This window comes from Pelmatolapia mariae, linkage group LG7 (genome assembly GCF_036321145.2).
Source record: "Pelmatolapia mariae isolate MD_Pm_ZW linkage group LG7, Pm_UMD_F_2, whole genome shotgun sequence".
NCBI classification, from domain to species: Eukaryota; Metazoa; Chordata; class Actinopteri; order Cichliformes; family Cichlidae; genus Pelmatolapia; species Pelmatolapia mariae.
Window position 1 is genome coordinate 60,251,499 of NC_086233.1, and position 72,089 is coordinate 60,323,587.

The 72,089-nt window shown below is 40.6% G+C and overlaps 2 protein-coding genes across 3 annotated transcripts; both read right to left on the minus strand.

Annotated features, from left to right (window-relative positions):
- Nucleotides 1-8,749: 8,749 nt before the first annotated feature.
- Nucleotides 8,750-21,881, minus strand: etfbkmt (electron transfer flavoprotein subunit beta lysine methyltransferase). Its single transcript, XM_063480050.1, has 3 exons — nucleotides 19,967-21,881; nucleotides 18,520-18,650; nucleotides 8,750-18,019 (listed from the first exon to the last, which is right to left on the minus strand). The coding sequence occupies exons 1-3, from the start codon at nucleotides 20,260-20,262 to the stop codon at nucleotides 17,670-17,672; spliced, it is 777 nt and encodes a 258-aa protein (XP_063336120.1). The 5' UTR covers nucleotides 20,263-21,881; the 3' UTR covers nucleotides 8,750-17,669.
- Nucleotides 21,882-57,815: 35,934 nt separating this feature from the next.
- On the minus strand, nucleotides 57,816-64,075 carry si:ch73-62b13.1 (Carbohydrate sulfotransferase 1-like). 2 transcript variants are annotated; one of them, XM_063480051.1, is made up of 3 exons: nucleotides 63,578-64,075; nucleotides 60,533-60,713; nucleotides 57,817-59,708 (listed from the first exon to the last, which is right to left on the minus strand). In XM_063480051.1, exons 1-3 carry the CDS (start codon nucleotides 63,578-63,580, stop codon nucleotides 58,582-58,584), a joined length of 1,311 nt encoding a protein of 436 aa, XP_063336121.1. In that variant the 5' UTR covers nucleotides 63,581-64,075; the 3' UTR covers nucleotides 57,817-58,581. The 2 variants fall into 2 exon arrangements, with proteins under 2 accessions (XP_063336122.1, XP_063336121.1); XM_063480052.1 differs by lacking the exon at nucleotides 63,578-64,075 and having other exon boundaries at nucleotides 57,816-59,708; nucleotides 60,533-63,570.
- Nucleotides 64,076-72,089: the final 8,014 nt, after the last annotated feature.

Consider the following 72,089-nt stretch of genomic DNA (forward strand, 5'->3'; position numbering starts at 1 on the left):
GATCAGCGCGCTTGTATACAGAAGGTTTCCCCATGTAACGGTCTGCTAGAGGGTGTGGAGGGCCATAGCCCCGTCCCCCAGGGCATGAAGCAGGCATGGAGCAGATCCAGGCTCCAGACATCCAGGGACCCCAGAGTGCGAGAGCCCAAGGAGTACCACCGGAGGGGCATCCGTGCCACCCTCCTGGGAAGGGCTGAGGAGATCCCCAGACGAGGGGTCACCCAGTAGCCACGGAGCAGAAGCCAGAGGGGGCTGCACTGGCGCGCCCATCACTCAGCACTCATCCAACGTAGGAATAGACATATATGCACATGTACACACAATCGCACTCCCCAAACATACTCTATACCCCGGGTCCAGGTACACTCGCCCCCAGAGGGGGAAACGGCACCCAGACCCAAGAGATGTGACCCTTTCCCCCGGGGTGGAGGCAAGCAGACCGCCCCAGGCCTCGCAGAAGCAGGGAGGCCAATCTGTCAGCCAACACCTCCTCCCAGCCCCCCGCCCCGATGGCTGGCAGAGAACGGGGGTGTGTGAAGAGCGTTTCCGCCGGTCCTTCCTCCCTGCAGCTGTCAGACTGTACAATCAGAACTGCTCCCAACAAACACAGATGTCAACATCAGCGCTGTAACAACTTCTACTGTTATAACTTGCACATTACTTTTCTCAGCTTATATATACAACTTATTGGAAGTTACATGTCTACTTTTTAATGCACAGGTACAATAAACAATCTGCACTTTTCTAATTATTCTAAATATTCTTAACTATTTAAACATCTTTCAGTATCCTGCTCCGTTTGCACACTATGTGTACGCTAATTTAAACAACTGTACAGTACTCTGCTCTGGTAACTATTGTCCATGATGTAAATATGTAAAAATTGTGCTTCTGTTCTGTGTCCTGCTCTGTTTGTATATGTGTGTTTTTGCTGCTGATACAACCAAATTTCCCCTTGTGGGACAATTAAAGGATTATTCTATTCTATTCTACACTTCCGGAGTTCCCCCCTCCCCTCACCGGATGCAATTCGTCACGCTTATGGATCATATTACACACTTCCGGAGTACTTCCGGTGGGGTCAAAAGGTCAAGGCTAGGGTCATCAATCAAAATGATGACACAAGCTGGGTAACTATGTTTTTTCATTACTTTCTTAGTTCTTCTATATAGGACTTGCTGCTTACGCCCGGAGTTACACAATGAGTCTTCAGTCAGATGTCCCAAATGAAATATCTGGCCGCACGCGTAGTCAAGCTGGACACTGGATGGTCTTATTTTTGTTAGCCCTCAACTCAGCTGCAAAGTGGACCCCGTAACTACAATTAGTTACAGGGTCACTTTCATTTTCATTAGAATTATCTGCTGACATGCAGACTGACTTCTATGTTTACCAACTGCTTGGGAAGTCCTCAGTCCAAACTGACTTTATGGTTCACAAATGTCAACTCAGGAAGCTCCTGTCATGGCCTCCCCTCTGTGAGCACACACGCACGCACGCACGCACGCACGCACGCACGCACGCACACACACACACACACACACACACACACACATACAGAGGATTGCATCATCTGCAGTTTGTGAAAACTGCAGGTGTCACATTAAAAACAAATCAGTAGATTCATAAATGATGGATACAGACTCTTTTCAGAGGTTGAGGTACACTTCATGTACTGATTAACATACAGTTCAAAGACATGCATTAGGGTGCACACTTGGGTATCTTTTATTTAGCATGGTTATACCATTGTGTATTTTGCTATATAAATAAGCCCACGAGTCTATCATATGTTTGACATCCATCTAAAAACTTGAAAATAGACATATATTTTTAAATCAGTAACATTGTATATTTGGAGGAAATGCTTTTGGATAACAGATGAGTCACGTTTTAAACACTGTTTGAATAATCAAACAGACATTTATGAAGCGCAGGCTATAACAGACATGCTTACTAGGGGTGCAACGATACTCGTATCGATATTGAACCGTTCGATACATTGCTTTCGGTTCGGTACGCATGTGTATCGAACAATACAAAATTTTTAATTTATTTTATCAACTTTTCTTCTGACGATGCTGTGGATCTGCGTTCGACTACTCCGCCTAGGCTGCACTGTCGAGCGCAGATCCACTGAGCGCAGCGCAAGCTAGCAAGACAGAAGCTTAGCTCATTGCAGCATGGCAAATTGAACCTCCCCCACCCTCATTCAGATCTGGCCTTTGGAACTATTTTGGTCTTCATGTGAAGTATGACCCTGAAGGTAAGCGCATCATGGACAAAAGTAAAACAGCATGTCGGATGTGCCACGCAATGCTCAATTACATGGGTGGGAACTACTGCGTTAGCGCAGTTTGCTCGTTAACGTGTTGACGCCGTCCAGCCCCACGCACGGGGCGATCCGCGGTAGCTCATTAACGGAGATTTGCCTTGTTGTGGCGTTAATGTCATTTCAGATTAACGCTGATAGCACTAGTGGGAACACAATGAATATGACTGCACATTTACTCCGACATCATCCTAGTGCAAAGACAAGTGGAAGCAGACAAAAACAACAAGCACGCATGCTACAAACTTTACCCGAGTCATTTAGACAGCCGTTAGCACATGATTCTCCTTATGGGGACCTGATATGTTTAATATGCTGCTTAGAGTATACCCCAGAAGAAGGGTATAGTATAGCTTTTATTTTGGAAAGAGCCATTTCTCTGTAATAAACTCTCTTTTCCAAAGATGAGGGATTTTTCCATGAGATATTTATTTTTTTATTACTTTGTCGTTTCAGCAACATTAAATTTAAAAACTGTACTTTTGAGTTAAAATATATATTTATAATTTTAATAAATGACAAATTAAAAAAGCATGAACATTTTTTTGTATCGAAAATATATCGAACCGTGACACCAAAGTATCGAACCGAACCGAACCGTGAATTTTGTGTATCGTTGCACCCCTAATGCTTACCATGTGAAAGAGCATCTTGGCGCAGAGAAACACGCTGTATTGTTGGAATTCTCTTTTGCATAAGCAACACCAGAGACGCTCTGTGGAGACAGCAAAGTCTGCACTGTGGGGGGTGGTGCGGCTGGCTGGACCCTCAGCTTCCACAACGTGATCTGCCGCACAACCTCGCACTGCCCCCAGGGGACGGAAAAACGTGTTAGCCCTATTCGGCTCCTGAAAAAGATGCTCGAGTTGTGCTTGTGTCTAACAAGATTATTTTTTCAATGCTACTCTGGGCTGCGTTGAACAAACTGAGTTAGCACATTTTAAATTCCAAAAAATTGGTCACTTAAATGACTGGCATGTGACGTGGTTAGACCGTCACCGGTGACTCGGTGGGTGGTAAGAAGCTTAAAAAAAACTACCTATACTGTCAACAAACATCTCTTGGTCTGCATTTTGTCAGAATAAATTGTTTTCCATCTTGTGTACCTGAGTACACCGATTTAGCGATGAAATTAGAAACTTGAAAAGTAGGATAAATACATACACACATATAAACAGTATGGAGATGATAACTTGACATTGGTTAGGGATGAGCTGATTGAGTATAAGCATAGAGAGGAGGAATTCCTACTTCTCATTCATGTACTCTGTATTGTGCATCGTGTTGAAACTGTCCATATCTGTCCTTGTAACATGATTATTTCTTTATATATATATATATATATATATATATTTTTTTTTTGATCTGAGATTAGTTTGGAGGTTGATCATGGAGCTGGAAGAAAGCTTTCCTTTGTTAAATCAAAAGTCAAAGTCAACATAAACTTTATTGTCATCTCTGCTATATCCAGTGCAGCATACACAGAGACGAGACGACGAGGCTCCGGTTCCATCAGTGCAAAAAAGATAATAAATAGATATAAAAAGGAGAAGAAAATAAATAAATATATGCTTAAGAGTTGTAATTAGAATTTACAGTTTGGAGTGGTTTAAAGTGACCAGTGTAGCAGCTTGCAAAAAGCTTTCTTATCACAACTAATGCTGATTACTTTGTATTCAATAAGCTTAGAAAGTTAATGTGTCCGATAATATGCATAACATGTGGAGCAATGTGTATTTCATCAGTCAGTTAAACCTTTGCCGTATATACAATATTACAAGATAACAGAGTCTGAGTAGAAGCAACAGGATGACTGCAGTAGTAGCTGACATTAACACGTTATCTGGAAGTTACAAAGGGCAGTCGACCTACATTTGCTCACTTTTTCAAGACCGTATTTAAATAAACATGGGCGTAAATGTTTACATCATGGGCGTAAATGTCTAATTTTACGCTTTTAACGATTTCTTTGAAATGCTCTTTTTTGGAATTATACCGCAGTCTAGCTAGAATCGGGAACCAAGCAAAGCAACACCAGTCTTTAAGGTCCCAATTTAAAGTTTTGTCTGTAATACGGTTATTATAAGAAAGTAAAATAAATCTAAATCCACTATTGTGAAAAGAAAAAAATAGCCCTCAGTTTCAGTCTTTACCAAAAAATGGTTACATTTGTTGGTGAAAATGGTTATCAAGATCTCTACATGACTACTCACCATCTTTGTCATACTAATAATAGCGACTGAAAAGCTAAAACATTTAAACCGTGTACTAAACAGAATTCAACCCATGAGTTCAACTCTGGTCTGTACAAAAACCCCCAAAACAAAACAGGCAGGCAAAAACTAACTGTTGTGATCATTCTGTCTCTCTATACAGCCATATGCGCTCTGATCTCCTTTGACTCATCAGAAATCAGCTGTGTTACCTCTGAACTTCCCTCAACGATGCCCTCCCAGGTACGACCCCGCCAAAAACATTTCCTCACACATCTGGATGCAATTTGTCACGCTTCTCACTTCCGGAGCAATTCCGGAAAGATCAAAAGGTCAAAGAGAAAGTACAGGACACAAGGTCAAAGGTCGTCATCCATCAAACTCGCATTCTTGAGTGACACAAGCCATATACCAATCACTAACAACATAATGTATTTTCAAACACCATGTTGTAATTGTGTTTAGTTTTTGAATGCATTTCCAGTCAGCTTATTTACAAGAGGTTTAGTTCATACATTGGATAAAATGTCTTCTTTTCAATACTTTATAAATATGAAACTCAAAAGACTGAGTTCGTGCACATTGTGAAACAAGACTAAATCTCTTTATCACAATGGTTTCTATGAAAACACGTTGTTTTGTGGGGATAATATGACAAATCTTTTGTGGTCCCTATTTATGATCTATGGTAATTAATAAAGAGGAAGGAAGAAGAGGAAGCTTGAACAGGGGTTTTGTCCATTTTCATGACAAGTAACAGCGCAGACATCTTTTGATGAGAAAACATGTTTTGTTTTTCATCATAAAGATTGTGATGTGAAGCATCAGCAGTAGGTTAAAGTGTCACTTCAGTAAAGCTGCTGGGAGAAAGAAGTGAAGACACATGTTTTAACAGAAGGCTTAAAACACCAAAAAGACTCCAGTATCAGTTTTTTTCTTAAATGTAAAGAATATAAACTGTTAAGACAATGAGTTTTACTTCTTACTGTCCATGTTATGTTGTAGTATCCATTTATGTTGTAGGCTTCTTTGGTCTGTGGACTGTGTTATGGATGGGAGATGAACACTGTACAAAATCAGCATTGATCTCCCCGACCAATACACAAGCGATTGTTTTATATCATCAGGGTTATACAACGCCCCTTCATGCGTTAAACAGATACAATACATGCATACGTCAATTCAAAACCACAAACGTCTATTAACGACTTTTAACACAGTTTGAAAAGAACATCGCCTCCATCTCCATCCCAGGTGTCTTCCTGTAGCTCGTCGTGCCCTCGCTTATCTCTGGAACATCAGGCACACGTCCTGCAACAAACTGTACTCATGCATGCACAAAAATGCAGTTACAGCAAAATATGTCTGAACTCTTACCTACAAATTAGTCTAATTACTGTGTGTGTGTGTGGGTGTGTATGCGACAACCTCAAATGCACTCAGTTTCACCTCTCACCTCGCCTACTAAGGCTCACAACCAGACAGAGGCCACTCTCATATGTGTAATAATCTAACTAAAACTGTGTATGTAATATATTGAATAAATGCTTTAATTAAAAGCCACCACTCAAAGCTTAATATTAAACTATGAATAAAAGATAATAAACAATAACATGATATAAATGTTTTGTAAGCGTGTGCTGTGGAAGTTTTCCACTTAAATAAAGCCTGCAGATGAGCGGTGAGCGGTAGCCAACATTCTTTAATCCAGACACACAAAGACAACGGACAACCAAGCTTGATGGAGAGCCTGCATGTCTGCGGGACAGACGGTCAGCAGAGTTCTCCCTGAGCCTAGCATGGCTCTCAGTTAAATACCTTCTCCAGGAACAAAAGGCAGTACACAGCTGTTTCACACCTTAAGGTTCACACTCCCTTGCTACCTCCCAGAGTCCTCGAAGAGACAAAAGACTCTTCCTGTGGAGTGGTCTGCTTCCCCCCAACTTCCTTCTTACAGTATGGGTGTCAGACATGTTAAAATCCAGTGGCACCAAGGCATTATACAATAAAATAATGTCATTAGTACATAAGTAAAAGAAATTCCATTACACGTACATGCAATTCTTCCACAGCTCTAGTCACAATCACAACAGATTGGCTGGCGATATGTCCAGCCAAAGCTCTTGACCCTCAATTAACGGACTGAGCCACAACTCCTTTAAAGGCACAGAATGCAATGTGTATAAAATGATTATAACCATTCCTGTAACAAGGGTTAAATGATGCCAATATGTTTGCTCCTCTCCATGCGGTCTTAAAGCTATATCTTGGTAATACAATATATATGCTGCAGGTTATATGATGGCAAAAGAACATTTTATTTAATCCCACAACTGTAAAAAAAAAATTGTATTGACGAAATAAACTAGACTTTTACAGTCTGCATCTTTACTGTTTTTTTCTGCTTTTGTTCACTCTTAGTTTGACAAAAAAACAAAACAAAACACCACAGATACCCACTAACAACAAACACAAAACCCACGAACTATTAGCTGCTTTCTTTCCCTAAACACAGGAGCAAAGTGAACCCGTAACTAATTGAAAGCAGGCCACAGCTGAGTCAGGGCTAATAGAAATAAGACCATGCGGTGTCCAGCGTGCCTATACATGCAGTGGGATATTCCAACACATTTGAAAGACTCATTTTGTACCTCAGGAGGCGACCCCCGTATAAAGGAGGCAGATAAGTCGCATGGTTCAGTCGTTGCTCCAAGTAAAACCTATTGAAATCAGCAATTCTGAGAGTCACATTGTGGATATGTTTTTTTGCTGGACAACACGGCTAACAGCCTCACACACTCTTTAGACTTTTGAAGTTTTTTGTGTAATGGTTTAGTCTCTCACACCTTACCCTTTTCTCCCACACTACCACAACAGTGTGATTCCTAAAGTGCAGCTCAATAAACAAACAAAGACTCTAAAGTCAGAACAGAAAGATACAGTTGGAAGATTGGAGATGAATGTTTGTGTTTTTATGATGTGTAGTAAACTATCCCCTCTTCGTCTCTGTCTTGTGTTGTGTGTACCTTAGGACAGCGGTCCCCAACCCCCGGGCCTCGGACCGGTACCGGTCCGTGAGTCGTTTGGTACCGGGCCGCGAGAGTTGAGGCTCAGGTGTGAAATGTATGGTTTTCATCGGTTTTCAGCGTTATTTTGTTATCGTTTTTATCGTTAACTCGGTTTTCCTGGGTCTTTTCACGTGTGTTATGAATAAATCTTCTTTTTTTCGGTACCGGTACTAGTTTTATTTTGTTGTATTTATCCGCGACACCTTAAAGGCCGGTCTGTGAAAATATTGTCGGGCATAAACCGGTCCGTGGCACAAAAAAGGTTGGGGACCGCTGCCTTAGAAGTCAAACTATACATTAACCATAGTTACAAAAAACATTTTGAATTTCATTCAGATCTGAGATTCTAAGTTGTAAGCAGAAATCATACGCTCAACCACTTACACAACCCTAAGATGTCAAATCTACGACCCTTTACTGACACAGCCTCACACGCTAAGATTTTTGATGTTTTTGTGTATAATGGTTTAGCCAAAAATATAATTCCCACTTCTGGATAAAGATCACTGTATCTTCATGCTTCTTATGAAATTAAGCGTGGCACATCTTTATTAAGTTAGTATTTATTAATGCCTACATAATAAAGTAATAATAATGCACACTATGTACTCTGTGACATTAAGGTTCCCTTTCAAGAGTTTGGAACCAAGTTTTTTTTTTCTCTTCTTTTGTTTTTTGTCTTTTGCCATCTTCTGTTCACCACCCAGTGTTTAAATTGGTCAATAATTTTAAGCCAAACTTTCCAGGTTGTATGAATGGCCCAGAATTTTTCTAAATTTTGTGACTCAAAAGTGAACGATGTGAAATACATTTAAGACATGAGTTATTAAACAGTTGAAAAAGATAGTGTGATGGCCATAATACTTTATACTGTCTGTGCCCTGTCCATCATAAAATCTTCATTACGATTTGTTACATGTATTATTTTTTTTATGCAATTCTTTTAATAACCTCGGTAACACTACAGATTTACATATCTAAATATACTTTTATAAACACACTTGTGCACCCACACACATATATATGTAGCGAATAAAAGCCACCGAGTAACCGCTAAGGGCCTCTATACTACTCGTGCAAACTTTCAGGCCCAAAGCTCTTTCAGGAACGAGCCCAGAATAAATGGGACAAGAGGGTCAATATCAGTCAGATACGTTCAAATTTATTAATTTAAAAGAAAACACAAAGGGTTTGCAATTGGCCTAAAACATGAAAATAAAAAAGGTCACTAACAACCACAATATAGTTTTATTGGTGCAACCTGCCAGCAATGCAACTATCACCTGAGGGCTTGCTCTACCCCGGTGGTCCCAGATGCTCGTTGCTTTAAAAGAAACAAATCCACCCCAAATAAATACGAGCCCAACAGAACACTTATCGCATGCACTAAGTGTTTTAGTTCAGGCAATAATTGGTGGCACTAAAATCACTCTTAATAAAACGTATTCACCGCAAATCCACACGGAGCACCTCTAAAAGACCTAATTCCCCTAAGGTAAGAGCCCAGCTCAGGGATTGCCCATTGCCCGACTAATATTGCACCAGCCCAGTAGAAATAAAAACAAATCCAGCACAAAAAAGTTTTAAAAGGTGACTCTACTCTAAAACCAACTTGGGAGAAAAACGCAACGAAAAGGAGAAGGAGGAAAAAAACAGTGACAAATTCACATGTGAAGCCTGTCCTGCAGGAGGCAATACAATATAAATTAGATTGTAGTGCATAAATATCCTTTTTTTAATGTCAAATATATTAAGTTAACAGACCTCCAGCAGACAACCGTGTTTGCTGCACACCTGGCTTGTCTTCTAAAATCACTACTAAAAACATAAAATACAATAAACATCAAATACATTTCAACGAATTTAAAAAAATACTAAAAGAAAAACAGCCTGTACCTCGAACCTCTGCTGTAGAGGTTTAAAACAACCGTTGGTGTAGAATACAATTAAAACTTCTCAGGCTCGTCCCCTACTCACACAACCATTGTTCACAGCCGCTCGTCAGTGCAAATGAGAGAAAAGAACACCTGCAGCTACTTCCTCTTTTATACCGTCCCCTGGGTCCCCTGGGTCCTAAAGCCTCCCCCATTACAATGGCCCCTGTTTTGAAAGGTTACTGTCCCAGTGACCACTTACTGCCAGGGCCTAAATACATTTGGGGGCAGAACATTATGAATAAACGATCTCTGTGATTCACCATTAGAAACAACAATAGTCTGATTTACTGACTGTGGGAGATTAAAGGGGTTAGAATGCTTTCCTGCTGTACTTCTTTTAGGCTTCCCCTGAACTCTTGTCCTGTGTCCTGAGTCCTGTGCTAAATTATTCTCCCTATTATCAATCCGACTTTCCTCTGCCTGTTCTGGATCTATGGACACAGGGTTAATGTTACTGGATTCTATGCTCCTAGTTTCCCTAACGGGCTCTGGAACAGATACCGAGGGTGGCTGATCTTGGGGTGGGTTTGGAACAACCCACCCCAAGAACAACAACATCAACCTCACTGTCATTATCTGGTGTATCTAATGTTGGCTGCCGGGCTGACTCAACTACCAGCCCTGGGTCAGAGAGAGGATATTCTTCTGGAGCAGGTGCTACAATACCTGAGGGTATTACTCTCAACTCTGCCCGATTTAAGTTCTTTTCTGGACCTGAACGATCTCTAGGGCGTATTTTGTAAACCCTGCCTTCTTTGTCCATACTCTGCACAACAACATACACCACAGCATCCCAGGCATCTTGGATCTTATGGCGGCCTAAAGGATGACTTTTCCGATAAACCAGAGTACCTGGGGAGAGAAGAGAAGTAACTGTTGGCTGAAAATGTTTATTTCTCCTCTCTGCAGCTTGTTGGAGTTGTTCTTTCACATGCACATACACCGAACTTAGACGTTGTTGATGCTCCTCAACCCAGATCTAGACACAGGCTCCGACTGGGAGGCCCCCAATAAGAAGTCAACGGGCAACTGGGGCTTCTGACCAAACATAAGCTCGTAAGGTGAAAAGCCGGTGGACTGATGTTCTGTGGTATTGTAAGCATACAATACCTGTGGCAAGTATTGCGGCCACTTTCTTTTCTTATCAGGAGGGAGGGTGCGCAACAAATCATGGAGTGTTCTGTTAAATCTCTCGCATTGTCCATTGCCCTCAGGATGATATGGCGTGGTCCTGCTTTTGTCTATGCCATACAGGTGGCACAGACATTTCAGCAAGTCTCCCTCAAAGCTCTTTCCCTGATCACTATGAATACGCTCAGGGACCCCATAGATATAAAACCATTTTTCAGTTAATACCCGGGCCACTGTACTCCCCCGTTGATCTACTGTAGGGCATGCTTGAAAGAACTTTGAAAATACGTCGGTAACAACAAGTACATTCTCACGCCCATCACTAGACTTGTCCAAAACACTGAAATCAATGGCAATGACTTCCAGAGGTTTAGAAGCCACCAGTCCCCCCCTGAATGTGCGAACTTTTGGTTTTACAGCCTTTGCCAAGACACAACGATCGCACTCCTGACAATATTTCTCAATGTCACGTGCCATAAACGGCCAAAAACACCTTTCTCTCACCAGGCTGGTAGTGCGTCCAATGCCTTGATGCCCATGATCATCATGTAAACTTCTCAGGACCTCTGTTTGCAAGCACTGGGGTAGCAGCAGTTGAAACAAAACTTGGCCATCACCAGGTGTCTGAACTTGATGATACAAGACACCTTCCTTTGACTTGATTCTGGGCCACTGTTGCACCAACTTTCTCACTCCCTTACTTACATTACCCATTTCCTGCTTGGTAGGCAGCCTCCCTCTTTCCCAATACTGTGAAAAAGGGCCAATTACCGGGTCAGCAGCTTGAAGGGATATTAGATCAGCTTTAGGTCGGGATGGAAATGCAGCTATGGGTTTACACGTAGCGGCAACAGCATTTCCCAATTGACCTACATCTGTCTGATCTTGCACTTCCTGTGAAACCTTCAACCCTGGAAGCAGGCCAGATGGACTCTGTGGATGCAGTTGCCGTGACAATGCATCAGCGTTGCGATTGCTGGGACCTGGGTATATTTAATCTCAAAGTTGAACACAGCTAGTTCCGAGGCCCATCGCTGCTCTATGGCTCCCAATTTAGCAGTCTGCAAATAGCTAAGGGGATTGTTATCCGTGAACGCAACAAACTTATTTCCCAAAAAATATTAATGGAATTTTTGAGTGACAGCCCATTTTAGTGCCAAGAATTCCAACTTTCTAGAGCTATAATTGCACATATTCCTTTCACTCGGTCACAGGCCCCGGCTAGCAAAAGCAACTGGCCGTCTCTTTCCTTCTTGCTCCTGAGATAAAACTGCCCCTAAACCTGCCTGGCTAGCATTTATCTGAAGGACAAAAGGTTTAGCAAAATCTGCATATGCCAATACTGGGGGCACTTACCAGCAGCCTTTTTAGTGTTTGGAATGCATTCTCACATTCCTCACTCCAAAGGTGACACATTGCCCCACTGGCACCACTTCTACGTTTCTTCTTGGTACCTCCCAACTCACCCACCAGCCGGTGGAGTGGGGCAGCATACTTGGCAAAACCTTTAACAAAACGCCGATAGTATGAGGAAAATCCCAAAAATTACTGTAGCTTTGTACAAGTAGTCGGTCGTGCCCACTCAGCCACTGCACTAATCTTAGAAGGGTCAGTCGCCACCCCAGAAGCAGATATCACATGCCCGAGGTATTGAACCTCCGGCTGGAAAAAGTGACACTTCTCCAGCTTCAACTTTAGATTGTGCTCTTTGAGGCGGGTTAAGACCAAGTCAAGATGCTCCAGATGCTGCTCAAAGGAGGATGAAAACACAACAATATCATCCAGGTACAATAAAAGGGACTGGAAACTTTGATCCACAAAAATCCACTCCATTAGCCTCTGAAAGGTGCTAGGGGCATTACAGAGCCCAAATGGCATTCGATTGAATTCGAAAAGACCAAAAGGGGTACAGAAAGCAGTCTTTGCTTTGTCCTTCTCGGCCACTGGTACTTGATTATACCCACTTGCAAGGTCCAATGTAGAGAACCACTGTGCTCCCGTCAGGGCATCTAATGACTCCTCAGTACGGGGTAATGGATAAGCATCTTTCCGTGTCTTGGCATTAAGCAAATGGTAATCAACACACAGCCTAATCTCTCCATTTTTCTTGAAAACCACCACAATCGGAGAAGAATAAGGGCTACTGCTTGGACGCACTACCCCCCGATCCAACAAATCTTTAATATGGGCTTTCACTTGTTCATACTGAGAGGGTGGAAGTCAGCGATACCGCTGTCGCACTGGGGCATCATCTATTAAAGGGATCTCATGTTCCACCAACGTGGTACATCCTAAATCTCCCTCCCCATGGCTGAAAACTGAGCAATGCTTCCACAAAAGTGACACTCCTGTTTTGACTGTTCATTGGACAAGTTAGGCCACAGAGCTCGGAAAAATCAAGGGGCGGATGCGCCTGCACAGTCACTTCGTGCATCATTATCTGCATTGTGGGATCATCAGACTCTTCAATGATGATAGAGTCCCCAGATGATGGAGGGTCAATCACATGCAATTCACCTAGTTGTGTACAGGGCAGTACCGGAATGTCAACAACACCCTGTTCAACAGAAAGGAGGGCCGGGAAAACCAAGATGCCCCCTGGAAGGGGATTACCTGTCGCTGTGGGCTCCAGGAGCACTGATGGAAGGTTAATGTTAGCAGCAGAGGGGCAGCTAGTACGTATCCATTTCAACGAACCAGCAGGGACACAAACAGCTCGACCGTGGACTTTTGCTTTAACTAAATACCCGGATGTATTCAAAGCCTCAATGCGCTGAAACTTATGAAGTGTCTCTTTCCACGTCTTACTGGCATTTTCAAGGGCAGGAAATTCAAACAGACGAGGGCCAAACTGCTCAAAGAGTAGGTGGTAACAACGGCTAATGATTTTCATTCCCAAGAGGCCAGGCACACTCTGTGGCTGCTGAAAGCTCCCATCTGGAGGGTCCCCCACCACTAACACACCCATTTTTGTCAGGGTGCCACCAAAAACAGTCACATCAAGCTCCATGTAGCCTATATAGGGGATTTTCAACCCATTAGCTGCCCTGAGGCATAACCATTGACATTTCTTTAAATGCCCCACCCCCTGTGACCTGAAGTGCTTTTCAAAGAAACTCTCTCGAATAGTGGTGACTGTTGGGTCTGTGTTTCCACAAGCCCCGCTGGTTTAGAGACTTATTCATCATGAAGAAAACAAGACAGTCAGCGATCGATCGATTTACTTGCAAGGGAGGCCTCGTCGGTATCTACCACAAAATGACCCCAACGACGGCCTCCGCTTGCTGCCTTTTATTGGGAAAACAGTTCACACAATACACATCACAGCAAAGCAGCGCCCACGTAAAACCCCCAAATGGTTCTAAGACAAGGCACTATGTGTGTGTAAACATCTGTATGCATGTGAGAATGTGTGTGTGTGTGTGTGTTATGTGTCTTCCTGATCACAACTGTTTCTACAACATCCTGGTCATAAAGAGGGTAGTCTCCCCCACACCCAATGTATGGTTCCCCCTGGATAACACAGTGAAGCCATAAAAAGGGCAGGAAGCTTACCAAACATCAAACAGACCTTCACAAGGATGTGCTTGTGATAAAACACTACAGCCCCCCCAGAACCTCGAGAGGCTGGGGAGGGGGACAAAGGAATTCCTTTCATCACAGAGTTAAAACAATGTAGAGATGGTAAGCATAAAAAATGACAACATTTAACAATTCACTTTAACAGTGACCATGGACCCAGTATCCAAAAGGCAGGGAACTATAACACCCCCCGTTTCTATTTCGACCACTGGACAATTCCCAAGTAATCGAGAGGGATCTTCCATAACAACTTCAGCTGAGCCTGTAAATCCTGTTCCTGATGCCTGGCTCTCTGCACCAGAGGGACCTAGTTTCCTGATGGCTGAGACTCAGAGCCTTGTTCCACAACCTGACTTTGTAGATGTGCACCAGCATGAGACCCACCACTATTCTTTATAGCTGGATGTTTTACCCTACAGAACCTGGCAACATGACCAGCCCTACCACACCGATGGCAAATTGGCTTTCCATCTGCCTGGAAACGAAAAGGCCTAGTTGTGGGAGGGGTCGGGTTAGTCCAGTCTGAGAGGGCTGTGAAAATTGGACAGACATTTGCTTCATGAGGGTATCCAACTGAACCTGTTGTTTATGAAGGCACTCTTTTATCCGTAGAATGTCATCATTAGGTCTATCGGGGACTGCATGCATCTCTGCATTAACTCCCTCTACTACCTGACAGTTCGTATTACAAGAATAGGCTCGGGACCTAGTTTTCCCTCCCTGCCTGTCTACATCAGCCCACTTAAGGGCAATACTGCGTAGGGCACGAAAGGACTTGTCTGGTGTTTGAAGGACCCGCTGTTTCAACTCTCTGCACAGCATATCATCATGGACATGTTCAATAAACTGGTCCCTTAGCAATTATTAAATTCGGTTCTTTTGAATTCTTTTAGCGAAAGAGAGACTGGACTCAGAGTGGTCAAAGCTCAAAAAATGATCTTTATTGTACATTTCCAGAAACTGAGAACTGTAGACACGAGCAGTACCCCCAGTTCTAAAAGCATTGCCAGCCAAAATACGTATATATAGTTCTGCTATACGTCACACACAGACTCACATAGTTTCGATCAAAACAACTCCTTCTGGTCTGACTAATGTGTGTGTGTGTTACTTAGTTCTGCTTATTCTGTCTGGTTTCCTGTATTTTAATAATATGTCTCTGCAGCTCTGCACTAAACTTCCTGTTCCTTAACTTCCCCTTACTAAAGCCTCTGTTGCTAGGCGACCTGTCACCCTCTGACCTAGTTCTTTCTCACATCTGGCCTTGGTTTATAAAGGCCTTTATTATTAAAATACATAAAACAATATAATCAGAAAATAAGCACTACGAATGCATTTATTTCGTAACACAATATATCAGAATTTGGAATACCACCTGGTGTCTTACAAATTACAGTGTTCATTAAAGATTTAAGGGCATGAGAGTAATCTCGCAGAAATTCCCCCTCTCGCTGGGTGTCCTGGAAGAACTGTAGCTGTATATGACTGAGTACAGCTATAGTTCTAAACTAAAATAGCAAAAATCTTGTCAGGAGTGTCTCTACTGGTACTCGAATGAAAACAGACCTCAGATTTAGCACTGCCATCAAGATGGCAAACATCACTTGTGCTGTTCTTGACACACAATGTATAATGTAGCGAATAAAAGCCACCGAGTAACCGCTAAGGGCCTCTATACTACTCGTGCAAACTTTCAGGCCCAAAGCTCTTTCAGGAACGAGCCCAGAATAAACGGGACAAGAGGGTCAATATCAGTCAGATACGTTCAAATTTATTATTTTAAAAGAAAACACAAAGGGTTTGCAATTGGCCTAAAACATCAAAATAAAAAAGGTTACTAACAACCACAATAAAGTTTTATTGGTGCAACCTGCCAGCAATGCAACTATCACCTGAGGGCTTGCTCTACCCCGGTGGTCCCAGACGCTCGATGCTTTAAAAACAAAAAACAAAAACAAATCCACCCCAAATAAATACGAGCCCAACAGAACACTTATCGCATGCACTAAGTGTTTTAGTTCAGGCAATAATTGGTGGCACTAAAATCACTCTTAATAAAACGTATTCACCGCAAATCCACACGGAGCACCTCTAAAAGACCTAATTCCCCTAAGGTAAGAGCCCAGCTCAGGGATTGCCCATTGCCCGACTAATATTGCACCAGCCCAGTAGAAATAAAAACAAATCCAGCACAAAAAAAATCAGTTTTAAAAGGTGACCCTACTCTAAAACCAACTTGGGAGAAAAACGCAACGAAAAGGAGAAGGAGGAAAAAAACAGTGACAAATTCACATGTGAAGCCTGTCCTGCAGGAGGCAATACAATATAAATTAGATTGTAGTGCATAAATATCCTTTTTTTAATGTCAAATATATTAAGTTAACAGACCTCCAGCAGACAACTGTGTTTGCTGCACACCTGGCTTGTCTTCTAAAATCACTACTAAAAACATAAAATACAATAAACATCAAATACATTTCAACGAATTAAAAAAAAAACACTAAAAGAAAAACAGCCTGTACCTCGAACCTCTGCTGTAGAGGTTTAAAACAACCGTTGGTGTAGAATACAATTAAAACTTCTCAGGCTCGTCCCCTACTCACACAACCATTGTTCACAGCCGCTCGTCAGTGCAAATGAGAGAAAAGAACACCTGCAGCTACTTCCTCTTATATACCCTCCCCTGGGTCGCCTGGGCCCTAAAGCCTCCCCCATTACATATAGACATCCCTATTGTAAAAATAGTGGCTAAGAACACCCATCTCCAAGCTGTACTTCGCAAAAACCATATTTCTGAGGTGCTTTTTAAACGGAGATCTTCACTTAGTCTATTTACAGCTTCACTCCACACACAGAGATGCAAAAACCTTTTAGTGTTGTACGGACACAGCGATGTTTTAAATGTCATTCCCCCCTCAAATTGTATCCCTATTCCCTCTAACTCTGCTTTGACGTGGGTCATTCAGAAGAAAACAGCATTTCTGTGTGACTGTTGCACCTCCTCACTTGTGTAGATGCCATTGCCTTGACAAAAAAAGTGACCAATCTCAGATATTTTTGGGGGATCTTTTGTTTTCTCTATGCAAATTTTTTTCTCTTGTTGATTTACCAATATATTCATGAGAGTTCTCTGCAAATGTTTGTGAATAGCACTAATATGCAGTGTGTAACTTACATGCATTTAAAAATTGTGATCAAGTTAACAATACACTAAAATAATGAATAACTTTAAGCTTGTATTCCCTTCCACTTCTGTTTCTTCTTTTCAATGAAGACTTTTCATGACCCAGAGTAAAAAGTAACTTCGTAGAAGTCACAAAACATCTTCACATTTCAATTCAGGGGAGTATTTTTGATACAATAATTAGGCAGAGATTAATACATCACAGATGCTACGATTTATTTGTTACAGTTCAGGACGGTAGCACCAAACAGTGCTGAAAGTTAGACCATAGTTCTCCTCTCTAACAGACTCAGGCAGCTCAAACTGGGCTAGCTGATGCAACAGCTGTCGGATGCTGTGACTCTCAAATTGGGCTCTGCCGGGATCTCCGATAAGTACTTTAGTGCCATGGACTCTGACACAGCTGTCCAACCAGCTGTGAAGGTGAGTGGCGAGGGCCTCATCGTAGAACATGTCACCTAAGAGGATCAGGCTGAAGGCGTTGGGTTCTGAACCAATCATGTTTGTCGTCAGACAAACAGGTGGCTCCAGCCCGTTCAGCTCACAGTTCATTTGGGTCGCAACAGCTGCAACTGTAACACAAACCAGTAGATTTAAGGCTTCTACTGCAAGATATGGTAAAATACTATAACAGCTTCAACAGTATTTAAAAAAAAAACTATTTTGTTAATGTCATCCTCCTTTTTGGAATCATCTATTAGCCTTTTTTTTTTACTTTAAATGTCAGTAGTAGTGCAAATGTATCACCACCAATAATTCTAAACAACACACAGGAAAAAGTATTAATTTCATTCCGAGTATGCAAAAACCTACAGCAAAAATGCAAAATTGGACATAAATCGTAATTTAAAATAATCTAGAGTCAGAATGACTTTTGAAATTGGTCATACATGTGGATATCTAGAGGGATAAATTGTATGTCCCTGCAGAGCATAAATAATGCACATGTGAACCATTTTTAGCAACAAACCTACTTTCTCATAATTCCTGCTTTTTTATTTAACAGCTCAGAAACATTCAGCAACAATAACAGATTATGTGAACACATAAATAAATACACACAAATGCGTACCAGTGTCAATGTCATTAGCTACTACGTGGGCAGCACCACACAGTTTTGCAGCAATGGCTGAGGCTCCACAGCCGCTCCCCAGATCCAGGACTGTCTGATCCCGGCACACCTCGGGGTTATCTAAGATATACCTTTAACAGGAAGTCATTAAAGAAAAACAAACGATTTGTTATCAGAAATTGGACATCAAAAACTACACTAGCTAGCGCTTTATTAGGTGCACCTTCTTCGTAGTCTATATTGTGATGACAGTATCATAAAGTTGCTGTAGATTTGTCAGCTGCAAACACATGACGTGTCACATCCCAAAGATACTCCACTGGATTAACGCTGTGACTGTGCAGGCCATTTGAGTGCACTGAATGTTCAAGAAGCCAGTTTGAGATGATTTGTGACATGGTGGGTATAAAAGGACGGACAGTAACAATACTCATCTGACAGGAGTGCCACCTGGTGTGGTCTTCTGCCGCTGAGTGTTCAGCAATGCTCTTCTGCATATGCCAGAAAGTTTATTCTGTTCTGTTAGAAATAACATTTTTAATAAAGTTTCTTTTTAACATGATGTTAAAAGATTTTATGTTTTTACATCTTTTATTCTTGTTTTCTTATCTTTAGTCTACAAGTATATCATAAAGTGTTCATATGTTTTCACTTCACTCACCGTGTTTCTCCATATTATGAGAAGAAACACTTGCACCCCCACATTTCCCGTTTCCTGCTTCCCACAACTGTCGACCAAGTTTGAGAAGAGGCAGCTGATGTTTTGTTCACAGAAAGGCAAACCAGACACACGCAAACAAAATACCCTTACATGGAAACAAGGAATGGGATATACAGGAAATGTGATGTATTTACATACGCGATGTGTCCTATAAATAAAGAGCTATCGCCTGCACTCGGGGTGAGTTATTATATTCTAAACTGTCTGAGTGTCTTTATTCAGCCTGAAGAATGTCTTGTCATTACACAAACTCCTGACACATGAATTTCAATGTATGGTCATAATAGAGTTGGTACACTCGTTATTAGAAAATTGCAAGTATTTAACGCCATGGTGTGAAAGGTTGGGCATTGAAGGTAGACTGGTACACATTAACACTAATACAGATCACAATCAGAGAGAGCCTGCCTTAGGAATGGGTGGCGGTTATGGTAGGATGGTGTTTCTGTGCTGGCGATGGCACAGAAACTGTAAGGTGTTGTGTTAAAGCTGACACCAACGTAGAGGAAAACATATAGATATAAAACATGTCAGGTAACAACTGTAGAGGTATGCGGAAGGCCCATGAAGCTTGGTTTGAACTTCAGCAGGTCGTCTTGACCATGTCTACATGCCTAAATGCTCTGAGTTGCAGCCATGTGAATGAATTATTAGATATCTGTATTAACGAGCAGTTTAAGACGTGTACCTAATAAAGTGACCGGTTAGCTATGGTTGTCATCTTACCTCGATAGTGCCTGTCCCCCTGGCCAGTATATAGCCCAGTAGGGGTCATCAAAGGGCCATAACTCCGGTCTCTCTCGCCAGAATCTGCAACGGGGGGTGAATAACCTCAGCCTGATCTCAGGAGTAAGGCTCTGCTCTCCTGTTATCTCCGTGTTTTCTGAAATAAACTTCCTGATGTGCTCAGCAGATGGGTAGACATTTGAGAGGTATCTGTGTCCTTGTGTCTGCGTAAACACTTCGTAAATAAGTTTACCATGGCGGCTGCATTTCAGGGGCATTAAAAGCGCTGCTGACATGATAACAAAGCAGAGATAAAAGCAGCTAGACTAACGTTAGCGGGGCTTTCAGTCCCATTAGCCTCATAACTGCATTTTTGGAGAGGCTTTTAATATTTCTCGTTGAAGCTAACAGTTGTAGCCTGTTATTTGTAAAGCGTGACTCTTCAAAACCTCACAATGGTGCAACAAGGTTAACAAGGTTAAAACAAAACAGATAACACGATCCTTGCTGCTTCCCACACGAATGCAAAACAAGGTCGGACGAAGGATCCTTCGACCGTCTGAAAACAACACACAGACTCTCGGTTCCGCTCAAAACAATTCCTACCAGTGGTTTATATGCAGTATTAATGTAATTTTAGCTAATGATAGGCGTGCCTTTATTATCTATTTATGGTATCTATAGTGTTTTCTTTCTCTCTCAGTCAGTGTAATAGGGCTTGTGGACACACCTCCCCTGTCAAAGCATATTAAAGTACAAAAGTGCAACTTGATTAATTTTTAAACAGTAAAACATAATTAGAACATATATATGGGTGGGAAAACCGTGATTGTCTTGAACAATTATAGGTTTCTGCTCATTACTAATGTTTCCTTTTTTAATTGAATTAGAAATTGGACAGATTCATGCCAGTCTATGTAACTCAACTCCACTGATAAAGCCTATTTTTACCACTTTATACAGCTCACGAGGGACAGTTTTGCAGTTTTTCTTGCACCCGATGCATGCATATTATGTCTCCCTGTCCTTCTTAGACAGACATATCAAAGCTATTACTTTTGTTCCTACTGGATTTAGAATAGACTTTAGATCAGGGAACATTTCTCAGGATGCAATACTAGGTGGCATCTTGGATGAAAAAGTCAAAATGAGATTTGATTCCCTGCACATTACTGATCACTATTTGTGTGTAAAACAAGTAATGATTGATCAGTGGCAGCTATGTTTTGCAGGACCTGGTCATGTACAGCTGCTACCAATCTCCTGCCACCTGACACTAGATGTTACATGTGGAGAATATATCATGAAGTAATATTTTAGCAAAGGCCATATTAATCCAGCTGCTAATAAAATGTGCTAGCTCATAGGGTATTACCAGAAATGTTTTCGTTGTAACAGCGTATACGTCTGATGTAGGAATATACATTTTCTAGTGCTTATTTGCTGTGTATTTTGTCTTATTAGAAGGCCACCTTTTAGTTATAAACTGTGCTATGGGTCATAGGTTGTTTACCCAGACTGAAACTGTGCAGAACAGGAAGCTTTGTGCAGACTTGCAGAGAACATTGCCTATTTTTATGCTGCTAAGAGAGAATAAGAGGAAATAGATTGGGGTGAAAGAGCGTTGAGACTGTAAATGACATGTAAACATTAACATTAACATTAACATTAACAATTAGCCAGTCTTGGGCTAGGGAAAAATAATCTGGCAGAATATTTTCATAAAACAAAAAACAGTTAGGAGTTTGCACAACAAAATAAGACTTTCAAAACAAATAAAAACAAAGCCATTCAAAACCTTTAAGACACAAAAAGTTAAACCACAATAAGAAATAAAAACATGCAAGTCACAGAGCTCACTTGGTTGAGGCAGTGGCCAATGTGCTGAAGGCTACAGTCCTTACTGCGTGCCCTGGGTTTGAGTCTCAGTTTGAGACTCAGTTTGAGTCTGCCTCAGACTATTTTCTGTGTCATTTCCCCTCATTCTCTCCCCACCCTTTTGCCTATTGTCCTGCCCAGTCATTATCAATAAAAGCAAAAGCCTCATGTTCTAAAAACTCTTCATCTTACAATTCTTTCTTTCTTCCAAAATCAAGTTTTTCACCATCTCGATGGTCAATGAGCCACATAATCAAAGCTATTTATATGTTGTCTCACCTCTAACTTGCAGGTAGAAGACAGCTTCAGAAAATATAGACTATTTTTGCAAAACAGAGGATAAAATGTACAGTAATATGAGGACAGACAGGTATATTTGCATGAAATTTAACAATGATGGAATCCTTTGCTGGAAAAGCAGGACCAGAAAGACAAATTACATGCAAATAGGCACGCACATGTCCAAACAAGCACACCACCCATCCCTCCAACCATACTGAAATAATTGAAAATCTGTCATGTGTATGTTCTTCATAGAAAATGACTCAAAGACAAGCAGTCTGAGGTTGAAGTAATAATAAAGTGCATCGTTTTCTATTGGTAAACACTGAAAATGAGTCCCACAGACCTGAACACCACAAGAGTTTATAATACATTATAACATTATCATATTATTCTTAATATGGAACCCATGGAAACTGGGTAACCATTCTTTTAACATTTTATTTGTATTTCTTTACTTACTGCAAATATGCCAGTTATGTACGACGAACAAAGGATAAGCGAACACTGACAGGATTTAGGATTTTATAAAAAGAAACAAAAAGATTAAAAGAATAAAGTGTGTAATAAAAAACATCAATAATTAAAATGATAAAAGAACAAAGCATTTTGCCCAGCATCCCGGTCATGTTTGCAGTACAAACTAAAGCAAGAACTTTACCTAGTTATCTTCGCTAAAGTATTTACTTCAAAAGAATAGAGTGAAAAACAACAGTGCATATATGATCGGGTGGTTTACTGAGACACAGTCATACATTATGTGCAGTTTATCTGGTGGCAGAGGGGACTGCAGCCCGAGGCTTCAATTATGGCGCCTCTTATGTTCTCATCTTGTGAGAAAGTATTGCTTTTTGATGGAGAAGGTGGAGGAGTCCTAATGGATAGTTGTCTTCTTGTCATTGAATTTACCCAGAGCTGACCCCTGTGGCCTAGACTGGCACACCCACAGATCTGCTCGGGGATTGTGTTTACAGATGGCTGCTGTCTATCACAGCTAGCGGGTGTAGCGAGTTGATTTCATATTGGAATTGCAACCTTGAGGCCCCGGTCTATGAGTCAGTGTGGAAACGGCGCAGCAATTTGATCACACTCTGCACACGGAGAAGATCACATATACCTTTGTTCTCCATTATACTGGCTGTGCTTCAGTCGTCTTTTTATAGCATCATGTTTGATTTGCTTGTTCAACAGATCTGAAATTTAACAGTTTAAAAAGCAATTCATAGCCTCTGTTTACTGGAACAGGAAGATACTTTTGGCACACGGGAATGAGAATTCAAAGCAAAAGGTTTTCTGTTTTTAGTAATGTATACACAGAGCATGAAGAAAAAATGACAAGAATGAGAACAGACAACAGAATCGAGTTGATAAAGTCTACTAGAAATGTTTCCATTATAATTTTTGTGATGTTTGGCTTCGTTTTCACCGAGTTAATCACAGTTATGTTAGTATGAGAAGTGCTTTCTACAGCTCTCCCAGCAAAAACTCTAAACTGTTACAGTAGTTAAGTGTTTTTAGGCTTAAAGGTTAAATCCTGACAGTGCAGTCAGACCTGAGTCAGTTTAATATGAGTATCAAGCCTCTATGCTTTCCATCCAACTTCTTCCTCCACTCTGAAATGCAACATTACTCTTCATCCTTTCAGATTTAAACTATTCATTTACTGTTTGATGCACTTTTCGTCTGCCCAGCCTGGACTAATGACACCTGTAAATTATCTCCTCCCTTTTGATGAACTCTAGAAATCCACAAGTGGCATTCCAAAGGGAAATAAAGGTACCACTCCTGCATGATGAACTCCCCCAGTAAAAGCAACACCTCCCAAAGAGGATCATCAAACCTTTCATCAGTGATATCGCAATGAAACCTCCACCCTTTGAGTACTGGCTATAAATTTCCTCTGTGTCCTCCTGTCCCGTTTCCCAGGGGTTTGCAGGAGTGCAGACTGCAAAGTACAAAGTGTCTTTATGGCCTGAAACCTCTTTCCTTTTAAAAGAACCTGAACCAAAGTAACATAAAATATGTAAAATAGTGCAACTGTACTTCTCAGAATGTCACGGTCACTGCTTTATCTCTCCATTATTCCCTCTATTTCTGGTATATCTTTCCCCTTCCTGTGTATTTTTCTGGTCCCTGTTTTCTCTGTTGTTTTTGTGTGTATGGCATTGGTGCTCTAATCATCTACTGATGTGCAATCAACCTGCACACCTGATGCCCATCCACCAATCAAGCTCTGAGGCACATGCACCCTGTCTTCTCATCTGCTCCTCATCACTGTGTTGTGTCATGGCCAACTCTTCTCTTGTCTTTGATGAGTTTTGTCGACCTGTGTTGTTATCTGGTTCTCCTTTGTGTTGTGTTCCTGGACCGTGTTTCTATACTCTCCCGTCCAACTCTGCACCACTCAATCAGCCCCACTCTCAGCCAACTTCAGCCTGCCTGCCACTGCCAGCCACAATCTCCAGTCAACATCAGCTTAATTAGCATTGAACTGCAAAACTGTAATAAACTCTTCTCACCTCCTGATAGAGCTGAGTCAGAGTCCTATTTCTGCATCCATTGGCCTGTTTTGAATGTTTATAAGTTTAGTATTGGGGCAATTTGGTGTTTGTTTGCTCAAAAAATCTGGAGACTCAGGTAACACACACACCACTGTGGGGCCCTAAGCACCACAAAAGTATTATTGAATAAAATACATTAGTTCCAAAGTAGTTTGTAAGTAAACAAGTGTTATTGCTCCCTCTATTGGTCAATCTGGCTGCTTGAAAAAATGGGGAAGATGATTTCTGCGTGGCTTCGGTGAGGTGGTAGAGCACAGTCTTGCCCTTAAAACACCACTTTATTTCAGACACAAAGTGAAAACCGTGACACAAAATATGGCAGTTATTTTAATATTTAATATATATTATATTGTTAGACTGTTCATACCTTTTTCTGCTGAGATGATTTGTAAGTCAACTTTTACTGTTGTGAGTTTTAATTATTTTTTCTGTTGTAATGTTATATTATCAGGTTGGCCCAGGCAGACATGAGCACACCTTTTCTTACTCTTTCTTGTACTATTTCCTTCTTCTTCTGCCTCTTCAGTCTGTGGAACCACAGGATAAAAGATTTTAGAACCGGGCAGCAATGATAACCTCTGGGCTCTTGTGCAGCAGCAGATGTTCTGCCCTCATGAAAGTAAAATATTCCAATCATGGACTATTAAAAACAAATCTTTAATTCTATAACACTTAGCCCCATGCATTGTAGTTGTTTCAGGGGTTGCATAAATGTAGACTACCCAGTGAGAACAAAACCTCACTAACAGGGTTGGAAGTGAAAAAAGGAATAGACCCTCCCGGCAACAAATGTAAAATGAAATGTTGTGGAACACCTCCTTTTCTTTCTAAATGTGCAGTCTAGTGCATTCAAAGTTAAAGAAGATAAGAAAGAAAGCTTTATAGCACCTTTCTTGTCATTCCTTAGGATTTAAACAAACACAACAAAGTGAATTTGAAGGTATGAAGACATATCTCAGCAACTGCTTGTTGCCATTAGACTTTGTGTAAGAATTTATCATTCTTTTCTAAGGTTGTTTGCACAAAATTGCATCAATCATTCGGGGGAGGGGGGAGGGGGGGGTTCAATAAGAAGAAGCATGCTTTGTCTATCAGTATTGGAAGCTGAGAGTTTAAAAAAAAGAAACATGTTCAGAATTGCTAAACTAATGTTGCCCTTCTGAAGTGCCTGACCACCTGATTCAGTTCAATTCAATTTTATTTGTATCGTGCCAATTCACAATAACAGTAGCCTCAAGGTGCTTTGTATCATAAGGTAAAGACTCTACAATGTTAGAAAGAAAGCCCAACAATCACAGGACACCCTATGTGCAAGCAGCTGGAGACAGTGAGATCTAAAAAACATCCTTTTAACAAGAAGAAACCTTCAGCAGAGCCAGGCTCAGGGAGGGGCAGGCATCCGTGTGACTGGTTGGGGGTGAGGGCAACAGAGCAGCAGAGACAGGCAGGACCAAAATACACACTATGGGAGAAAGAGCCAGCATTTAATAATTACTAATGATTAAATACAGTAGCTTTTCATCGCTGTCTGCAGCTATATTTCAGATTCATATGGCTTGCATCTCAAGTGTTTCTTTCAGGCTTGTGAGAAATTTATGAAAAACTAGAAGCCCTGATGTGCGTCTCTTTTATAATCATCATGATAATGGATGTCTAACCTCAGTGATGTTCCTTCAGAGCCTGCGGCCACTTTACTGTATGTACAAGTGGATGCTGAGCACACCACACTGACTCTGAGCATCCACCGTCCTTACACAACCTCTTTTCACCACTAGAGGATATTCTTAGTCATGTTACCTGAAGCAGAATCCCAGGCATGCAAACATACAGCCCACACTTTCACACAAAGCTTAGCGCCATTTCATTTAAAGGGGAAAAAAGAAGAAGGTTTTATGCCAGTGTTAAAAACAGATTTATAACTGGAGACTGAACCCACACATTTTGAGATGCATATGACAATTAAATTTATTATAGACTTGATACATGTATCAGAGCAGAAAAGCTCTGTTATATCCAGACGACTATTGATTAAAAAAAGTCTTGAAATTATTTAAATTTATTCATTTATGAGTCACTTTTACCTGCAGACACCTTTTTAAGCAAAGCTGTCATGAACTGAACGAAAGACAGGTACTGAATAAATCACAATTAAAGTCCTACCAATGCAGAGACATATTACAGGAAGTTACGTAACCCATAAATAATGTATTTGACTGGCCATGTGAGTAATTTTAGACGATATAAATCCAGCTGTGGGTCATAGAAAGTATTTTAGACATGCAGAGCAGGACTCTTTAAAATATATTTTAGAGTATTTGTATTAATAGATTCATCTAAAAAAATCAGGTGAAGTTCTGGCATCAGAATTTCACCTATTACCAGTAATAAAACTACCTGATTATATGCAGTATTTATTCTCAGAAAAGAAAGTCATGAAGCTATTTTTGCAGTTTCAACCTTCTTAAGGCAGGAAAATGTTTTGATAAAGCACTGGAATTAAGTGGTTGCTAAAATCCCCAAATTTCCAGACGTCAGTGTGCTGGATGACACATACAAACATGTCTGGCAACCTGAACCATCCATTATGTTGTTTTCTAGATGGTTGTTTTGAAGATAACGGGATACTGAACTTAAAGAAGTGACTCAACTGAAAATTAACCTTGTTTGCTGCTGGAGGTTCAGCTGTTTTCCTCATGTCTCTTTTATAATTCTGCTTTGGATAGATGCTACTTAGGATATGTGTCATAATGACTACTAAACATTATGACATAATGCCAATTTTTCTGCGTGGACAGTGCTGTTGATTAAGTATGACCGTTTGCCACTGGCCTTTTTTTTCAGTCCGCTTGCTTTCAGAAAAGTGACTTTGGTCTCTGAAAATGTTTGGCTCAGTTGACAAATGTGCACAGCAGGGCGCCAGAGGAAATACTTGCCAGGAAATTCAGAAAGCATATTTTATTTAGAGAGTTTACTAGTTGATTAATACAGATCAAAACAATGAGCTGTAGCAAATTCATTTTCCTCCTTTTAATTATCATGGGATGTGATTGGGGCAACAGGAAAATGAGTACACTATATGCTTCAGATGTAGCCTGATTTTACCGGCTGCTTGCAACGGGAAGGACTGAAATATGTTTTCAGTGTAACGGAAAACTAATGATAAGAAGTAACACAGTGGTAATTATTGGCTTTCGCTACTAAGTAATTAAATAATATTGTGGGGGTAAAAGCCCTCTGCAATAGTAATGTCCTTAGAAGAGAAAGTGATAGCCTAGTCTCTGGTTTCTGTAGATAGGGACTCTCAGTGCATTTTGTTGACAATTATTTAGTGTAAAATGAAAAAAAGTCACTTCTGATGACCACTGGCTTCCTCGTATTCACTGGTCACTGCCAGCTGCTAGCTGTGAATGTTTTGGGAGAATATTGGTGAAGGTTAAATGTTTCACATTTATGGTGAGGAACATGTGGCACCCAGTTTGATCAGTCATTTCAGTTGTATATGTCCTCTTTGTATCTTTAACTGTTAAACAAAAATAAGGGCATCCATGGAAAGAAGCAAATAAACTCTGTCTCAGGCGTCAACACAGGATCACAGGATTAATTTTTATTTTAAAGAGGGAAACCATGGAAACAGCCCGTGATCAGCGATAGTTATTCGCGTGTGGCTGTGTACACGGTGCATGACGGCATATGTGTTTGTTTACAGTGCAGCTGCATATGTATTTGCCAGACTGGGCTAGCTCACAAGCAGATTGCAGCATTAAGTATTATAATAAACACGCAGCGATATCTCATTAAAATAGATCACGCAAGTGCAAACTGATAACTGAGCTGCTTCCAAAGAGACAATAGTCACACTCATTCGGTCCTGGCTTATATAAAAAAAAGAGAGAGAGAAAAAAGAAAATGCCCAGCTGGAAGAAGAAAGTATTACTGATGAAACCCATTATCTGTTTAATTAGCTGTCCTTGTACTGACAAAGAAATTTGCTGCTTTTCATGTCTGAGGTTTTGTAGATTATCATCAAATAAATCAATTAAAAGATTTCTTTTAGAGAAGAGCAGTTTTTCATGTTCTTGATTTAAAACCGTTGGGTTGACTTGAAACCATTTACAGATGGCGACTAGTGTCAGATTGAGGCAGAGCCCCAGCGGAGCAGCGAGTGTGTGGTATGTGATTTGTAATGCACACACCACAGTGAGACAGTTTGGAGGGAAATGGAAGGAAATTAGACCCAGCAGAGATGGTCATAGAGGAAAGTGATATGGAGAGAAAAGATAGAGAGTTTATGGGTTATATAGAGAGAAAGAGACAGAGTGAGTCTTTAGTCCTCTTCTGCTACGTGAAAACCCACCTCTATTAGAAACTTTTTGGAACAATACACTGAGCTGAGGCTGCTACTCCCCTGAGAATTGCAGACTCATAAAAATGTCACACTAAAACTGAACAAAACAGGCTGTTTCCCCTGAAAGGCTTGTGTTTCAAAGACAGTTGTAAGATGTGAAACAGGAGGAGGCAGCACCGGTAGATGACACTTAGAGAAAATAATGGGTTGCACATGCAGGCAGTAGGCTCATCCCTCTAAATACTCCCTGTGTCAACCAGTTTGAATCATCAGCGGGCGACCATGTTTGACATCCCAGGAGAGCGTTTGTGGGTCACCACTCTGTGCGCTGCTTCATCGGGAGGGATTGTTTGTACTGAGAGAGAAAATAGAGGAAGCGCAGTGGGAAAGATTCCCGGGTAGTTCAAGGTTAAAGCAAAACTCATCTACTGGCAGCGTGCATATATGGGAAAACCGAAAGTGTAGGTGTCAGTGGTGAGATAGAAATGTGACCGACTAAGGAATTTGAGTGTTGACACTGTAATCATTAACTCGTGAGAAAAAAAAATCCCTCTCAGTCACTTTACACTTTAATAATGGTTTTACTTTCACAATGAGATGGTACTACACTGAATCATGAGTGGAGACCCTTAATATAGGGCCCATATTTAGACTTTGGATACAGTGTCAACGTTTCACCATACCCACTTATCTAACTTTAGCAAAGAAGCTGCGGTATTCATTGCTCATATCAGAAGGGTAACAAAAATCTACATTTGCTCTGCTACATTTTGGAAACTCATATTCTGTGGAGGACTGGCGGGGGAAGATGTTTGCTTTATTTCATGGAGAAGCCTTTCTTCTCAGCTTGCGGTGACTCAGGGATTGTCTTAAGCGCATACCCCGCATGCCGCACAATCTGTTATAAGCATCTGTGTTATGTTCACAGGTTGACTTTGACCTTAGTTCGCTGTACAAGACAACATTTCTTCTTTATGCCGATTTAGTACAGCAATAAGATTCTTTGGAGCTGAAAGATATGTAGATGTAATTCTTCCATGATGACCACAAACTCCCATCCTGAATATTTAGCTGAATAAATAATGGAGTCTTTTCTGCATGTGTCACTGTCTTATCTATTATTGATTGCTCAGATGACCAAGCACAGAAAAGTCATTTATAAGTGATAGGTTTATATAATTTCAAGTCTGTTGCTATGTACTGAAGTTATTACCTCAATAGTCTGGTTATAACTGTGTGAGCGTCATTACTTTCCATCCAGCACAGATCCCTGATAAATGAAAAGGTGGATTCCCTATTTCTTTTGATACCACATCATTGGGCACTAATAACTCCCATCTGTGATTCACAGCTCTAAGGAGGCTAATCCATAGCCAGGACCTCAACAAAACTGAAAGAGTGTAGGATCATCTTGACAGAGAACAAGAGGCAGTCAGCATCCACAGAATAACTTTGAATGTCCTTTAAGAAAGATCGGAGGGTGTGCTGCAATTACAGTGGGTCACACTCATCATCCATTCTGAGAGAGTTTGCCCATTAATTACCTTGGAGTAGCAACATTGTGGGTTTTAACTTGGTCGTGGAAAAACTGTCCAGCTTGTTATTCCCTCAGAGATATTTGAGCGTGCATTGAAGTTTGCCTAACCAGGCCACATGTGTTTTTTGGACTTTGATAAGGCTTTTGACCCCATCCCTGTGGGGACTGTTTTGGGGTATCAGGTCTGTTGCTATGTGTGATTCGGTCCCTGTACAACTGTTGGTTGGTTGGTGGGATTTTGGGTCAGTTCCAGTTCTTGGGTTCTATTACACTGCTCTTCACTGTGGAACCAAATCTAAAATTCTAATAACTTAAAGTCAGAGATTCTAAGCTCTTTAAAAAATAAAAGTACCAGAAAATTGTCAATTGCTTGTCAGTTCTGCCATACGGATCACTCTCTGAAGAGCTTTTTGGTCCTTAACACAGCTGTTCCCAAACCAGGATATGATGTTCTGTGTGAGGATGCTCTCCACAGTGCCTGTATAGAAAATCCTGAGGATCTCTGGAGGAACACTGAACTTCCTCAGTTGTCGTAGGTGGTACAGGCGCTGCTTAGCCTTTTTGGTCTGGACCTGAATGTGGGCAGACCATGTCAGGTCTGAGGAGATGTGGACACCGAGATACTTGAAGGACTGCACCCTCTCCACTGGAGCTCCATTGATGGTAATGGGGTTGTAGTCTCTGTGCTGACTCCTTCTGAAGTCCACCACCAGCTCCTTGGTCTTTATTCTGCCTGTTTGTGAACTTACAAAATAAATCTGGTTTTGCCTTAAATAAATCTTGCAACAAAGGATTGAAACTATAACCATCTTTAGGAAATTATTAGCTGAAGTCATAATCTAAGTGGACTTATAGTCTACTATATCAGACTTTCTGAGTCACCTGCTGCTTGCTATTATATTCCAAGGTACTTCCACACTTGGCTTCCGTTTCCAGACCCGGAAGCTATGCCAGTCTTTTATATATAGTGTATGGATGACAGCAGTGTGACTGAGGAATGGCATTAAAAGTGCATAATAGTGAAATGAATCATTAAACGCAAACAAATGCTTTGTGAGGAGAACTGCAGAGCTGAGTCATAATTCTCTGTGTGTTTACCACCATGAGCTTTAGCTTTCGCTTACCAAGTGTAATGTGATTAACTGTTAATATAGAAATATTGATTATAAGTGTGTAGCAAGCTAATTTGTTTTTGGCAAGTTAATAATTCCAGTTAGTCAATATTTCCCCAATTAACTTCTCTAGTGTGGTGAGGAATAATGGCACCTTGCACACAGCACCCTGTAATCACCTATTGTGATGCATGTTTATATATATATATATACTCACACAGAGCAAATAGGCTACATAAGATCAACCCTAGGCTTGCTTTTGTTTTTTCTTCTTCTCCACTTTAGGATTAGCACCTGGGTCCCATTAGACCACTTAAACACTACAGAGACACATGTAGACATACAACCTGAATACATAAATTGCTCTACATGAAGAAATATCTTCTGCAGGCTCCTGCTCTGCACCTGTTTTATGGTAAAGTTAATGTTAAAAGTGTTCTTACTGCATTTCTCCCAGAGCAAAAAACAGATTAGAATCCTAAAGGCCATTTTTATTGCTAATAAAGTTATAATAGGGTTTTAAAGCAGCAAAGGCAACACACAAGCATTGTTATTAATCCTTTTGTTAAGATACTAAAATTTAATCTTATCAATTACAAATATGTAAATATGTTGTTATATGATCTGTTTCGCTCTCTATATAGATAAAAGTATATATTTATTTATATTTATATATATTTGCCACATACTACATAAAATGACTACAAAGGCAAACAGAGGAAATGATTTTGTGCCTTTTAAAAATCTTATGTTTTTAGATAATGAAATAATAATAAAATAATAAGATATTTTAGATATTGTAGAATTTGATTGATTTTGCACTGACAGCATTTAGACCTGAATGCAGAAGTATGTTCTTCTGCCTTAACTACCATTACTAAAAAGCCACACAGTTTGTATCATTATCGGTTTGAGCTGTTTGTAATTATGAACACCTGCAAAGAAATTTGTACATCAAAATGATCATTTAAATGTGCTTCAATGATCTTTTTCTGGACATTTTTCTTTTTAATTTTTGCCACCACCTCAGTATAATGGAGGTAAACACAACAACGTGTGCCACAATAATACAATAATGGTTCATCCTTTTTGTGTTGCAATATGTGCCATTCGTGACACTCAGAGTACTTCATCTGCTTTACTGCAGTCCTCTTTTGCTTTTTAAAACTGAAGTCTACAGCCATTAACATGGCAATTTAATGTTGTTTGTAAACTGATGATCTATTTGCGTGCACGCTTATTTTTGTTTTTCATTACATGAAACCTGTGCGTGTGTCCTTGATTGTCCAGCTGCAGACATTGCATACATTCTATCTTTCTGAAATAAAAAATAGGTCACGTATTTCATAACAACACAAATTTAAAATATTCACAACAAGGTTGGCGGATTGGGATTTAAGAGGTGAAGGATCCAAGGATATTTAGTCCCCAGGCTTAAGAAGGAAAAAAATCAGACATAATATAAACTGATAAAATGTTGCAGATAAAATGTTTGTCCTTGAGCATGTAGAATGTCTTTGGACTCCATCTGGCTTATTTAAGAAAGAGCCCAGATATGCCTAAGATTCAGAGAAAGACAGAGTTTGATGGGGCCACACCGTTGTTCTTTTTTCTCTGTAGTCCATGACTATCAGAAGATCTCAGTTATTCTATTCACAAAGTGCTTTAAATTGGCTATATATATATTAAGGCTTATATATATGAGCTTTAATATATATTAAAGCTTAGAGGAATATTTTTAATTTTTCACTTTCTTGCCAATAAGTCAAGAGATATCACTTTCATGTCTGTGTTGCTTCTTTTAGGAGGTAACTGCTGGTGGTTAGCTTGGTCTAGCATGAAAAGTAGAAACTGATATGAACAGCTAGCTAAGAAAATCCACCCAGTACCTCTACAGCAGGCTTGCACTCATGGTTTGACACCCTATAAGCTCTCACATTGACCATGCTAATCTCACATTAAATAGTAAGAAGCCTCAAAGCCTCTCCTTTATGGAAAATGTTGCATACGTCATAAATTGCCCTTATTTATTAACATACAAAATAAAGTATGAACATCTTTTATGTACATAGAGAAGCCTGTTAAATTGTGCCACATTTTTCACAAAACCATAAAAATGTTCATGTAAAATACTAAAATCAGTTAAAAATTAGAACTTCCACATAAGCACTGTTAGTATTTTGTAAGTAGTGGTTACTTCCGGAGTATTTTAAAAGAAAGGATGCACAGATTACACACGTTTTTCCCCCCATTAATGGGTTTAATAAATAATTAATATACTCCCCTTTCCTTTAAAAATTGCCATTTGTTATTATTATTATTTTTTTTATGTACTGAAAATCTTCACTTAAAGTCAGAAGAATTAAATGGCAAATATTACGAAATTACATGATAAGTCATGAACTATTACTAAATGCTTACAAGTTTGATTAGTGGGACACAGGAATATGCTGTTGCACTCAAAGTTTCTCTATAATGAAATGTAATAGCAGTTAACACCATTAGTTGTATTTATGTAGGCTACAGTTTCAAGTATTTGAGGTATACAGTAAGCGGAAATGCAAACGAGTATGCAAACTAGCACCACTACAAAAGTGGAAAAGGGCTTTTAAATAATGAATATAATTCTTCCTTATGAACTTTTTAAATGCATTCTTCATAACTGAATCCATAATTTGCAAATGTCCCTTTTCCTGTCCCCCAGCTTTCAAACACCAGTGCTCTGTGCACTTGTTGTAGCTCTTTTGAGGACTTTGGGTCACTATATGCATATCTTTTTCTTTTGCTTTTACTTTATTTGAATCTGAAATGTAATCAAGACACCCTGTGAAAATTGGATCCATGGGCTTTACACAATAACCTCTCACCAAGAGGTTGGGGTCAAGACTCTACTGCCACAAAAACCCAAGTCAATGAGGCCAATATAGCCAGACAAAAATGAACGTGAATAGATGTGATGGATGTGAAATATATATTTTTAAGCACTGATGTGTTTCACTGTTGATCACAAAGCATAGATGTTGATGTGGCGTCTGTCCCTTTGAGTAAATGCAGAGAAGGATGATCTCTCCTCTTCCTCAATAGACAGCCTCCTCTGCCACTTCCTGCTCATCAACTGTGAAAATTTGTGGGCCTTGTGAATTTGCTTTCCACTGCAATATGCAAGGGCAGATGTGCTGGCAGATGTTGGCACATCAAGGCTTGACAGTATAGCTGTTGAAGACTCATCAATGTTTGAGGGTGTCAGTGCGAATGTGGAAGGTAGGAGTTCTCTCTCTGTTGTGAGCCTTGGAGCATTATGCTATTTGTGATTCCATTTTTGTTCAGTGTGAACATTTCTGTTGCCTTGTAACATGGCTCAGCTGCCTTTTTGAATAAGTGTTGGATTTTGTCCATGCAGGACAAAAAAATGAGAAAAACTGAAGCTCAGATAGCTTCTCTACCACATCATGTCATGGTCCTCCCCTCCTCAATTTGCTACACAATTTCACGTCGCTTCACCAGAGCTCAAGTATTTGTTGTTTACAACTATTTGTAGAAGTCTTTCCTCTGAGTTTATTGCAGCTTTCATGCAGCAGCAGTAACTTAAGTGACTTATTTTATGTTATAAGTGATCCCAAACATGTAAGGCCCATTAAAAATAATACACGATACCTTTATTCATTACAAAAAAATACAATTGTGGTCACTTTACATACACTCATCATGTGCATGGATGTCACGGTAATTTTAAGGCTTTGAATGATTTCTTCAGGGTAAAAATTATTTATGCTCAAATATATTCATAAACTCACTAATATTTGGTTAAACATTCTTTTGCAAGCTGCACCTTGATAAGATGGTTATGGCATAATTTTGGGTGTATATTTTTGGCAGAACTGATGGAGTTCACTTAAATTGGTGCGTTTCGTGGTATGCACCCAGCTTTGGAACATAGCCTTCAAATTTTCAATAAGGTTGAAGTTTGAGCTTCTGGAAAAGCCAAAGTCTGGAAGAAGACTCAGAGTTATGCTGCACACTTGTTGTTGGCAACCAAACTTGTCTGGTTGAGGTGCAACTTTTTATTAGTGGGGCTGTATGCATGCTTTTGAGCCTGTGTGGATTAGAGAAAAGATCTTTAATGATGCATTATGTGCAATCATTCCATCCTGGGAAAACAACAATTCAAAGACTGAACTCTAAGCACCATTGAGATGTTACTGATGTGTCGTTAAAGGACAGAGTATCATGTGTCATAAGTCAAAAACACAGAGGACGGTTTTCTTCTTATTAAATGGTTTCCTTGGTTAGTTGGTTAGGGTTATGAGTAGTCACACACACACGCACACACACACACACACACACATGCATGCACACACTAGTGTCAGCATCTCTTCTCCTGGACTACTTAAAGAGGTAGTCACTAAATCAATTAATTAATTAAATTAATGTGTATTTAATTATTAATAAAAACTAGAGTGAGTATTAATAACCTATATATATTAATAGACCCCATTTTTAATCTTTTCTAAGCTGAGCGAATCATCTGGCCTTTTTTGTCTGTTGTCCGTTTGTGTACAAGTAAGCCACCATTATTGCGTAATAGAATAGTCTATTTACTGATCAGCAGCCGACAGCATACCAAGACAGGCAGCATTGGACTATCAAAAACTGGAAAGATGAAGCTTGTGCATATGGATGTTACACAGGGCTGGGTTACTTGATGAGCCGCTGTGCGCCGGCCCTACAAGCACTCACAGCAGCCCATTTGTTCATTTTCATTACTGACACTCTATTGCCCAATCAAATCTCTTGACGCAAGCAGCCCCTCCCCTACCTTTGCTGTAGAACAGTTTACTGTGGTGAAAAGGCGCAGCTGAAAAGCTAAGAGAGAGAGAAAAAAGAAACTAAAAATAGATGCAGCAAAATAAGTCAAATGTTAGCAGCTGCACCATCAAGAGTAATTCCAGCAATAACTAGTAAACAGTCCTCACTGTCACAAGAGGCTGCTGTTGTCAGGGTTAGCTGTGAGAAAGAGACAGAGGAAGGTGAAATTAATGTGGTAAGAAAATAGATGGAGTGATATAATTAGGAAGGGAGAGATTCAAGGATTCAGGTAAAATGAATGGGCACTTTGACCATGAGCCCCTCTTAAGAAGTAAAGTGTAGCTTATAATTGTCACGTCCTAACCCAGCGACAATTGTACACCCACATATATATATGATGGGTCGCTTGGACCAAAATCTAGGGCCAAGTTTTTGTCCCAGTCCAGCCCTGATGTAACAACACTTTGCATACACATCGATTTGCATATATATTGCCATTTTGTCAAATGTCAAGTCCTTAGTGTGGCTAAAATAAACATAAGGTATTCTTTGTGAAGAAGCATGGGTCTGTCACTCACAACTCTTCACATTTAAGTGTTAGTGTGTTTAAGTGTTAATGCTTTGCAGCCCAATGTAAATTTACTTTCCAAACCTAACAGAATAATTTTTGATGCCTAAGTCTTACTAGCAAGTAAAAGTTAAAGTAAAAAATAAGTGAAGAAAAGCACAAACAGAAGTTCAAAAGTAAAAGTTTCCAAACAGCAAATGTAGCTGGATGACGAATGTGACTTCACCACCACCACTGTTCCAGCCTCCTAATGTGGACTGTTTAGCTCTTTGAAAAATGGGCTGTTAACTTGTGTTATACAGTATGGCCCGAGGGGTGCACAAACACTTTGTGCATAATTGGGAGACACGAAGGACATCTGACAGAACAGTATTTGATACCCTGAGATAGCAAATTGTTGCAAAAAATTAAAAGTGTTCTGTGAGGTGGGAAATTGCCTGTTTTGAATGAAGAAAGAACATACACAGCACCTATAGTGAGCATCTGTTTGGCGGTGGTATCCATCTTTTCATGTAGGTTTTGGCAAAACAAAAGTGCATTTCACAAAAATGTACCCTTTTAAGGTTTGGAGTATTTCAGGAAGTTGTTTTTCTTCCACTACTGTCAAAAATAAAATGTCAGACTTCTCATCTTAAGAGTAATGGACAAGCTACATCTTAACACTCACACACACACACACACACACACACACCCACACACACACACACACACACACACACACACACACACACACACACACACACACACACACACACACACACAAAAACATTTTATTTAAGAAATCTACTTTCATTTGATTATAACATAAAATTTTATTGTTCATTAGTGACAATTTATAGCCCTAACATATTAAGGAAGCAGTCTGGCAGTGTGGTATAATATAATTATTATTCACATATCATCTATAAAATCTTCAGTCCACTAGCCTGTCAGAAATAAACAGCACCAGCCAAACATGCCTCTTAATTGTACCATGTCTCTTTCCTGAAAAAGCCTCTTCTCCTCTAATGTTAATAACATTACTAATGCTTCCTGGAAGTGAATGGCATCCAGCTCTTGAGTGCTCAGGGATCCCATTAGCTATGTTGTCAGACCCTGAAAACCATGAATGTGAAGAGTCCTCTGCTCTGAGAAAAGAGGGACTGTACAATGTGGTAGCATAGCAACATGTCAATACAGAAATGGAAAACATCTTTGGAGTTTCTTATTTGTGGTTGGACATAATGTTCAATCCAAGGCTCTCAGGTATCCTCATGACTCTTAGTAATAGTTTTCTATCATGTGATGGTGAGGCGCTCTGGCCTGTCATTTTTTTTCAAACCAGAAATATTAAGAGCACTCTTCAAAAGAACAAAAATAAATATATGTTTACAAACCTATAGTTTTGAGCAGGTAGTATGCATATACAGCAGCTCCCTGAGGCTACAGTGATTAAAAATAATTAAAAAAAATTTTAAAAGGAAGTTTTCCATTTTAACCGCAATGTGTTCAAGCAAAAGAGGAGCTTTAAAACATTACAAAGGCTTATGGAAGCTCATAATGTGAAAACATCAACCTATTTAACTAATTATTAACACATATCAAGTTATTAATATCATAAGAGTACCATTTTCCCTATCAAAAATTGCCTTGATACAGCAGTTGTATTGCCAGGGTTTGATATCCCCATGTTGGTTTTGCTCCTAAATCATCATAACAGTGTTGGTCAGGAATCAACATCACAACTGACCAATAAAGTTGTCTTAACATTCAGTTAGCATTAGCCAGGAAGCTGGCTATGCCATTAAAAACTATCACTGGGAAAGCAACAGAGTAAACTAAACAATTTAGACTAGACCATTTATTCATTGTTTATTAGTTTTATATATACATAGACAATTTTTTTCCCTACATTACAAAGCATTGTAAAACACCAAATGTGCCTTTTCTTCCTCACACTTGTTCTACAGTCAGCACAGATTTCAGTTCCTGTGGCATTTTTGAGGAGTGAGAGTTTAACCGTATGGCTATTCCCTTTATTTTAATTGCACAAAAGAACAAGCGGGAGATGGTAAATGGAAAACTGCATTCATGACAGAAAACGCTTCATTATACTCCTAACACAACTTTTTTTTTCTCTTGAAACATCTGCACAGACAGCATGTCAACATAAAGCTAGCAGCAAAGAACCTAGATTCGTGTTGAAGCTGAGTGTATTCTGACCCGGCCCTGCAGGTGAAGCCTGAACTTCAACAGGTAACAAAGGCAGTAATGAGCAGTCCGCCTTGTAGTGCTGTAGCTTCAGTTTCTGCCTGTACATATTTCTACAGTAGAATCAGAGTGGCAATCACTCCGCTTTGCTTTGTGTCCATTACTTTAAGAAAGTAACAACCTTTTTTTGAGATATGACCCCAAATGCTTATGCTGAAGACGGTGGTGATTTCCCAACACAGTCAAAACACTACTCTATCACAAACCTACATAAAGATGTAGTTAAGTGTATTTTTTATGATTAATTTGTCTATAGCATGAAGTAGCATGAAAGTATTCAGTGTTATTGTGTGGTGATCAGAGAAGGGGTTTGTGCTGTAATGAGCTAATAATAAAACCATGATATTATCAAATATTCTCCAAACTTTCGATGGTGAATGAAGGCCCAAATGCAGACTCTTAGATCGGCCTGGATTAAATGAAAACAACATTTTAATGGAGGTGAAACAGTAGTTCAGCAAGCAACAAGAAATAACAAAGTCAGTGAACAAATAAAGGAAGCACTAGGGGTTATTCCGGGTACTCGGAAACAACAGGAACCACGGAAAACAGCAAAAGGTACAGTACAGGAGGACAAAACAAAGAACAAGGACAAAGTGAGGGTGTAAATACACAAGACCTGATGTGGGCAGAGTGGAGACACACTGTGTTGGGAACCACGCACAGCTGAAGTAAAGCTGATAAGGAAGCAGAGGGAAGCAAACTAAGAACAAGTCACAAGGACAGATGACCATCAAAATAATACAGGAAGTAAATAAGCAGAAACACTAACCGGGTTAACTAAACATAGGGAGCAAAGGGTAATAACACACATAAAACAGAAACTCAAACAGGCACAAGGCTTGAATTATAAAGTCAAACGAAAGACAGCCAATAATCAAGTCCAGAAATCAGGAAATGCTGGACCAAAGACCCAGGACCATAACAGATTCATTCCAAGATGCCTGTCGAGTTGTGACTCTTGCTTCTAGAAGCACTTTGCTCTCTATATTTTGACAAAAGGAACTCAGTAAAAAGTAACTGGCAGGCAGTGGAAGAATGTCTTGTTTCACCCTCTAAGTGGACATTTCTCTAATGATGTGATGTCAAGTAAAAAGTATATCCACGAACAGCAACTTTAACATTGGGGGTGAATAAAGCAGATCAGCATTCTTATTTGCTATAACTTTCATGCTGGCTTCAGGATGTACAGTCTGGTATTTTTACAGAAGCTACTGCAATGATGAGGTTTCTTTGTAGATCAGCAGGGTGGCTGGGGCGACTGGGTGGCTCTAATTGGCAGAGAACAGCAGGGTTCTTCCTCCAGCAAAGTCACAGCCTCCTGGTTGTGGGCTGCACACTAGCATGCTATTCATTACCCTGAGAAAACCCTGTCCATGGCTGAACAAATAACAGAACCACAAAGCAACTCAGTGAAAGATTTGGGAAGGAATAGCAGTATCAAGCTGCTATGACCCAGTTGTACTTTAATATTGTTTTAGCCTCTTTTTCACACTTCCTTTAAACAAGCTGGAATGAATTTATCTTGTAAATGTGATAACAAAAGTCCAAAAAGCATGTGAGAGAGGTGACCTAGGGAAAAGATAAAGAAAGAAAAGTTCAGTATATGCGTTTGCTTTCAGATTACATGTCCTCTAAAAAGAGTTAAAGTGGTGTAAGGGGAGTTGGATAGTGGAGCTGAACTCAAACATAAAGTTTGACTCATGTGCCAAACTCAAAAGAATATCACCTGACACTGTTTAACTTTTAGATTAATGTCAGGGTTTCATGGTCTGAGTATTTTTTTCCTTTTTAGTTCAACAGCACTACACAGCAAGTTAGTGTTGAGCTTTTTAAACAAGTACTGTAAACAGTGAGCAGTTTAAAAACAGGAGATTTTCTTCAGGAGTCAGCTGAGACCAAAAGTAGAACCAGAAAAATAGTAAATTTGTTTACTGTTGGGTGGAAACTATTTCTCTTTTTTCGCTAGATCTGAATTTATTTATTTATTTTATTTTATTTTATTTATTTTTTTGCCAACATGTTCATAAGTAGGCCCAGTAAGGATAGCTATATTGCAAAATCTGGTTTGGACATACAAATGTGTGTATGTGTGTTTATAGCTGTCTCTTATTTCAGTTCCTTTCTGCCTGCCAGATTTAAATTTGAATTCTTCAAGTCTTTATTTGCCACAGATTGTCTCTTTTTCACAGGACTCCTTGAAGTCTCCTGAAAAAACTACAACCCATGATCAGTAGCTTGTAGAATCTCCTTTCACTACAATAACTTCGACTAATTATTTGCTCTTTGACCAATTTTGGCCCACTCTTATTTCCGAAGTTTTAATTCATTGATGTTTCTGAGTGTTTGTTTATGCACAGCTTTCTTAAGGTCCCATCACAGCATTTCAGTCTTGACTTTGACTGGGCCATTGCCAAACGTTGATTCTTTTCTTTCTCAGACATTCTGTTGTAGATTTGCTGCTGTGCTTGGGATCATTCTCCTGCTGCACGACTCAGTTTCGGCCAAGTTTTAGCTATCGGACAGATGGATTTACATTTGACTCTAGAATACTTTGAATGCAGAAAATTTCATTATGATTGACTGCAAGGTGCCCAGGTCCTGTGGCTGCAGAAGAAGCCCAAATCATTAACCCTCCACCCCTGCGGTTGATAGTTGGTATGAGGTCTTCACGCTCATATTCTGTGGTTTTTTTCACCAAATGTGGTGCTGTGCATTATTGCCAGTCACCTCCTCTTTGGTCTGTCCAAAGTGCATTATTTCAGAACTATGGTGTTTTATTCAAATTAAATTTTGCAAACCTAAGCTGCGCTGTTGTCTTATTTTCAGAGAGAAGAGCCTTCCATTCAAGCCATACTTGTTCTTTTGTTTGTGACCTAAGATGTGGTTTGTGGACCTTTTGCATTGGATGGTCTGACCTTGAGGGTGATTTTGCTGGAACATCCACTCCTGGGGAGATCGTGTAGACTTAAATGCTCCAGACCAGCAAACTGCCCAAACCTCTGGGTTTATAGAGGTTAGTCATTCGAGTAATGGCTGCTATTTTTCCTCTTAATTCTTGTGGAAGCAGTAAGAGTGTGTTTAGTTTTTCACAGGACTACACAAAGTCTTGTGAAAACTTTCTTCCTCACATGACTGTATATGATTTCCCACCAATGCTGCATAACCTAGAGTTTAGCTTTTACCAACCTACAAAAACTTATGTTCAGACAATTTATGGTGGATTTTTGTGTTGTTTATAAAGATAATGGAAAAGCTTTTTATGCACTACATGACTGACAGTATCTTTACCAGTGCCCTGTGTTTTTCATGGCTTAACCCAAACCTGATTGACTATTCTGGATTGTGGTCATCTGGTTTATATGAATTCATAATGATGTGTGTTTATAAGGTGGAAGAGATTGGATTTCATACTGGTTAGACAATAGTAATAGATCACCACTGTTTCCTTATTTCCTCTCCTTTATGTCCATGTGGAACTACAAATAAATATGAATCTAAAAGTGCAAGCTGAATATAATTACATACTTATATCTCCACAAAATTCACATGTGAGTGATCTCACACTGCCAGCATTTGATAGCTGAATTGTCCGTTTGTGTTCTTTGTGTTTCCACAGTGAATAGCTTGTCAGGCTTCTTCCTGACAGCGGGGGTCAGTCGATAAAAACGAAGCACTGCGTTGGCCCTCCAATCAATACTGCTTTCTTGGGTTCCCTCAGCAGGAGCTGCTTCTATAACTCGGTGATGTTGCATATTAAATTGTGCTGTTAAATATAGTTGCCTTGCAGTACGTTTTGTGCTCACTACATTAACATTCCTTTTTGGTTGACTGATTTGGTACACAAATGAAATGCTGAAACACCAAATGGAAGAATGAAATGATTAATCTTTTCCCATGAAATTGCAATATTTCATTGCTTTTCAAGTTTGCATAGTTTACAGACCACACCAGAGGCACAGCGATATTAAAGCTTCGGGACAAGCATTTTTTGGGGGTCTAATTTCATCTCATTTACCCAAATAATGCTCGACTTTTGATTTGTAAATTATATTTCTGCACTTTGTACAGAGTGCAGATGATTCATTTGCAAGTGCAAGGAAAGAGTTAACTAGGGATGGGAATCGAGAACCGGTTCTTGTAGAAAACCGGTTCCCAGTAGTCTACCTGCCTATCAATCATGCTTATCGGTTCTTGCAATCGCGCTACAATCAGCTGATTTCAGCTAGCATGCCAGAGGAGGAAAATACCTACGCAGTCTAGAGCATGCATATGGACATTTGTTTTTATTGCACAAAAGGATGAGATAAATGGTAAAGTGGCAACTGCATGCAGGATAGAAACAACCGCATTATGGTGCCAACACAACTTTGGTTCTTTGCAAGCATCTGATAGGACAGCATGCTAACGGTAAGCTAGCCAAGAACCCAGAGTGAAAACTGACTAAATGCCGATCCCAGCAGTCAGTCCCTGAGTTTCAACTGGTAACAAGCAGATGAGCAGTCAGGCTGTAGCCTCCCTTTCTACCTATTCATGTTTCTAAAGCAGAATCGCTGTGGCGATCGCTTTTTTGTGCTGGTTTTCATCTTTGCTTTGTGCGGATCAGCTTTGTATTCTATTAAGAGAAACATGAAAGTACTGTAACGAGTAGTATAAAAAAAAGGACTTCTTCCCAGCAGTAATTAAGTAACGTACTCAACTAATTTTAACAAAAATGTCCTGTGTAATATGTGTAATTATGACTTTTTTGAACAACGGCTCCAACACTGATCAGAACAAAGAGTGGAAACACCTCCACAAACATAAACAAACATTTGACCCACAGCACATTAATTGCATGAATGTAATTTCTTTATTAATGCTTAGCAGTGGTGCTGACTCTCAAAACGGAGCCAATGAGAACCCAATGACAATCGATGAGAGGATCGATAAGGAATCAAATCGATAAGTGGTATCTATTATGGAATCGGAATCACTAAATTCTTATCAATTCCCATCCCTAGGGTTAATATTCAGAGAGGGGCTTAACGTGCCAGCAGGCACAGGGCTCAGTCACTTTAATCAAATTTTAAAAACTTTGCACAGGAGCCAACATTTCTTAAAATCTCTCTTGGAATATCTAACATCTGTGAGTTCACACACTCTCCTAGATTCGGCCATTTTGTTTATCCTATTATAGACAGGAGCTGTGATTCAAAGAGCCAGCTCAAAAACGCGATTTGTCCTGATAAGCCAATAAATGCCCCTTCATCAGTTTAGTGTTCAAATCCATTAAAGGAGCACTCTCCTTAGCAGAACAGAAAGAGAATGACTGAGTACAAGGAGCGCCTCAGAAGACACTCATTGATCTGAGGGATCTGAGAAATAAGCTTTTGCATTTCGGCCGAATGTCAGTGACTGCATCGCAAACAGACAAATCAAATTTTTTGCCGTTTTTCCATGAGTCATGGTAGGGTTCTCTCAAACTAAGTTTTATTTTATTTCCTTTTTCTTTTTTAAAAAAAGATTTTATTTTTAGCAGATTTGGAGCAGGTGAAACCCAGGCTCAGGTGGGCAGAGGGAACATTTAATTAATTCTGTAAAGGGAACCCAACAGACTGAATGGAAACGCCTGTGAATCCCAACAACACGGGAGGTCTGTGGGGTTTACCAGGCCTAAACTGTCTGTGGGAGGCACACGACGAGATGGTTCACATTAATTAAATCTGCCATATGTTGGCACTCTCTTCACATCACAGGCTGCGTGTCCCAAAGCACAGCAGATGTGACAAACTATCAATTGTTTTGAAAATGAAATCTATCTGGACACGAACATGAGAGGGTGAGTGAATCAGCCGCTTCGAGCCACTTCCTTTGCGTTTTGGCAGACATCACAGTGGTCCATCTGAACGCTTGCCAAAGGGAAGCAGTAACATGTGGTTATCTGTCCTGTTATTTGTCACTTTGATCTTTGTATAATAATATTTTTCAAAAAGAAAATATGATGAAGTCACTAGCATTTGAAAGGTTGTTTTTCCTTTTGGCTCTCATTCCAAGCTTCGTTCGATGGTTTCAGATTGAGCAAAGGCAACATCACACGGTTCGCTAGAAATTTTTCATTTAATTTCAGAACGGAGTACTTTTAAACAATGTTGCATCTCACAGAATCTCCTCATAGTGGCATTAAGAGAATCACAATCAGCTTGCAGCTTTGCTCTCTCCAGCTTGGGAGTTAGATAATCTCTGCTGAGAGCATCATTGTCAAAGTTTTTGAGGTCTTTATTGCCACTAATTAGTTTGCTGTCTCTGAGAACCCCTGAAGGCCCCGTCGGTTCGCTCTCGTTGCAGTCATATGCATGTGAAGTGTCTATTCTTTAATTCTCTGTAGTGAGTTTATCGTTTAAGTGGAAGGGCTCTGGCTGCTTTGGTCGATAGGATCCTCGTGGAACAGAGCTTGATGGGCCTTTGAATCAATAATTCCTCAAACTGCATCAACAGGGATTAACTACCCCTCTGAGGGAGCTTCTCAGGTCAAAGCTTGGCCCATTTAACAGCTAATTAGATGCTTTCTATTGAGCATATGGTTCTTGTGCAGCATCTGTTTCAGCAGAACATACAGTTAATGCTGAATTTGCACATGCTGGTCAGTGGGAAGACTGTGAACCTGCTTTGGCTAATAACAAGTAGCTTCCTCAGTTTCAAGTCTATTTGTCCTCACTAGGTTTGGAACCGTCGGCTTTATTTTTGCTTTGATCAATAGTAGCGGACTGCCGGCAGTACATTCATTGACATGACTAATGTCAAATTGTCTAGTGGAGTTTTTAAGCACAATTCTTTTTGAAACCAGAGAAAATCATCATGATGCCAGAGTGCCCCTCCATTGCTCAATCAATCAAGCCAGAAAGCAAGTGGCAACTTCCTCTTCCTATTACATTTCAAGACAAATGGTGCAGCAGATTCTGTGTTCATTATTCTTTAGATACCAAACTATCCTCCATCTTAGCGGCTATTGTGCTTTTGCTCCCTCTTGTTAATCGGACTGCAGGCAGCGTCTGCTGTGTGTGGAATAATACACAGCCATGACGCACTGGAGACCACACTACAGGTCTCTTCATAACAGACCCCTCTGATTATATTTATGAAATTCAATTACTCTGACACAGACAGATGGACTTGCTGTCAGTGGGGACGCTCGTCATTTGTTAGCATCAGCAGACATGTCAGCCCTGAGGAACTGATGGAACTGAAGCTGTGTGTCTGGAAACAAAAGAAGGAAGGGAAAGAAAGACAAGGACAAAAAGATTGAGGAGAGGAAGAAAAGTGGTAATTGAGGTTTACAAGCAGGCCATCATACTGTTGCCCTGAAGAGCCTGCAGTCATTTAAAGGGAAACACGTCCATTTACATTCAATCCAAGGGAGAGATGAGAAGAAATTTGTCATTGTCAGAAACCCAGAGTGAGGATGTGTGCAGTTTAGCCCAGCATTAAGCTGGAAACCAGGGAAAAGTGCCAGTGTGGGTCTTTAAATTGGGGAAAAAATTGTTTACATGGTGTGCGATATTAGCACAGAAAGGACAAAAATCTAAATGAAATGAAGAAATTGCTCGAGGAGGACTTACAGACTTCAGAAAGACATCACTGTTTCTACTACATGCCAAAAACAAAACAGTCCATCATATAATCCACAAATAATTCCACAATGTGTCACATTTTAATTTTATTTATTGCACAGAATCAACAGGAAAGATATAACACATTGACTGGGGAGCTTTGGGTGCAGGTCAGCATAATCAGGCTTGTTTAATATAAGAATATAAATAATTATCTTATCATTTAAAAATTAAATATTGATTTTGTGTTGATAATACACAGGAGAGATAATTATGTATTTGTCTTTTTGTTTGTGCTTTGAGTGTAATTCATTTGCCAGAGTTGGAAACACGGTGGCCAGTGATGGTGTAGCTGTGGTGTTTGCCTCACAAGAGCAAGGTCAGAGGTTACATGTTTCTGTGCTTGCCTGAGTTGCCTCCAGTTGCTCAGACTGCCCACAGTCCTGCAATGGACTGGTGATCTGTTGAAGATTTACACCCCACTTCTATGACCTTATGTCGGCTGCACCAAGCTGTAGCTGTCATGACCTTAGCCGAAGAAGTCATTTGAAAAAGGAGGAAGTCATCTTTTTTCTCTTCGCAAACAAAACATAGAATAAAAAAAGATGAAGAAAATGTGACCACTGTTTTGTTTTTGGGTTTGTTTGGATTTTTGCAGTATTGTTCTCTTTGTTTTTTTTGATGTTTTGATTTCTTTCCTGCTTAATCATCCTGTAAGGCAGGCAGGCAGGGGACGTCTATCAACAGATGTCGTTGTGTGTCGTGGAAATACAGCATCCACTATACAAAGAAGTAAAAGTAATCTGCTTCTGACGCACTGATTCTTACCATTCTTTTTGATAATCTTTCTCTAAGTCCCAAAACACTGTGGGGGTCCAATACTGAGTTGCAGCTGTACCCTTTCATACTATTTCTCAAGTTCTTACATCTGTCCTAAAGACAGAGCTTTCAACAAAAGCAGACAGTATCTGCCATGCAGCTGCCTCAATACTCCAGCGCAACAGCTGAAAGCCATCCATGCTGATATTTTTGTGGTCTGGGTCCATTTCCCTATCGCCTCAACTCCCTCCTGTCTGCTCCTTTTCCTTTTCAACATATTTAAATTGGATGTCTCATATGGTGTTTCAATGAATATGAAATCTATTCAAATTAAACTGAAAGGAAAAGATACAGTACTTGGGCCTTTAATCCTGCTAGATGTTGCTCTGTTAGGTGCCCAGTGTTGGTGAATTATGTATGAGTTTGAAAATTAAAGCTAGTTGGGAATTCACTGAGGAAGTGCTGACAGTGTTGGTATACCTTCATCTAGACAGCTGGAGCTGTGGGGGAAAAACATAGAGGGATGGCAGTTCAATGCAAAGAATGTTAGATAAAAGCCATAAAAGGAAAAGGAAAAACTGCATGAGTCTTTGTGTTTTAAACTTGCCTCAGAATGCTCCACTGCTGCAAGCTGGGATGAGTGGGCTAGATGGACAGAGGCCAAACCAAACTCATAGGCCAGGTCTGAAGAGTGTGGCGTGTGAAGTGATTTGAGCCTGCAGGGTTGTGATCACACCTTCCTCCTTCTGCCTCTGCGATACTGCAGCCCACGCCTTATTCCGCACTTTAGTCCTACTTGCACCAAAGACTTACATGTAGGGGAGCAGAGAAAATAAAATAAAAATAAAAATCCCACTGACATTTTCACGCCTACTGTCCTCTGAAAGTGGAGCTGGGAGTGAAGGGAAAACGGAAATGCCAAGCCGTAGAGGAGGGAGGGAGTGAGGGAGGGCAGTGGACCAGTGCCCACATCTAAAACATCTCAGTGATGCTCACTTGAAAAAGATTTGCACTGCTTTTTTAAAAAAAACCTTCCGGAAGACAAGTTCTCCCTGGGGTAAGATCCTTGAGAGGAGCTCAGGCTCTGGCTGGTGAGGGGCATCAGTGTGCATGACTGAATGCCAGTATAAAGACTGGTTTACTGCATTCTACTGAGAGCGCCCTGTTGAGATCAGGAGAAACAAAACCAGTGCTTTGCTTAAAGCTACAGTGCAACCACTGCTTCCTCTCACTTTTGTATTATTTTTGTATTCCAAGATCCAAGCTTTTCAACAACCTATATGACAGTTTGAAGTGCATTGCTACTTTTCACAATGGCGCCTTTTTCTTGCAGGAATTGTTGTCTAACTTTTGCAATGTCAAAGCAAAATGATGGTTCAGTTTAGATCATCGTCTGATGCCCAAAGACTGAAAATGTTACAAAATGCGGCGCAGTGGAATAAGTAAGGGAAGCTCCCAGCCAGACATTGGGCTGGTATTATTTTGTTTTTTGTTTCAGTTCATCCACATCTTCAGTTTTAATTTGATGTGTGTGAGAGCCAAACCGCACCTATGTGGGGGTGGAAATTTCCACTCTAGTCAATGTGCCAGCTATTTAGAGTTGCATATTGGAGTAAGTCGATTCATGTTAGTTTAGAGAAAGAAGGAAACTCAGGGAGTCAAGAGAAAGGAAGTCAAACAAGTCAGTTTAGATTGGAACAGTCAATTGTACAGAGCAAAGGTGCCTTAGTGGATAATAGCTTTAGCACAGCCTGGCTTGGAACCTATGTGTTAAGGAAGTGTCAAGGAAGAAAAGTCTACCACTTTGGTTAGGAGGTGGTCAGTCTGATGGAATCAACTAAGGTTTGGAGAGTAAAAGATTGAGTTGCACTCCTAGGACCTAGCGTAGAAATTCACTCGCCACTAACTCAATCCACAACAGAAGCCAATAATCCCAACTGTGGTGTCCTTAGGCCCTGAACTGTAGTTTGGAATCACAATCCCTGCCCACAGGTTTATAAATTGTTGTGTACTCTGCTCTCAGTGTTAGCATGGTGGTTTTCTCGGGGTCACTCTTAGAAACACTGTAGCTTCTTTTTCTTTTTCACCATCAATACCCCACAAATGTTCTTGAAATTGCAACATTGTGTCCCTGACCAGGAATGATTTGGTTACACGCTGGGGACATCATTTCCTATAGGTCCAGTCAGGCCCTCTTTTATAGCCCAATAATGAATAACCAGTATTGATTTGGGCAGTTGTCTTTCGGGAGAGAAAGCAGATTGTCCACTAATCAGAAAGTTGATGGTTTCCCTTGCACCGCACGTGTCGAAGTGGACTTTTAATTCATTTAATGCAATAATTGTCAATCCTTAGCAAATGACTACAGATAAAACAACTGTTATTAAATTAACACACGTTAATGCAGCTTATGAAAACCTAGACTGACATTATTAATTAATTAATTAAACTTGCATTACTGCGTCACTGTTACAGAAGTTGTCTGTTTGAGCTGCATCTGATAGTAAAGTTGTAGAAATCTAGCCGATAACCAAGCAATATCCCAGATGTCAGCATGACTTTCCTTTTAAATCTACTTTTTAACCACGAAGCAGTGTTTCAAGTCGATGTTTAAATAACTATCAGTCAACGTCAGAATGTCAAACCATGCAACCAGCCTACACGTGGATAGTTTATAAATCTTTTTTTTCCCTTTTTAAATGCCGCTTGCGGATTGATTTAATGTATAGTGTTGTACATCCTCATACATCAGTGACTGGGTAAACTTAGATGCGAGAGAATTTTAATGCAAAAGTTTGAATTTGAACATTGTATTAATGCTACGTTTCTTATTGCAAAAGATACATCTTCCACTTTCATTAGGATCAAGCAAAGAAAGACAGCATTACAAACAGGCCGACTGTGAATATTCAGTTATTTACCCACTCAGTAGAAGCCTGCTGTTACTTGCCTCCTGCTTGATGCTGTGTTATTTCTCATTTTCTCTCTCTAGATGAGCTCTCTCTCTTGCCGGAGCTCCTGCCGCTGCTTCATTGTGCATCATAAAAATGGGCTCAAAATAGCGGCCGCATTTCATAAGCATAGACACTTCTTAAAATTAAACATTTCTAATGCCTGTTACCTCCAATTGTGATATACCTAATTACCCTGTGCAGTATCGCAGCAGTTTTGCAATCAGCATGTGCCCTTATATGGGATGTATTTTCTAACCAATAGAGCAAATAAGGACAAAATCAATTGAGCGTTTAATTATTCTAAAGATGAAAATGTGTGATTTATGTCCTGCTGACATTTAATAATAAATGCACTGATTGTCTTAAATGGACTGCTGATGGTGAAGCTCACACACTGATACGTGGAAATCTTGCTGTTGAGACTCACTAGTGCCTCTTTATACTGCCGTGTGTGTGTGTGTGTGTGTGTGTGTGTGTGTGTGTGTGTGTGTGTGTGTGTGTGTGTGTGTGTGTGTATGTGTGTACGGGTTCGTACTATCCTGGTGGGGACCAAAATCTGACTTTTACTATCCTGGTGGGGACTTTCTGCACCGTGGGGACCAAAATCCAGGTCCCCTCGGGGTTGAAAGCAATTTTCACACTCAAAATGCGGTTTTACTGTCAGGGTTACAGTTAGGTTATGGTTAGGTTTAGGGTAAGGGTCAGGGTTAGGCATTCATTTTTAATGGTTAGGGTTAGGGTAAGGGGCTAGGGAAAGCATTATGTCAATGGGATGTCCCCACAAGGATAGCAAACCAGACATGTGTGTGTGTGTGTGTGTGTGTGTGTGTGTGTGTGTGTGTGTGTGTGTGTGATACTGCTGACGATGCTAAGTTTGATGGGGGCTTGCTTGCATTTACCTTGAGGAGTTCTACCCAAGATACAGATCCGCCAGCTGGCCGTTTGATGTTCGCCATGAAAGCTCCTTATTAGGATCAGTGGAAAACACAATAAATAATCTGTGAGTGAACCCGTGCTCGAAACAAATGCTTGGGAAAGATGTCACAAGAATGCAGCTTTCACTACAAAAGATATAAGAGCCAGACTTATGGAAGCCTTCTCTAGAAGCAGACACAGTGGAAAGAGAGAGCGGAAGAGAAGATACCGAGAGCTAAAGATGACCGATGAAGAGGAGGGGTGCACTGGACTTGTGTATCTTTGTGTGTAACTGTTCTGCGCGCATGGGGGGAAATAACGGCGTTTGAATGATGGGTGTGACAGAGGTTGATGTTTGCTCAGGGCCTGTGTGGCTCCAGTAATAAAGACACTGTGGCTCAAAGTGGCTTCATTCTGTCCTAAATGATCCTTAATCTCTCCGTAAATGACATCTCTGGCTCCCAGTAAGGAGAGTGAAAAATGCAAACTGTTCACGCCAGTGCTACTGGGATTTTATGGTCGTGTCAAAAGAGAAAAAGATGCCGAGCTTAAATATAATAAGTGTTCAATTTGTAATTGTATAATTTTTATATATATAATATTCAGAAATGATAGACAGCATTAGTGTGAGGAAATTACAGCCCTCAGTAGCCCCCAGCACTTAAGAGGCAGAAAGAAATTAAATAGTGTCTGCTGTGAAAAGCTATATTTAAGTACTGTTGTACAGTCATACCCATTTCCTGATGATATTTCCCCAATCATCAGCAGCACTTTTTTAGAAGTCATTTTAACAGGAATGCCAATATGTTGTGTGTTCTGCTTTCACCAGCTTCTGACCTTTCTTGAATCAATGTTTGCCGATCAGAGCGCAATTTGTGGAGCTAACAGAACAACAGAAATCATTCGCCACCTCTCTGCTACCTCACACACATTAGGCTTTGAACACCACTGTATGTACATTTATGTTTATGTATGCACATGAGTGCATAATGGCACAGATGTTGATCAAAGCATGCCATCATATGACAGTCTGATAGCATGAAAGCACATAATTTGCAGACCTGCTGGCTGCTAACCCAGATAAAGACCATAAAGTGTCAGCCACGTAATAATGAAACCGTATGACACACCTGCAGCTGGAGGATCGACTCCAAGGACGTCTTGCAGCCTCCTTTGCTCCTACACGTCATTATGACCAGTGAATTGTTAAGGCAGGTGATTACAGACAACCATGGAACAGAGCAGAGGTGAGATTTATGTGATAGAGTGGATTCGACTGACACTAATGCAACAGAGGAACTGGAAGGTCAAGTAGGTGCTTATCAAAACAGCGCTGGAAACTGGTTCACACTGTGTCTGAGCACCTTCTGGTTTGTGACCCAGGCAGCAAAGCCTTGAATTTTAATGGTAGACAAAGCTTGTTCATGGAAAACGGTTGATTTTTACATTTTTACAATTGGAAGCAAGGTGTATAATTAAGAAAAATTGTGTCTGTTTATTACGAGTTAATGAATATATCATATAATTGAGGGTTTTTTTTATTAATCCCTGCCGGTTAGCTCTTGTTTTTCTTGCTGCTCTTCACATTGTAGATGAGAGCACAGCAGGCAAAGGCTGATTCTTCTTTGACTTTAAACCTCTCAGCTTGAGCTTGCTCCCCCACCAAGCCTCCATCATCAAGGAATTTTTCATTTATCATACTATTCTCTTTTTATCACTCCGGAATAAAAGATTTGCTAGATGCAACCATGCAGATCACATGGGCCACCACTGCTCATCTTCTTTAACATTTCAACCTTTCCACACAAGTTGATGCAATAGCAATGTACTCTTACAAGCATCGGTGTGGATATTTTTGCCTGCTTCTAAAAAAACAGTAGAAGGTGGGGAGTTTCCCTATGTTTTTTTGAGGAACTGTGGGTGTGACAGAAGTCAGCATACCACCTCTGCATCTCATCACAAAACATTTACTGAATAAAAATGTATGCTTTACTTTAAACACCTCAGCTGGAGTGTATTTTTAAAATATATACATATGAATGTTTCTGATCTTTTGCACCTACTCTGACCTCTGCAACTCTGCTGTGGATGTCTAGCTGGGACAGCGTGGATCAGAAATTTCCAACCAGGTGAACTTGTGGCACTTCTGCACTGGCTGAGAGGAACATGAAAAAACTGTAAAGTAGCTTAACTAATCCCCCCGCCCCCCAAAAAACAAAAACAAACATATTTGAATAAAAAACAAAAGCTGGTTTCAAAAGCAAGGTAATCCACATAGACTCTAATGTGGATTACCTGACATGTAATGTCATCTAGTCCTGTCATGGTAAATTACAGATGCAACATGCTAACCAAACTAGCGCTATTGTTAACTTCCTAATGTAGTTGAGGAGAAAACCTTTCTAAAACCATTAGTCCAGAGGGCATCCTCCTGAAGGTGTCATATATAAGCATTTCCAAAGTATTACTGCATAATACTTACATTAAACATTCTTCTTTCATCACAATATATTATATAATGGCAGCTCTTCATCTCTGTGAAAAAAGCAATGATGCTATTGATAGTGGCGAATGTGGCATAGAAATCTTCCTTGACTAACTGAAGGTATTTGATACCATTGATTTTAAAATCCATCTAGGCACGCTGGAACATTGCTGTGTTTGAGGCACAGCATTCAGTTGGTTTAGAAGTTATATGTAAGAAAGGGAGAAATATACATCAAATGTGGGGTCTCACATGGATTAAGACTGCTCTCTTCCTTCTATATATCAATGATTTTGTTAATTACTCTAGCAATGTTTGCTGATCCCACAAATCTATTTTTGTCTCTTAAAAATCTATATTAACTATAACATATTATAATTGAAGAATTGATAAAGGTGGATGTTTGATTTAAATGTAATACATTAACATTAAATGTCAGCATAAACAACTTCACTGTATTTGAAATTTTGAGGTGTTCACATTGATGAATGTGGAATATTGAACGAATGAAGAAATTGTATAAATATGTTGGTTTAAAAAACATTTTAACTGGGACATTTTCTTCAGAGTGAAGCACCACTGACCTTTTAGCGCTCTCTGTTTGAGCTTCAACTAAATTATTGTAATGTTACATGATGTAACACTTACAAACTTTATAAAACAAAGTTATTCAAACTTCTGAAGTTAACTGAATGTAAGATTTTATAATGTAGTATTTAGGCTAAATAAGATAAGATAAGATAAGATTAAGATAACCTTTATTAGTCCCATGCGTGGGAAATTTGTTTTGTTACAGCAGTGGACAGTGCAAAGTTGCATAGAAAAATTAGAGAAAAACACTGGAATAAGATATCAATAAGATACTGTACACAACAGAATAGAATCAAATCAAATCAAATACTACATACAATCGAATAAAATAGAATAAAATACAATACAAATGCTATATACAATATGAGTATAATACAACAATGCCAGAAAGAGTATTGCCCTTAGTGTTATTGCTATTGCACATGTGTCGATGTGTTTGATCAGTTGAAGTCTTTGTTGTGGAGTCTGACAGCAGTGGGGAGGAAAGACCTGCGAAATCTCTCCGTCCCACATTGTGGGTGCCGCAGTCTGCAACTGAAGGAGCTGCTCAGTGCTGTCAGAGTCTCCTGCATGGGGTGGGAGATGTTGTCCAACAGGGATGACAGCTTAGCCACCATTCTCCTGTCACTCACCACCTCCACTGGGTCCAGAGGGCATCCTAGAACAGAGCTGGCCCTGCGGATCAGCCTGTTCAGTCTCTTCCTGTCCCCGGCTGAGATGTTGCCGCCCCAGCAGACTAAAGATGGTTGAGGCCACCACAGAGTCATAGAAGGTCTTCAGGAGTGGGCCCTCAACTCCAAAGACCTGAGTCTCCGCAGCAGGTACAGCCTGCTCTGCCCTTTCCTGTAGAGGGCTTCTGAATTATGGGTCCAGTCCAGTTTGTTGTTCAGATGAACACCAAGGTGCCTGTAGCTGTCCACAGTCTCAATGTCCATACCTTGGATGTTCAGTGGTTGCAGTGGAGGATGTTTGTGCCTGCGGAAGTCTACCACCAGCTCCTTGGTTTTATTAGTGTTGATCTGGAGGTAGTTCTGCTGGCACCAGTCCACAAAGCCTTGTGTCAGTTCTCTGTACTCCTTGTCGTCCCCATCAGTGATGAGGCCAACTATTGCAGAGTCATCAGAGAACTTCTGCAGGAAGCACTGGGTGGAGTTGTGGGAGAAGTCTGCAGTGTAGATGGTGAAGAGGAACGGAGCCAGAACCGTTCCCTGTGGGGCCCCCGTACTGCAGACGACCCTGTCCGACACACAGCCCTGAGTCCTCACATACTGTGGTCGGTCGGTGAGGTAGTCCAAAATCCAGGTAGTGAGGTGATGGTCCACTCCAGAGTTCTCCAGCTTGTCCTTCAGAACCGAGGGAAGAATAGTGTTGAAGGCACTGGAGAAATCAAAGAACATGATTCTCACAGTGCTCCCAGCGGTCTCCAGGTGAGAGAGGGAACGATGCATGAGGTGAATGACGGCATCATCCGCTCCAATGCCAGGCTGGTAGGCAAACTGAAGTGGATCCAGTGATGAGCTCATTAGGCGCCGAAGCTGAACCAGGACCAGCCGCTCCAGGGTCTTCATCAGGTGGGATGTCAGAGCCACCGGCGTATAGCTGTTGAGGTCCTTCGGGCGTGAAGTCTTTGGCACTGGTACAACACAGGAGGTTTTCCAGAGCTGTGGGACTCTTCCCAGCATCAGGCTCAGGTTGAAGATGTGCTCCATAACCCCACACAGTTGGTCCGCGCAGGACCTGACGACCCTTGAGCTGATGCCATCTGTTGTGACCTTATGCCAATATATTATTGTTCTCACACATATAACACAAAGAAAATACCTTTGTACAAGTTTTAGTCTGGCCTGTCAAGGTCCATGTATTTGGAATGAGTTTCAAAGCACTTTAAAAATCTTAACATCTTTCTTTGTCTTCAAACAAACTTTTATAGAGCACTTACTACTTAAATGTTTGATTTTGAATTCTATGTGGCAAAGATCTTTTTAAAAGTTGAAATAGCTCTCTACTCTTTTTTGTGCCACTGTCTAGCTGTTTTGGTTTAGTGTTATTTATATGTTAGGATCCCGTGGGTAATTTTAAACCAGTGACATGTGATGAACTGTTTGCTATTTTGCATTTCCCAGTAATGGTGCACACCTCATATTTTCCTCAGTATAGATAAAACCTGAAATTGTCAGCACTGTTAAGGAGACAGAAAGGGGTTGTCGGTATTGAGTGCAGAAGAAATGGGTAATTAGCCGATGGCTGACTCAGGCCACTTGCAGCTTTGTGTGTCAGAGTGGGGATGGAAAAACCGATGAAGCACATCTCCCCGGGTGTCATAAAGCTTTGCTTTATGGCCAGTTTGTGTAGCCTTGCAGATTAAGTTCAAAGAAAGGCGGCTGCTCTTTTCTCCATGCATCTTAAATCCTGTTTCTCCTCAGCTGGATCTGTAGATCAATTCTTTGGACTGCGCTAAGATATCCCTGGTGTCAGCAGTACGGGGCAGCTACAGGAAGGATGGGGAGGACAGGGTGTCTAAAAATACATTATTTAAGGGACAATTTCACTTCAGATTTAATAGTACTCACAGAGCAGCATGACTACTCCAGTCAAATTGCATACTTTCCTTCACTGAGGAGTGGCCATCTTCAGCAGCATGAGCATCAAAGCTCCCAGCTCCCAGCGGGCCACAATTGCAACCTCCTTAGGCAGATGCAGTGTTTGCATTTAAAAGGCAAGAAAATCACAGCGAAACAGTGGTTTGTCTGTGATTCGTCCAATGAGTTCGTTCTCAAAAACTACCTCCAGCATTATCTCAAGAGAGCAGTCCTACATAGAAATAAATGGGCTGGTGTCTGAAGAGAGTACAATTCCTTTGTCTGTTTAGACACAAAGGACAGTTTAAAGTGAACACAGAGTTGAGTGATGCTGGTATTAGTCTTATTAAGTTCAAAGATAAAATGAAACTTTTTTTACTCAAAAACCTGTTACTAGAAAACACATCGGCACGATTCAAATTTGTTTTAAAGACAAGCCACATACAGCGGGATTACAAGATAAAACACAACAAATTTACACCATTCTCTGTGTGAAGCTCTAAAACTCAGGTACTTATCGTCTTTCCTCTCAGGATTAAAGAAATAAAATAAATAAATAACATCAAACAAATATGGCTGGAAGAAGATTTTGCCAATGTGGTAGATATGCATTACTCATGATATGAATAATTTATTAGAAAAAGTCTAAAAAAATACAAACAGTAAAGGAACACTGACAAAAATGTCGCAACACATCCAGTACATTATATTTTCATACTTGCATTGCACCACTTAATCAGCTATTACAGTATTTAAGTATTTACAGTGAAGAAACAAGAAATAATCTCCTATTGTTGACATAGTGAAAACAGAGCTGCTGTGCACTGCAGGAGATTGCACCAGAAAAGATTTTCTACCTGCAATATGTGACATTTTAATCCTTTTCCAAAATGCATTAGAGACACTTGGAAGCTAAGCCCTGTAATTTCTTTCCTTTTATTTTTGTCTTTCATTTGGGGCCATGTTTTGAGTGACTTACTGTGAAATGGCACCTGGACTCTGGCATGTCTTTTTGCCACTTCCTCTATAACTATTAAAATTACAAAAAACATTAACCCCTCCCCCAAGTCAAGCATAAACTTTATCTCATTAGACAGAGCTTTGCTATACAGTTAAGAAAAGCATTCAACACATACAGCAGTACGGACTTTATTTTGGGTAATTAACATTTTTCAGCAACACACACTTGCGATTTGGCACTTTTAATATCTTTAACAAAAGGTGAAACTACAATAAATATCATTTGTTTTAGGCATTGTTCAAAATTAAGATAAATTACATTCATTTAAACTAAGCAGAAATAAAGAACATAAAGATTTAACTTAAAACCCGCAGCAGAATCTGTTATGTGACTGGTTGAAATGTCCTGTGTTCCACTAAACTCTGTGACAAGTTTTTGAGTTCAGCCGCAGAACGAACCTGCTTGTATCCCAGCAGAGCCAGAGTGTCGTTACACAGATTCTGAACCGTTCTCACAATGTCAAAGCCGAGTCGAAGCCTCCAGCTCTCAGCTGTCACTCTGGAGTCTCTGGTGGTGGAGTATCTGTAGTTCCACTCAGATGGAGACGACGCGTTACTGTTGGTGTTCTTTGCAATCCACGTCCTCACCCTGTCCTCCATCTCCAGCCCTGCAAACTTGTAGATTTCACTGGCCTTGTCCTTCGGGTTGAATGCTAAGTCCTCATACCGTACCAGCAGGTAGCGTCCACGCAGCCATGCAGGTCTCTGCAGGCCTGTTTCTACAGAGGCCACCATGTCCTTACAGGTGCTGGTGATCTGCGAAAGGTCCACGTAACGAGGCTGCCGCCCCGTAGCGTTCCATATTTTCCAAGCGCGAAACTGATCAGAAAACGCCATCATGCGTGAAGCAAGAATGGCTCTGGGGTCTCGCACCAGGTGTACGATCTTAAGGTCCAGACGTGGATCTTCAGTCAGAGTGCGCAGATCCCCCACCTCAGGTACCCGCACGGTCTTTACAGCTACATGCCCTCTCGACAGACACGACATAGAGGCTAAAGTGAGGTTCAGGGCCCCGCACTTCTTAGGGCACCAGGTTTCGTCGGGTGGATCAGAGGCCGCTGCAACTACTCCATCAGAGCATACCGGAGGGGAACAGAGGGCATGACTGGAGCTCCTGCGGAAAAAGGAGCTTGTGATGTGGTCTTGAGGCTCGGGACGGATGTAATTCTCCATGAAGTGAAGCTCACAAGTGTACAGATTGAGGAGAAGGTCCCTGTAAGCTCCCAGCAAGGCACGGCGGTCCAAGGTACGACGCAACCTGCTGCTGGAGTTGGTGAAGGCTTGCTGGACGTGGTACAAAGGTTCAAACACATAGAAGACCCCAGGATGCTGGTTGAGGAGTTGTCCGGTAAATGAGGAACCACTGCGTGTAGTGGCAAACAGCAGGATGTGCTTCCGAGGTGAAGCCATGGGCAGCCAGTTGTCATCGCAGGAGGTTCTCCACCGGGAGTCTTAAGCGAAAAAAAAAAAAACCTTGACTGTTTTAATGTGTATTATGCAATACTGACGTCACTTTCATTATGTTTTCTTGCAACAAGGTGAACAGCTTTAAATAACTCCTTGCATAATATGTTATTACCTGTTCAAGCTCTAGTGAAAAAGTTATTTCAGTAATTTCAGAAGAATCATTTCAGCTCATAAAAATGAATTAGAGCCAGTCTTTAGTCTAGAAGAAATACAGAATCAAGCCAATAAAGTGTAAATAATTTAGCGGGTAAACATGCATGAGTAAGTTGCTTGTTTGCTGGTGGTTACCAGGGGGATGAGAAATGGTGGATCTTTAAATATAGCACAAATAGCTAATGTGTAATTACTCCTGATTAGGAGTTGATTGCAAAGAGGATGCTACTTTTATACACAGGAGCTCGTCACCGGCACACATGTGAGCTATGAGAGAGGATTAATGGAGATGGATTGGAGGAGGATTCTAAAACCAATCACACATATTTAATTTCTCTGTCCTCTCCACTTACAGGGAATTCCCTTAGTTAATGATCCTCTGTATTTTTTCTTTTAGGTCACTAACAGCCGTAGCATTGCAGCCTGATTCTCGATGCTGGAATAGAAATAATATCACCAATCAAGCGCTGAGAGTGCATCACTGCATGCCTGCTGCTGCTGTGCTGCCAAATACTGTCTCATTTGTCTCATACTCATTTTAGTTTATTCATGTTAGATTTGCATTAAATTTAAGAATAAACCTATACGTATGCCAACAGATGTGCAGACTTTAGTGTGGTATGTGGGGCAGTGTAAATTGGCCATCGGGCAGTACCTCTGAGATGTCTGCTCTGGCAGCGGTAAGCTCCCTGACAAGGTCCTGACAGCGAGTCCCTCAGGGTCCGGATGGCTGTGTACTGGACCCCCAGAGACGCACATACAAGAAGCAGCACCGTCTTCCAGGAGCACTCCATCCTGCCTCCACCTCTGACTCTACATCCTTCCCACTGACAATGCTGGAAAGCCACAGAGGCACAGACACACACACACAATAGTATTTAATTTCAAAGCTACATACATGTGCAGCTTTGACACACTTGTGCCTGTGGGTTTCCACTGATGACCTTCTGCGCTGTTCATGCTGGAGCAGCAGGGAATCTTGCTCAAGGGTGCATGTCATTAACTTTTCTCCTGCTAGTTAAGAATACAAACCTTTGTCCTTCAACAGTAGTTTCTGCTACAGTAGTATTAGTCAATAAAGAAATTGCTTAACCTTTCTAAATCTGACAACACTTTCATCTCTGTGCAGTAAATGCGAGGCAGCAGCCAGCTACCGAGCATAAAATGTTTCCATAAGGATCCACAGATTTGTGCCACTGAGAAAGAGCGCAAAGGTCATGGAGAAATGGTAGCGGTAATGTCCCTATATACAAAAGCTCCACAATTCAGGATACTGTGCACACAGTGGCATAATTGCATTTCATTTTTGCTTTCCTCTCTTCTGGGTAATTAAGCCTCTAAGCCCAGTAGAGCTACATACCCAGATAAATATAGCTGTCTTCATACAGATGAGCGTAGAAGTTTCCTTTGTACACTTCCGAGTTCTTTGCCACTGGGCATGAAAGAGCAAAGGTAGATGTGATTTTCCAAATGTATTCATGAAAAAAAATGCTGCTGCCATCCATCCGTCCCTATACACCAAGTTGATGGTAGGTAATCGCTCGAGATCCCTGGGTACAAACTGTCTCTCCATCACTCAAAGTGGCTGCGCGAAGGCAATCATAATCAAAATCACAGGTAAATATATATCACCGAGCTGACAAAAATAAATATCACCTTCCTGTTTGCTTCCTCACCCCTCTCTCTGTCACTCCATCTCTCTCCAGTCTGCTTCTTGTTCATTAATGATGTTTATGTGTCCCTGGCAGACTCATATCCTCAGGAATGTATCACACTGAGCTTTTGATGTTCCATTAATCACAAACAGCGCCAAACCAAAGACATTTACTCTGTGGGTGAGGGGAAAAGAAATCGAGCTGACATCATGAGCCATTCTGTTTGAATACAGCTAAAAACAGCGATGCAGAATGAACACATCGGGGGAGAAAGTTTGTTTCTTAGACTGATAGTTGCAGACAGGATAACAGGAACAAGGACATCATGCTCTTTGTTTTAGGGCTACTTTAAAGTCGCTTCTATGTTCGTGGAAGGAAAGGAGAGATAGAGACATATAACGATTGTATGAATGACTGCAGATAATGAGAAACTTTGACCAAGCTTGTTTCTATCTCTGACATTAAAAAAAAAATCTGTCAATTTGACAGCCCTGCCATCCATACCCTTACTGCACAGTTGGCTGACCAAGGCGCATCATATAATTCCTCAGCGACAGGTTTTGTTTTCCTTTCTAGTCATGATCATGGCTCAGAGCTCCTCTGCTGCACACCGAGCTGCCCTCTGGAGAATGAAGACAGATGCTTCAATGGATTAAAGCAATTTGATTTGCAAGTCCTCCGTTCTCCCCGGCTTATAACACCTTCTGCGTCGGCACTCACACCCGGAATAATCGATGTTCAGTCAACAGCTGGAAGGGGACTGCAGGCTTCAGATGGTCTCAGCTTTTGTACCTCTTGTACAATAACATTCCTTACAAGGGATAACAGCCACAGGGACAAGACTGACCAGAGATTACACTCTGTCAGGTTTGACTTGTAAATTCAGCAAGCAGGCGTTGCTGCTGCTGAGAAAACATAGCAGCAAAAGTGTTTGGTGCAAGAAAGGTAATTGCCTCTGTGGAAAACAAAGACAACAAACGAGGTTAGGAGTTAGCAATGAGGGTGGGACTGAGGGATTTGGGATGGAGGTGATTGAGGGATGTGACAGTGCCAAAGATTTTTCTATTAAGGCCCCTCTGTGTGTTCAAAGATCCTCAGGGGAAGGCTATTTATTGGCAAAGCCTGGCGATCAATCCTGGAAAACACAGTTGAGCAACAGTAGCATCATCGGGAGGGGTTTCAATGCTCCAGTCCTCGCATCTATGCTTTTTTCCTTTCTCTGTTTCTGGCTAAACCAACACCACATACGCACACACACGCGCACGCGCGCACTCACACATCCACAGGCAGGAGAGCAGAGCAGAACACTGCAGCGCTCAAAGGAGATACATCTGACCCCGGGCTACAGAGGGGCTCCTGTGATGGGGGAGAGAAGATGAAGCTTGTCCTACATGATTCCTCCAGCACAAAAACACAAAAAGAAAAGGGAAAACAAAAGGTACTGAGAGGAGCAAAAGGGGGAAAAAGAAAAAGGTCAGTGCTTCATCTGATCTTGTCCACAGTGAATATAATATTTACTTATAAGGTTCCGACTAAAGGTTTTCTCAGTGTTTGATTCATTTTTCAAACAGTGGAAACAGAAACAAACAGAGGGAATTTGTTAAAGTGCAAAATCAAATGAAAAAAAAAAAAGTTAAGTTTACCGAAACACTAAAACATATCAGTAAGGAGTAGTAACATTCAATTTATGCTACTGTACTGCCAGTTTAAGTAGGGGTAGCAGTGACGAAAAGCGCAATTTGGCATCTGAAAATGATTGCTATCATAAACAGCACCTAAAATAAATACTTCCGTTTGTTTTCTACGCGTTTGCTACAAAAACAAGATTTCCTTTGGAGATTTACGGCATAGTAAAAACAGCAGCCGATAAAGTAAGACGGTGTCACTTTAAACTCACCGTAGAATAGCTCAAGAGACAGTTTCAGTTGTTTTAAGAACACATCCTTAAAATATTTAGTGATTATCACGACAGTGGCACACTTCGATCACGGCTCTCTTAGCGCAAAATGGAAAAAAAAGAAAAAAGAATGAAATAAATGCCTTACCATCAATGCGCCTGATCAGATAGGAATTCTCCGGCCGGTCCTGTTTGGTACGCTGCATCGCTAAAGTGTGTTTGTATGAGTGCGTGAAGCAGAGGGATCGAGCACTGCCGCTGGTGTCCACATCCAAAGTGGCTTCAGAGCTGGAGATGCGCTATGGATGGAGAGCGGCGAGTAGCTGAGCGAGGAGGTATTTCTCACCCCTCAAGAGACCACACAGAGTACTGGAACCGAGTCTCTAGATTGGATGCACGATTGCCTTACCGTGCATTACGCTTTGAAGCCGTAGGGCACGTTTCATTACGTCTTGGAAATATATACGATCTTAAGAGGGAGTAGCCTAATCTGAATATGAGATGCACTCTAACTCCACCTTCCATCTGTAATTTAACTTGTTTGCAGGTAAATGAGGAGCAGATATTTCCCATTTTTTTGGAGGCGGGCTTCATCGGCTCCAGCCATGCATCAACAATCACTTCAGCATCCCACCAGTGTCATTCCTCCTTTGCTGTCACCATCTCTGCAGGGATTCTCACTATATGCTCAACTGGAGCACCACACACACACACACACACACACACACACACACACACACACACACACACACACACACACACACACACACACACGTGCGCCTCCCATTGGATGAGTGACACAATGACCTCTATTTTCCCCCATTCCAGTGAGGATGACTGCTATCATCGCATGTGTCCCCTCTCCAGGCTGCCAGCCTCCTTGTGTGGAGATGTGGGTACCATATCATTGTCCCTGGAGCGTTGCTTTAGGGTCAGATTTGGCCAGTGACAACTTCATTACTCTCGGGAATAGGGGTGGATTCTGTTTGCAGTCTGATTTATCTCAGTGGTTTATCTTATGCTGGTTGAATTGTGTCTTTATGGAGATAAACACAGATTAACTGAATAATGTATTTTTTCTGCCGTAGTCCTTATCTGTTTTCCTATAGTGTCTGCTATCGAACGAGCTGTCAATTCATCAGAAGCCCTAAACATCCTTTTAGTTATTCCAACTTTTTCTGCCTTCATCCAGAAAAATCTTTCGAGGCAGTGCAACACACCAAAGCAAAGGCAGGCAGAAATAATCTCAGAAATGGATACTGGAGGGGATGGAAATCTGCCCACACAGATATAAAGCAACCTTTTTGTCGTGTTACAGGGTTGAGGAACATTACAAGTTGAAGGCTTTACTGCACAGAGGGCAGCAAACTGCCAAGAACACCTTGTGAGTGATACAAGTGTGGCCCATTCTCCGCTCCTCTAAGCACCGATCCCTCCCCTCTGCCTGCCTACAGCATCGATTCCCCGGCTCTAAACAGCCTAACACCCCCGCACGTTCTTGGCGAGGTTTGATACAGGCAATAAGAAAAAGTTGAATATTCCATGTTTGAAGGCTGAATCCTCCACAGGCCTCCCCGTTTAGCTATGCCCACACTTGTTCCTCACTACATGCAAAGAGAACAGATATGCACATACTTGCATTAAAGATTCATTGTGCCTTTCAGTTTCTTTTCCAGAACAGTCAGGCTCTTAACTAATGTTTCACCAAACTGCACTCTTTCTTCTCTGTATCTCTGTGATTTACCTCAAGATGTGATCTTTAACGTGGCAACAGTATTTTATCATAAAGTGTTTGGAAAGTTGAATTCTCTCCACTGTTAGGAGTAACCCTGTCTCCTTAGCTCACTGAGTGTTTTTATATATCTGGGTTTGCTTAGCAACATCTGTACTTCCTGTTCAAGGCACAATCCATCAATCAGATTAACTGTCAGTCAGGCTGTCACAAGTAAACCCAGGTCTTACAAAGTCTGCCTCTGGAGAAGAGCTGGTATTCCTATGCACTCCAACTCAGTTGAGAGCCTGAAAAAACATTCCTTCAGTTCAGGTCTCCATTGTTGTATTTGCAATAAGCAGATGAAAAGAAACTTCATTTTACCAACTGCCATGCTAGCAGAGACAGCTAAATTTATTTCAGTAAACAACCACCATGAGGGCACACCAGCAGAATTTCTCTCTAATATCACCCTTGCCACATCTAAGGACTTTTCAACAAGTTATTGCCACTTGGAAAGTAATACAATAATAGCACCATGCAAGTACACAATTATTTCATTTAAAGTTTGACATTTCTCCGAAGATAATTATTTGTTTTCTGGCAGACTAACTCAGAAAAAAGTTCATGCCCCACTTCTCACAGCTCGCAATTTTTATTGATCAAAAGTCATGAAAATAAATTCAAAATTAATTTGACTTTACTAAAACTCAGTCTGTTACCCTCAACACTATTTTCTGTTTAGTCCTCTTAATAAATTATAGACCTTCAACTTAGTTTCACTTCATATTTTACTCTAGTCATCCAAATCCATTCTGTTGTGGCTCCTTGCCTTAACAGACGGGCACTGTTTGTGTATGGAGTTATTTTTGTGCCACTATTCTGAGCGCACGTCAAAAAATTTGCAGGTGCAAGTGTTGCATTTTGAGAAGAAATGTATTTTGAGCGAAGAAAAGCTAAATTTGAGTGAACAAAATTCATTGCTGCGTGCAATTCAGTTCCACCGCCAGTGCCTCGTTTGAGTTTTGGACGAAATGCATTCTGGGGTATTGCATTTCGTCATTTCGAGCTGATTGGAGACCAAAACAGCCAATCAGATATTTTTTGCATCCAAGTCTGTGATTGGTTGGTTTTGTGGCACAAATATAACGGTGTACGGAAAGAGTTGAACGCGCACGGGCAGAAATGTTGAGAGCGCAAGCAACACATCGCGAGCAAGCGCAAATGCAAAAACTGAGCGAGAGGGGCTGCTATTGTGTGTGTGTGTGTGTGTGTGTGTAATAGCAAGCACTGAAATACACTTTTTGCACGCAGCAATGAATTTTGTTCACTCAAATTTAGCTTTTCTTTGCTCAAAATACATTTCTTCTCAAAATGCAACACTTGCACCTGCAAATTTTTTTTTTTACGTGCGCTCAGAATAGTGGCACAAAAATAACGCCATATTTGTGAACCCTTGCCTTCATGTAACCCTCAACTAAACCGAAATTTAAAAATACGTCTTTAATATGAAATGTAAGTATTTATGAGAGCTGGGTTTGTCATATGGTTGGCATGTTGAGTCTGCATCAGTCTGCATCACTGCAACCTCCATGTTGATCACATGATGTGTGCTGGCCCAAAAAGCATTTAACCTTTATTTTGCTGCAGTTCCTCAAATGGCCACTTGAGGCTGGCTTTCATTCAACATCGCAGTGGCTACATGCATCTTTGGATTAAGTCTTGGATTTTCGGAAGGACCTGAAGTGTGCGATATCACAGTATGCTACCACTGTTACTTATATTTTTGTACAAAAGATTAATGTCTCTATAACTCTTTTTGAAAAAAGAAATAAAAAAAAAAATGAAATTATATTTTCAGTTTTTCATTGAATGTTTCCGGTTCCATGCACATGTATTTGATTGACCTCACACACTGAACCAGGAAAGAAAATGGGAATTCTGCTCTTCATATTCATTTTCAAGTTCAAATACAGTGCAACATTCCTCTGTTTTTTACACTCTTCCTCTTCTTTATTTTTGACTCATGGAGTGTGAAGTTGAAACAGATAAAAAGTTTCATCCAGATTAAATCACAGAAGGTCTGTGTAAACCTGCTGATTCCATTGGAAATAAAGATAACCAGAGGCTCTCATATGTAACTGAAGCCCTGGTGTCAGCTTGACATTTTCATACGTTACAGGATATTTTGCTGTAGAGTAACCAGTTTTGAGAAGGAGAAGCCACCCAAGACCTCTTTTTACAATATTTTTCACATAATGTATTATCCCATTAATATATTGTTCAATGTGTTTTTTTTAAAAAAGTGTAAACACAGTAATTTTTGTAGTAATAATTTTGGGTTTGTGCCCAACAAAAGAAAGTAATTATCATGTGTTAATGGATAAAGTTTAGAGACTGTGTGTTTTGGTTATTTATGTATTTTATCACCAGTATTTATGTGAAGCTAAGTTAAATGGCTTTAAGCCTTACATTTAACTGACAGACACAATAATGCTATCAGTCATTTCATCAGACTGTTTGCCAAAAAAATAAGCATATTTAGAAAATTATGAAAAATCTACATTTAAACTGACTGGGATTTATTTTGTTTAACTTCAGATACTGAGAAATCACAGCTTTAGTCAGCTGGGATGTTTATTTGTAATTTTTTTTCAACCAATAGGGAGTTTTTTTTGTGTAATATTACTTGACTGTTAATGAGAGGTCACAATTGAATTCAACAATGCTGACCCCAATCAGACTTGGAGTCTCAACTAGTTTGATTGCTTATTATTCTGAAGCTTGCAGAATTCCTGACCTGGCATGCCACACTTGTCTCTCCACTGTCCTGCTCAGTGAGCCATTTACAAAGACGAGGATCATGTGGCATAAATTTGTCTCGCCAGTAGACAAATCCATCACTGGCTGCTTTCTATGAAGACTCCAACATTGCAGAAGGAGCTTGTTTTTATAAACCAAACACCTTTCGCTCACATTTGTGCATCTACAGTGTTCCCATCCTGTTTGGCAATTTTGCAAGCCTTCATTTATTAAATTCAGGTGGGATGGGACACATGCTGAGGTGCTTCACAGCAGGCAGAGTGAGAGAAATCAGCTGAGTGACACACATGATGATGAGAGGAAAGAAGAATGTGGGACAAGAGGGATGAGAAAACCAGAGAGACAGATGACAGCAGAGAGGAGGAGAGAAAGAGCAGGAGGTGGAATGAGAAAGTTTACACACACCATCTGTGCATCAAAGGCGTGGCTGTACTGGCTCTGACTTCACAATACGCGTCTGCGTGATTATTTTTGATCGAGAGATCTCTTGATTATGGATGGTTTCATTTTTACTTGCCTGTCTAGCGTGCTCTCACTTTTTTTTTATATCAGCTTTAATATAACAGTATCTGCACATGACTGAGCAAGTTATCTGTGCTGTTTTGTTGTTGAACCCTGTGCAAAAAATATTCTGCTTCCTAGCAAGGACTTTTAATTATCTTCTGTATGGATGCAGGTATCTCAGCAGCGTTCAGTGAAATTAAGAGTTTCTTTTTCTGCCACCAGTCAAGAGTCTCACACACAACTCTTGTGCTTCTCACATGCCAGAGGAGGCAATTAAATGAGATTTCAGGTCTAACCAGTTGATAGCTCTTGTTTGCATGAAAGACGAGATGTTTTCTTTTGTGTTGCATAAAAATGTAGATAAATAAAATTTTGCTTGTAAACATCACACAATGAGTGCAATTACTCCATGGGATGAAAACCAGAATCATTATTGTGGGACTTTTTCTCACTCTAAAACACTTTGATCACACAGAAGTTTTACAATCTGACAGAGAGCGAGTATCATAGCATCAGCATCACACCCACTGGTTTCTAGGTTATAGACTTCAAATCAAATCTACAGAAAGCCTTTGAGACGTCCAGAGGGGAGTAAGTTTTATTGAGAGCATTTGATTGGCCGTAGTCTTGCTCGAATTGCTCCTCTGAAACAACATACATAAATTCCTGCATGGCTGCAATCCAACCAAACACCTCCACATGTCTGGGTGGTGAGCAGACCGCTATTAGGAAAGATAAGCCCCAAGTGGCTCATCTCAGTCGGGTCTGTAACATCCCTTTTCCCCCCCCCTCTGTTTTTGGAACCAAAGGCCCCCCTATGCAACCATTTTCCCTCTAGCGCTTTTGCTGTAAAACCAGCCCATCAGCAGTGCTCTCTGGTGCATAATTGGTGCCATTAGCACAAAGCATTGCACGCTCTCAGACACTGTGGCTAGACAGCAGCAATAGCGAGGTACCTTGCGCTCTCTCTCTCTCTCTCTTTCTCTTTATCCCACCAACTGTTTCACACTCACAGGGCTCGCAGCCATCACATTTGTGGGAGTAATGGGCCTGGCAAATTACAGCAGATCGGGCCTCAGCAGGCTCAGCCTGGCAGCCACCAGGGAACATTGAGCAGACATGCTGATTCCACTGAACATGGGTTCCTGATCGGAGAGAAAAAGCTGGCCTGGGAGTGTGGAGGGATCATGCTAACTTCGACCGGCTGTGGTTTTGATTGCTGCATTGGTGTGTGCGCGCATGTGTGCTTACGAGACAGAGAAAACTTTAGATAATCTTCAAATCGGGAGTCGAGTCACACGTCTTGGTGTGCTGCAGAAGTTGAACGAGCCCAAGTGAACACACTCCGAGTAACAACTTTTCTAAACACAATTTCCTGGCTGATTTCATTGATTATTTTTCTAACTTTAGTTCTGCTCTGTCACCACAATGGCTCAGTTTGCTTCAACTCAAACACACAGACAGCACGGTCTGAGACAGACTTGCACTAGCAGCTCAAACACGCCCTCCTACACACACAGATGGTCTGAGAGATGCCTCTGCAATTAAGCTGATCCATTTAAAGTCTCACACTGTAACAAGCTGAAGGAAGCCTACTGCTGGATCTTGCTGCTCTCTGAGGCGTGCTGAATCCTCTGCGCTCTGTTGGGCCTCGAGGGTCTTTCTGTGTGACCGAGCCTTTTCTTAATTACACCTGAGAGCACAGAACAGCTGCTCCTCTGCCACATCTGCATCTCCATCAGTCAAGCTTGTGAAAGAGTGTATGTAAAGCAAACTGGCAAAGATGTAACACCTTCTACCTCATGCCTCTCATTGTTTTTGCATTTTGCACTATTTGCACCACATTTCTCTGCAAATAGTTCTCCTTTTCCTCCTTCCAGCAGACATTGCTCATCTTGTCCTGAGAATATTCATGCAAAAAAAAAATGTCACAATTAAGTTATTTTTAAAACAAATGATGAGGAAAGTCCAAATTTCATTTTCACTGTGGGTAATTCATAGCTCAACTTCCCAAATATGACACCTTTCATAAACTTGGGATGTATTTTAATAGAAGTGCTTCATCAGAGGGCTGTAAAAGTATCAATGTTAGCAAAGAGCAGAGAAGGTTTCAAAATTACATGAAAGTCGCATTAATTTTATGGAAATAATACCAGAACAGTTTATTTCATAGATGTGGCTTTTTCCTGCAGCTGCAGCATCAGATATTAGCTCAGTATCAAATTAAGAACAAAAACAGAATAAGATTTAATCTTTAGATACCAGCTGTGCAAATATTTCCTCACAGAAACCATATTTCTTCTTTGGATATATTGGCATTGCTGTGGAACATAAATATTTATCAGGGCTCCGAAAGGTTAAGTGTGTGGGAGTGATAGAATCTGGCAGCTGAAAATATTGCTGAAACAAAAAAAAAATCTCCAGGTTGTTTTCCAGGATCTGAGGTTTCAACACAGCTATTAAAATACTTTTACATCACCCTGCTGTTCTTGAAAATAATAGACAAAATGTAAATAATAAATATGACGTTGGATTATTTAACCCTTGATATTTCTTCATGTGTAGCTTTAAAGAGCTTCAATATATTGGTATATGCTTAAGGTAGCATACTTTCAACATATTACCTCAGTATTTTATGCCAGCATGGGAGGTGGTGATATGATTTTCTCACCTGCAGAGTCCACTTGAGGGCGAGACTGAGAAAGCAATTATTGAGTAAATATGCAACAGGAATAACAGTCGTCGTCTTGTTCTCTCATAAATACTGCATAATCAGCAGCCTTTGGGGCTAAAACATAAATCTCAACTGCCAAAAAATTGGCATTTCTTAAGTGGCTAACTTAAAGCTTGACATGTATACCTGATACAAAAACGGTTTTGGTCTCTAATTTCTAAATTTGGGCTTACAGCAACAGTACAGATTGTAAAATTTAAAATTCATAACTCACACATTTAAATCATGTTCAGACTTGAAATTATTCATATATAAAAGTCACTTGAAGTGACACGTGGGTGCTAACACAGTAATTTGTGCCACCTAGCCTTCAGGTGGTGTCAGTGGTGGTGCTTTTTGGAGGCTTTTAAGTCCAATTACCTGGGTTACTGTTGGGTTATACAAAAAGCCAGTCCTGGAAGTCTATGCTCCAGCTTTGGCGAGTGAAAGTCAGTACAGTAGGTATCTGTGTTGATGCAGTGTGTTGCTAGTGTAAAAAGGCATGGTGAGATCTTTTTCCATCGGGTGGAGAGCAGCTAAAAATATAGAATGATAGCCTAGCAGTACAAAAAACTCCGTGCAGCAGAACATTTGATTTATTTACAGTTAAAATCAAGCTCAGGGACTTAAAAAAAACAAGAGCTAAAACACTCCAGGTTAACAGTCCATATAGTATGTACATGCTGCAAATGCTCCAAGGCAGTTCTACAAACAAATTCATGGACCAACACCACGTCTTCCTTGAAATCCAACTGTAAACTCCATGTTGTTTCTTCCTGTTGCTCTGCTGAGTTCCTGCGCCATGACTCTTTTGTTGCCTGCCCTCAACTGTCCTGACCTTCCCTCCTCTATGCAGGGCGGCTGAGCAGGCGTTAATAATTTCCTTGATTAGGAAGATGTGGGTAGAAA

Coding starts and splice junctions, on each gene's coding strand:
- etfbkmt (XM_063480050.1), bottom strand. CDS start 20,262: ATGTCAGCAGCGCTTTTAATGCCCCTGAAATGCAGCCGCCATGGTAAA. Junction 18,651..19,966: donor GGGGGACAGGCACTATCGAG/GTAAGATGACAA, acceptor TTCCTGTTAAAG/GTATATCTTAGATAACCCCG. Junction 18,020..18,519: donor AGCTAATGACATTGACACTG/GTACGCATTTGT, acceptor TTTGTGTTACAG/TTGCAGCTGTTGCGACCCAA.
- si:ch73-62b13.1 (XM_063480051.1), bottom strand. Junction 59,709..60,532: donor CCAGAGCAGACATCTCAGAG/GTACTGCCCGAT, acceptor TTTTCGCTTAAG/ACTCCCGGTGGAGAACCTCC.